The sequence below is a fragment of the Chinchilla lanigera genome, unplaced genomic scaffold (genome assembly GCF_000276665.1).
Source record: "Chinchilla lanigera isolate Chin_1 unplaced genomic scaffold, ChiLan1.0 scaffold00002, whole genome shotgun sequence".
Taxonomy (NCBI): domain Eukaryota; kingdom Metazoa; phylum Chordata; class Mammalia; order Rodentia; family Chinchillidae; genus Chinchilla; species Chinchilla lanigera.
This window is the reverse complement of record NW_004955403.1, coordinates 9706330-9778418: the sequence shown is the minus strand read 5'-3', so window position 1 is coordinate 9778418 and position 72089 is coordinate 9706330. Positions and strand designations below refer to the sequence as shown.

The 72089-nt window shown below is 37.0% G+C and overlaps 1 protein-coding gene across 1 annotated transcript; it reads left to right on the top strand.

Annotated features, from left to right (window-relative positions):
• Window positions 1-20399: 20399 nt before the first annotated feature.
• On the top strand, window positions 20400-57588 carry Col3a1 (collagen, type III, alpha 1). Its single transcript, XM_005373324.2, has 51 exons — window positions 20400-20616; window positions 30948-31150; window positions 31302-31349; window positions 31791-31904; window positions 33131-33208; window positions 34839-34892; window positions 35359-35412; window positions 36143-36196; window positions 36907-36960; window positions 37121-37174; window positions 37835-37888; window positions 38044-38088; window positions 38226-38279; window positions 38728-38772; window positions 39138-39191; window positions 39612-39710; window positions 40261-40305; window positions 40435-40533; window positions 40737-40790; window positions 40915-41022; window positions 41207-41260; window positions 41835-41933; window positions 42263-42316; window positions 42466-42564; window positions 42923-42976; window positions 43090-43143; window positions 43454-43507; window positions 44053-44106; window positions 44401-44445; window positions 45070-45168; window positions 45345-45452; window positions 45683-45736; window positions 47460-47513; window positions 47611-47664; window positions 48343-48396; window positions 48969-49076; window positions 49366-49419; window positions 49646-49699; window positions 49844-50005; window positions 50110-50217; window positions 51137-51244; window positions 51942-51995; window positions 52077-52184; window positions 52571-52624; window positions 52994-53101; window positions 53364-53417; window positions 53515-53622; window positions 54434-54725; window positions 55660-55847; window positions 56210-56452; window positions 57159-57588. The coding sequence occupies exons 1-51, from the start codon at window positions 20532-20534 to the stop codon at window positions 57303-57305; spliced, it is 4395 nt and encodes a 1464-aa protein (XP_005373381.1). The 5' UTR covers window positions 20400-20531; the 3' UTR covers window positions 57306-57588.
• Window positions 57589-72089: the final 14501 nt, after the last annotated feature.

Here is a 72089-nt window from a genome sequence, read left to right as displayed (position 1 = left end):
CTAAAATTCATCTGGAACCAGAAGAGAACCAGAATAGCAAAAGCAGTCCTGGGAAACAAAGGCAAGGTAGAAGGTTTCACAATCCCCGATTTGAAATTATACTACAAAGCTACTGTGGTAAAATCAGCATGGATTGGCAAAAAACAGGCCTGAAGATCGGTGGAACAGACCAGAAGATTCAGACACAACCACAGAGACCCTGAGCTACTTAATTTTTGACAAACAAGTTCAGTGGAAGGAAGATAGCCTCTTTAATAAATGGTGCTGGAGAAACTAGCTTTCCACATGCTGAAGATTAAAACCAGAGCCAAGCCTATCACCATGTACCAAAATAAGGTCAAAATGGCTTAAAGATCTAAATATTAAATCAGAAATACTAGATCTACTGGAAGAGAAAGTAGGTGGAAGTCTTGAAGACATGAGGGTGTGGAGAGAGCTCATCAACAAAAACCAAGCAGTACGGGAAATACTTCAAAGAATGAACAACTGGGATCTCTTCTTATTGAAATGTTTCTGCACATCAAGGGAAATTATCAACAGGGTGAAAAGAAAATCCACAAGGGGCTGGGGATTTAGCTCAGTGGCACAGCGCTTGCCTGGCAAGTGTGACGTTGTGAGTTTGATTCCCGGTACTGGAAAAAAAAAAAAAAAAAAAGAAAAAAGAAAAGAAAATCCACAAATTGGGAAAAAATTTTAGCCAACTGTTCCTCAGACAAAGGACTCTTGTCTAGAACATATAAAGAATTAAAAAAAATCAGGCCCCCCAAATTCAAAGAAAGACCCAATCCAAAAATGGACATCTGAGGTGAATATACGTTTCTCACATGAAGAAATACAAATGGAAAATAAATACATGAAAAAATGTTCAACTTCATTAGTCATTTGAGAAATGCAAATTAAAATAACACTGAGATTCCATCTCACTGCATAAAGAATGGCTATCATCAAGAAATCAACCCATAACAAATGCTGGAGAGGCTGTAGGGAAAAAAGGAACCCTTCTCCACTGTTGGTGGGAGTGTAGATTGGTGAAACCACTGTGGAAATCAGTCTGAAGATTCCTCAGTAAACTAGGATTAGAGGTAGCATTCAACCCAGCTATTCTCCTTCTGGGTATTTTTCCAGAAGAGCTTGTATTTTGCTTCTAAATTCTAACACATAACTTTAAATAATTCAGTTGTTTCTCAAAAGTGCATAAATATAATTCAATGGTTTTGATTTTTTCAATTTATACTTTAATTATATTATAATAAATTAAATTTTATTTTTCAGCTTTGTTATTGCTATACAAGGTACACATGCTCAAATGAAATACAGTGGTATCTCAGTTTATGAACTGTATTCTTTCCATGATTCTGGCTGCAATATGAGCTGGAGGGGAACTGAATTAAATTTATTTCATTTTTTTTAAAAATTAAAAAAAAACTAACAAAACAACAATGAAGACAAAATCAAAACAACCCAAAAATACATGACCTCAAAATAAAATGATAAGAATAAACAATGGTCGCTACATTATATACTGCTATCTTCAATGAAGTTGCTTCATCCACCAGACGTAAGAATGTAAGATTGATCCAACAAAGACAGTAGCAAGTAATTAAAAAAAAATCACGGAAAATGATGCAGAGCTTCACTGTACAAGATGGCAGAAGTTCAACAATGGTTCTTCTACTACATATTGTTCTTTTCAGATCAGTCGTTATGAACACCAGATTGATCTACGAAAAAAAATAAAATCTTAAGCATTGACTGCTCCTTTCAATAAATCACAGACATCAGCAAAATACCAATCCCAGCTACCCTAGTGTATACATATAAATTTTGTTTTTCACTTTAAAGAGAAAAGGAAAAAAACAAAATACAAACAAATACTTAAAACAGCATAGAGAACAATAAAAATTATACAGAATTCCATAAAAAGAATCTTATCACTAAGAGAAAAGAGTTCTACTTTAGGCTATGATCTCCTGTACTCCTACTCTTTTAGTGGAAAGATATGACACACTAATTGTCTTTTTTCTAATTACTCTAGCATTTGAATCTTCTCCATACATGGAAGAGTTTAAGTCCCCAATGGTTGGTGATCACACAATGGTGGCATCACACAAACCGAAATTTTCCTGGCATTGAGAATGGAGTGAGGCTTAAAGATGTAGCTGAGTGGTAAAACACTTGCCATACTGGATTTTAACCCCAGAGCCAGAAAAAGGAAATAGAGAGCGAGGAGGGAGGGAAGGAGGGGGGAAGGAAAGAAAGAAGGAAATAAAAGAAAGACAGAAAGACAGAAAGAAAGAAAGAAAGAAAGAAAGAAAGAAAGAAAGAAAGAAAGAAAGAAAGAAAGAAAGAAAGAAAGAAACTAAAGTCTTTTTGCCAAAGATCTAGAGAAACAGAAGAGTTTCTCTGTGCTCCTGAGGTAGTCTGAACTACAGCTGCTTAGAATAATATGTTGTGTGACTTAGGTGCTAAGTGTTAGGAGCTGTGTGGCAGAGGAATGCTGACGTTCTTTTCTTTTTTTTTCTTATGTTCTTTAATGTACAGTGAAGAGTTAGCCTTACCCAACGACGGCTCTGATTTTTATCCTCAACTGCTGGAAGGTGATGTCTCTAGGTCCCTAAGACTGACTGACATGAGTGTCTTTGTCTCCTCAGGGTTTTGCCATCAGGCAGTCTAACAAAATAATTTATGATGGGGGCTTTGGAACACATGCTATCAGTTCTGACCTTCAAGGGAACTGGAGGCTGGAGATATTATGCAAACTTGTGGACACTGGAGACTAATATCCAACCATGTGAGCAGTATAGAATTGGACCCAAGTGTAAACCTGAGACTCTAGAGATTAGAGTTTCTCTGGCCAGAAACACTTTCTGAGTATTGCCATACTTCAGTGCCAGGAGAGTAACACGTGCCTGAGAGCACTATCAGCTTTGTGCTCGGAGCCATTGTATTTGCATATTTTCACTGCTAGAGAACTATAACAGAAAGAACAGTGCTTGCTTGAGTTATCCGAGGCTTTCTAGTATATTTATGAACCTGAGAGTGATTGTGAAAACATTCCAGTTTGTAAACAGTTGGGCTGAGGTGAGGGTGCTCTTGGGGATCCCCAAACTTACAACTTGCGCCAAAAGCGAAGACAGTGTGGTTGGAGTTGTTCTTGCGAGCTGTGCAGTTGAATTTCATTTCACTTCACATATTGGTTTTGTGGTTGGGGGCATATGAGCCCTCTGAAGCAGAGTGTCCATGGCAGGTTTTTCTATTCCAATCGAAGTGTGTGCATGGCCTTCAGGGCACTTTGTATTTGTTTTGTATGATCCTTAATTCTTATTTATGCATATTTCCATGGAAAAGAAGTTTCTGATCTACCAGCCATGCTCCCTGTATTTTACACAGTGTATGTAGTCTTCTTTTCTCTTCATTTTAAACATCTTTATTTCATTATAATGAGCATGCAATGCACTACATATGCTTAAAGGAAAGTAATAAGATCTGAGATGTGCATACACCTATGACACGAGCACTGCAAAACCACGGCAGAAAGGTGGACACCTGCAAAATTTCATGGGGGACCTTTGCAGTCCCAGGCCTTTTCTCTGCCTTTTCTGACAGCCTTAGGTTCCAAATGACCATGGCTTGCTTTGCAATACTGGAGATGAGGTAGCATTTTATAGAAATTTCTGTGAGTGGAATCATACAACATGTACTTTTGTTAGTCAAGCTTTTTCCTACAGCAAAATTTTTCTGATGCAGATCGAAGTTGGTTAGTAATTCAATAATTCAGTGATTTTATTGTCGAGTTGTATTTCATTGGGAATTAAATTCCAAATTTGTTAGCCATTATTGGTCTATCCCTGAGTTAGAGGCCAGCCTGGGCTACAACATGAGCTCAAGGCCAGCCTGAACTGCATAGTGAAACCCTGTCTCAAAAAGACCAAATAAATAAATAAATAAACTTATAAATGAAAAAAGGGATCTTCCAATAGATACCAATTAAATCCCAAATATCATGGGGCAATATGAAAATCTAAAAAGAAGAATAAATTTATAGACATGTATGATTTATCAAAATTGAATCAAGAGGATAATTAAAAATTACTAGATCCCTAACATTCAATGAGATTGAAGCAGTAATAAAATATCTCCCAAAAAGAAATACCCAGGACCAGATGGATTCACTGATGAATTTTTTAAGGCTTCAAAGAGAACTAGTTCTAATACTCCTCAAACTAATCCATAAAGTATACAGGAAAGCAGCAATTCCAAATTCATTCTGTGAGATTTCATGATAACAAATTATAGGTTATAAAATAACACAGGAATTGCCCAACTGCTGATTTCATTCATCGTTTCCTCCTTTCCTCTATTTCAGTGCTATCCATCCACACAGTAGTTTGGCTTTTACTTTGCAAACTTGCTCAACAATTTCCTACCCTAAAATCTCACTCTGACTCAATTTCTCTTCCAAGTTATCTTGTATGTTAATTTCACATCTTTTCCTCTTCTCCTATGTCTTTTATATATCATGACTTATTAATCACTTCATAATTCTAGAAAATATATTGCATTAAACTGAAAATTCTGTGGTGAGTTAATATCCAATACACTCTCAACTCATTTGAGTAATTGCACATATAACAGCAAAATAAGAACAAATTCAGATATTTGACTTTACATAATGAAATTTGACTCTCATTTTCTTACACCAACATTTTTTAATTTAAAGCTCTTCTTCTATAGATTACCCCTCTCTTCAGTTAGGAAGTACAGCAGTTGTCACAAAGGTATCTCACAGCAGCAGAACTAGAAGTAACACATTACACTAAAAGGTAATTTGAGATATTTTGATTCTGACAAAAAAAATTCAAACTACCCTGAACCAAGTATTCTCACGTAAATTTTTCCATATTTTGAATCTGTTTTTGTTATAGCTGTTGTTGTTTTGCTTTGTTGTTGTTTCTGAGTGTGTATTCAATTTAGCCAATGTGGCATGCGAGAGAAAGTTCTAGTTAGTAATATATGGAAGCTCCCTCATGAGCACATTTGTCTTCCCCATGAAGATTAAATTTCATTCTCTAATGATACCAGATGGTCTACTATCCTGTTACTTTAGCTCATGGCTTGAGGAGAATTGTAAGACGTGGCAGACTCAGCAAAGAGTTGGATTCCAAGTCTTCGTCAGAGTTCTGAAAGATGGCAGTGACATTTTGACAAAGAAAAATGACACATAAGTTCTTGGCAGCAGATCCACAAGCTCAAACTGGGCCCACCCTTTTTCTTCATCTACAAGTCTAACATTGCTCCAAAAGGTTGCTGGAGTTTTGAGATGAACAGACAAACAAAAATCCTCCTACCAGGCTCTAAGGTCTTCTGTCTAAAAGAACACAGCCAGGTCCACAGAGATGATCCTGGAAATATCTGCCTCTATACCCTTGAAAGATGAGATATAAAGAAATGAACTTGAAGTTAGGAGAAATAAGGGCATAGGAGCTAAGAGTTTGGTTTGCAGTTGTTCAGGAAGTCTGGAAATATTGGAGGTAATGGACATCCCAGAAAGCTTTGAATAGATAACTTTAGAAAATTGAGAACATTTGTTTAACAGCTTGTAGCACTGATTGTCCAAGAGATGTTGCTGCCTGATGATGTAAGGTATTTTTCTTAGCTCCTTTCTCATCACTGATCTACAATGCCCAACACTTGTGTCTTGGTTACTTTCCTCTCGTTGCTGGAACAAAACACCAGACACCCAGAATTAAGGAGGGAAAGGTTTAGTTATCTCACAGTTTGTGGAGCTTTGAGTCCATACTTGGCTGGCTCCAGGCAGAGTGGCATATGACACAGGGCAACTGTTCATGGTGGCAGAAAACAGCAAAAGCAACAAGAGCAAAAGGGAGGAGTGGTGGCAAGCAGCCTCTTTCTCTCCCTTACATATGCAAACTATCCACCCCAGGGCGGGTGTAGCACTCACACTTATAATCCCAGTATTGGATCATGGATCAATCATAAACTCTAAAAGCCCACCCCATGACCGCATGAGGCTTTGGGGGGACATCCAGACAAACCCTAACAACTTGTAAATTAAACCAGATGTTTATTTTGGCTCACAGTTTGTAGTGATTTCAGTTCATAGTCCACTGACTGCAAGGCAGCACAGCATGGCAGAGGGGCATGGAAGAGAAAAAACAGCTCTTAGCATGGCAGCAGGAAACAGCTAGAGGGACCAAGGGAAGAGGCAGAATATAGACACTTCCAAGCCATACCCTCAGCAAGCCAGTGCCTTCAACCACGCTTTACCTCCCAACAGCACATCACATGATGCTGCTATAAACTCATCATTGGACCAATCCCATGAATTGTCACATTCCTATGATCCAGTTACCTTTCAAAAGCCCCATCTATGAACACATGAGGGGGCAGCTAGATAAAAACCATACAGCATTTATAGTTATTTTGATAATAAGATAATTAAGGTAAAAGGAACTAGTTTAGAATTACTTTTTAAAAATTTGATCATCTAACAATAACTCCTGCGGGTTCTTATGTACATTTCTGTCTTCCGAAGGTCAAAGGTGGGACTTTTCCAAGGTGATTAGATCATGAAGTAGTTAACTCCATCAGTGGATTAATCTACTTATGAGCTCATAGCTGAACCTGTGGTCAAGGGGGAGGATGCTGAATGGAGGAAGTGGCTCACTGGAGCATGACCTAGGAGGGGATATTCTTATTCTCAGATCTCATTCTCTCTCTCTCCGTCTCTTTCTCCCCTCCCTCTCTCTTTATCTCTTTCTTTCACTCTCACCTTCTTTGTCTCTCTCTCCCTCCCACCCCCATTCTCTCTCCCTCCTCCCCTGATATCTCCTTCTGCATGCTAGAAAATCAGCAGCTTTCTTTCATCATGCCCTCCATTATGATGTTTTCCCCTGTAACACGCTTACCCTGGACTGAAACCTCTGAAGCCACAAACCACACTAAATTCTTCTTTCTATTGAATGGTATATGTCAGAAATTTGTCCCAGGGATGGAAAGTCAACCAATACATATGGGTTATAATAAGATTTAGGAACCTAAGGGTGAAAAAGAAAACATAAGATGACTGCTTGCATGGCATTTAAATTCCACTAAAATATATATGGGGGAATAATCAACTTACAAACACACAAAGAATGCTTGAGAAATTGCAAGTCTTAGGTAGGTGTTTCTCGGGAACAACTGACCTCTCCACCCCAGGAAATGTTTTCTCAGACCATCTGACAATGAAGTGTCTGTAAGATTCTGATAAACTGAGTTGTGAGATGAGTGTGCAAGCAGGAATCAGTGATAATCTAGAGATTAGAAAGAAGTTGGTGCGTTGGAAGAACTAAAAGTAATCAGATATGGTCAGAGTGAAGACAAGAGTAGTGAGTGCTGAGGCAGGAGATGAAGAAGAAGAAGCATGAGATACCTTCTGGAAGTACAGGTTTTTATCCTAAGCACAGGGAAATGCTGCTGATAATTTATAAATCATCAAATGCAGCATCAGATTTGGATTTTAGAACAACTTTTCATGATCAGGTATGAAGAATAACTGTAGAAAGAGGAACGGTTAAAATCGGGACTAGAAACTCAGAGGGTGTTACATAAATCCAGGAAAGAGATGGGCTATATTCATAATCTCAGGGATACAGGTATGGGTATATTAGGAATAATAAATACAATTTTGGTAACATAGAAGTTAAGCTGTTTGTGAGGTGTCCAAGTGGATATTTAGTAGGCAGTTGGATACATGGTTTGGAATTCAGGAAAGAAATCAGAGGCGGAATAGTTACTTGAGATTATTTGCTTATACATTCATTTAAAAATATTATTAATGAGCTACCATGTCCAGTACTTGGTATTGAGTATTAGATGCAGTTGCAACACCAAACACATGAAAGCCCACTTATTCATGGCAATTATCACCCAGCTGAAGAGACAGGAGCAAAAAACATAACATGCGAAGTGTATCCGAGAATGCTAAGTTATGAGAAGAAAAAAAAGCAGTGGAGAAGGTAGAGGGTGAAATAAAGATGTGAAGTTTTAAATCAAACATTCTAATAAATATTCACTTGAGGGTTAATTGAGCAAAGATTACAGAAGTTGAAGGAGAAAACAGGCCAAATCAGGAAGTATTTATTCAAAGGGAAAGGCCAAAATATACAAAAGCTCTGGGACAGAATATTGGCCACCTGTATAGACAGACAGACTGTAAGATATACTGTCTCCATCAGTAGATCTTGGCAATTAAAATCGTAGGATATACAAAAAGACAAAGATGGATAAGAAGAGGGAGAGCAGAGAGGAAGAGAGAAAGGAAGAGAAAGAAGCAGAGAAGAGGAGGAAGACAAGGAGGAAGAGGTGAGGGAGAGGAAGGAGGAGGAGGAGGAGGAAAAGGAGGAAGAGATAGGTTTTCCTCAGATGGTAATAGTAGCAGGGGATATAGGGACAGGCGGGAGAGGGGATAAAAAGAATAGCTGGGATTATTAGGTATGTGTACCAACTCCCCACAAGGAATGTAAGCATTACATACAGAAAACATGTACTAATAAAAAAGTTTTATTATTTAAAACCTTGAGTCAATATAATCCAAACCCTGAGTCAATATAATCCTCTTTCTTTTATAAATTTCCTGATCTCTAGTACTGTATTCTGTTATAGCAACAGAAAATAGATGAAGAGAGCCTTCTCTAGAGGATATAAATGGGCTGAGATTGCTATATCTGCGATGTAAAATAACGGGACAACTGGAGGAGTCCTGAGTCTGTTTTCACAAACAAGGCCATCAAAAAAGACCTGATTAGTGAGTCCGCTTCTAAGTTGTGAATATTAATTCTAATTTTAATTTACCAGGCAATACTTACTTACGACTTTTATTGAAAAATCTCCATCTTTTGATAAGGATTTTGTTGATCTCTTGGCAAATGAAACATGCTTAGAATAAGGGAGGGTTTGCAATTTTTAGGCTCATTTTATTAAACCATGCAAAATGAGAGAAAAGGGGTTGTCTTCTACCATCCGTGAGAATCTGTAAGCTTATTGCTTCTCATCCTGCTCAAGATTAAACCTTTAAAAACAAAAGTTATCCCTGCAGCAAGTAAAAAGTGACCTCAACATAATAAAATAAGAAAAAGTTAAGCCAGAGACTGTATAATCCTTTTATTTTTTTTTACTGTGGTTAAAAACATAAAAATGTCAAGCATGGTCTTCAAGTGAAAAACATTCTCATATCAGTCTAGAAAGAAAAAAAATAAAGTAGCCTGGTCATTTTCTCATTTGAATGACTTAATGAGTGAGAAAATACTTCCTATACAATTTTTAAAAATCCAGTCAGATTCTCTTTACCTGTGATTTAAAACAGCATGCTGTAGGATAAAGGATGGCATTACTTTAAACCCAAACAATAGATATATTGATTTCTGTGGGCATTGTTGGGAAAACAGAAATTTGTCTGCACACCTAAAATATATTACAAGAAGGAAACCAAATTTGAGAAAATAACAGTAATTTGTTTTTAGTTCATAAAAATCTCACACACGTTTCTAGAAAAAGGAAAGGTTGAACTAGAATAAACCATAATCAAATAATATCTAACATAATCTCTTCATAAATGAGCAAATGTGTACCAGGTAACCAGTAAGTCATTCGATATTAAAGAGATTAAAATCTCTTTTAGTCTGGGGATTGTGCCTTCCTTTTTTGGTTATGTCATGACAAACAATGGGGTACCTTGCATCGTGTATGTTTCTGAATAGCATAATTAAATGCTATTTAATTATTGGTAGAGACTGTTAGTAATTTGTTAGCAATAAAGGAAAGTGAATAAGTCCTTCAAAACCCAGATCTATCATGTGAAAGCAGCAAATGGGATATCTTCCAAATGACTAATGTAAAAAAGTGAATATATAAATATTAGAATTTGGTTACCTACCTATGTACTTAACTTTTTTTTTTTTTTTTTTTTGAGACAGGGTCTCATTATGCAGTTCAGGCTGGCCTTGAGCTCACTTTGTAGCCCAGGCTGGTCTAAAACTCACAACGATCCTCCTTCCTCAGGCTCCAGAGTGCTGGGATTACAGGCGTGAGCCACCACACCCAGCTCAATTTAACTATTAATAATCCACAATGTCCTCAATCTTTAGTTTTATAACATTTTTCAGCTGCTTTTGAGACACAACATAAAGATGTACACCAAAATGTAATCTGAAGCAAAAATAAAATTCCTTACAGAAATTGGAATTTGATCAAGCTTACTTTACAAAAAGTGATGTAGAGATTAACTGATAAAGAGAAGGCCAAGCTGAGAATTGTTGGAAAGTCTAGGGAACAGTGTTGTCAAAAAAAAAAAAAAACAAAAAACCTATGATCCTTTTGGAAAGATTTGCCTAAGTGTGTCATTCTGGGACAGCTCCCTGCCACATCTCTAAGTTTTCTTGGAAACTGTTCCTTTCTGCACTGTCAGGATGGGATCATTTTGTAGAGTTTACAAAGTGGAAAAAATTTAATTTTTCATTTTCTGCTTTTACTTGGCTAGCCCAAGTTGAAGACTAATTACAATAAAAGTTGGATTATTCTAATACATTCTGAAAAAAGGGGATTAAAAATCATAAATTAGTCAGAGAATCACATTCGACTCATATCATGATATCTATATTCAAATGTATGTTTATACCATGTTAAGACTATAGCTTTAAGAGACTCTTCCATTGGCTTTTAAATTATATCTAGATCTGACTTGTTCTCTTTTTCTATTATTTACTTTTATTTTTAAAAACATAACAGAAAGAATGCATCTTTGACTATATTATTTTTTCAAAAACTCTTCTGGATCTAGTCCATGGAAGTGCTTCCAAAACCATTTTATGAAACATGCAAGAAAATCAGAATCTTTATGTCAACATCTTGTTTTTTGATATCATGTCACACAATTTGTTTAATCCCATTTATTCTCTAGAAATGGCAGCAAACTGGTTTCAGCATTTATTAAAATTAATCCTACCCTCAGTAGATCCACCAAAAAAAATATTCAAATGTCTTGAGGAAATATATAACAGAGTAACACATTAAACTAAGCATCAAATGTGCTCAAAATTATTCCAGTGAAGAGGAAAACATTCATTTGAATATATATATTTAAATATATATATATTATATATTTAAAAGCATTTAGGGTTACTAAAGTCAATAGAATGAATTCTGGAACCTGACTTTCTGAGATGGCATACTGATTCTGTCACTTACTGTGTGAATTAAGTAAGTTGGTTTACTCATTTGTAAAATAGACATAAAAATATAAAAGTAGCACATGCTTATAAGACTGTGGTGAGAATACATATATACGATGTGTATGCATGCATGTAGTATACAGTGTGTGCCAGTCTTTTTCTGAATTTACATATACACATATAATAATCTAGAGGAGACTTTCACAAGGCTTTACATAAGAGTTTCTATTACTATCATTGTTAAGAAAGGCTTTATTATTCTAAGAGCAGCAAGAGATGAAGGGAAGGTGAAGGACGCCTAGGGAAGGGAATTTGCAAGGAGTTCAGATGTGTTATATGCATGAACTAAATCCCCATAATGAATGCAATCATTATGTACAGCAAACGTGTAATAAAAATACTGTAAAAACTAAAATAAGAAACCATGTATAATCATTTTTCCATGTCAACATTCATTTTCATACTCATGGAATGAAAACATGGAACTCTTTTCATAATTCCTTCATCAGGCATTCAGAGAACAGCTTACCTACCAGGAACTCAATAAGGTATCAGGTATTTGATTTTTCAGATTTTATTTTGAGATCATTGCAGCTTCCTGACATAACCCTTTTGAGGGCTAGCTGCTTAAATTGCATGTCCAAACCAATACCTGGGACCATTTTCACAGTGAGACACTTTCTTCCTTCTGTCTTCATCGGATTCTTTGTCTTCATCCACCTAACATTTTCAGGTCCAAATTTTTCTTATAAGCTTTTGAGAAAAAAAAAATTATCTGTGGATGGTAATCCAAAATAAACAGTTCAAATAAGATATGCTTTGGGAAAAAAATGTTAATAAACTTTCCTCTGGCAAATTGCTTGACTTTTCTTGTATTTCTTTCACTTGGCAAGAATTATATTTTGGAATTTAAACAAAAAGGAATGAAGAAAAATGTCATAAGGCTTTACAGATTGATACTTGTACTATACAGTAATGATTTTCTTATAAAACCACTACTGAAGGTGGAGAATCAGGAAGCCTTTATATTTAGATTGTTTAAGTTAGAAGGGTGAAATGATGGAATTGTTAGAAAGCTTTTAATCACCAATATTCACCTAGAATCTCGGTATTTCATCAGCCAGCGAGTCCTACTGGGTGTTGCTTCTTTCTGCTGGGTGCTGGGTCCCAGAAATAAGGTCAGCAGAGCAGACACACCCCTCTCTCTGCGGTGCTTGGTCTTTTAGGAAATGTGAAGTCGTAACTGTAAGTCATCAAATTGTCACAACAAATAAATAACAGAATGTAAATAAGGAGCCTCTGAAATGTGGATATTCATATGTTGGCATTCTTCAGAATTTTAAAACCTTATCATTCTTTTACAACATATTTTTGCCCATTTCTTCTAAATTCTAAGCTGTTAAAAAGAGAGAATGAGAAACATTATCTTGATCTTTTTTTAGCCCAGGAGAAGAAACGTTAACTACACCATGTAGTCTGGGAAAGCAAGCTAAGGCCATGGTGCCCACACACAAACAATTGGAGTTCTTGATTGGCCGTTCCGTTTTGCTGTTGTCTCTTCTGGCCTGTCACCCTATCTTCTTAATAACAGCTAGGAAGACTTTTGCTAACTAGTGTAGGTGCAGTCATTAATGATTTGGTAACATTCCAAAATCCACAACCCCTAGGAATTTTCCTGGATTCCCTACTTGGAGGAACATTGCAAGCAACTTACAGCACACTAAATCAGAAAGGTTGGCCTGGAAAACCATTTATGTAATTTCTCTGCTTTTGTTTTGGGGAATCTTCCAAAAGAAGTGTCTAGAGAATCAGATAGAATTTGAGCAGGATATGCTAACGTGGCTTCGACAATGATTGTACTTTTCTTGTAATTTTGTACCCAATAGTCATTTTTTCCAGTGATGTGTCATACGGTCCCAATTGACTGTCTGGACATATTCTGCTCGAGTGTTTGGTGTAGCAAAAAGAGGGCTGATATAAAATTACCTTTTTTGGCTTAGTGCTATTTGTAGTGAAATCTGCCAAGCTGTATCCCCTCCTGTCTTTCCCCACTGTTAATCTATAGGGTTTTAAGATCTATCAATTCTCAGTCACGTTTTGAGTGGGAATAAAAGTGTACTGCTTGTATCCCTTTAAGTTGGGAATGGGAAGGGTCAAGAACTCTCCCATAATCCCACCCAGTTTGACTACACACTGCATGCAAACCTTCAGCTGTTGACCCCCTATTGCCAGCCACACCCAAACTGGAGTTCTAGGTTACTGCTTCAGCTGGACACCAGACAGTCACTAGGGGTGACACAACCCCAAAGTTGAATCTAGGTCAATGTGACCACTCTGAAGCTAAGATTTCCATTTGGCTGTTAGAACTAAGAAGTGGGCTGCCGTTTCTACACAATTTGCATGCAGCCTTGGCATGCACAGCAAAACAGACTGAGGGTTTTCCACTTATCCAGGGAACTTAATCTACTAAGTCAAGCAAGAAAACAAAACATTAAACATTTGTCTTACATTATGTGTGGGGTGTTTGTATTTGTGGGAGGGAGCTAAAACTGTGGCATGAGTTTTGACATGCATTGTGAGACTTTGTATTACTTCTCTCCATTTAAAATTTTCAGGGCCTGGGATATAGCTTAGTGGCACAGCACTTGCCTGGCAAATGCAAGGTCCTGAGTTCAATTCCCGGTACCAAATAATTTTTAAAAATAAAAATAAATAAAATTTTCAACGAAGAAAATCAATTAAAGGGACTAAAAACAGTTTGAATGAAAGGTGTGAGAGCTCCTCTTCAAGCATTTCTTCTTCAGGATGCTCTCTGTACCATTTAAAAAATCAAAACCACAACATAGATTAAATTTATGTGTTTCCAGTTCTATATTCAATTCATTTTGAAATTAACCTTTGATTTCCTGTCTTATTCTTTTATAATTCTTGGTGAATTACCCGTGTTCCCATTTAATAAATTTTGTCCTTTAAAAGTGGTATCTTACTTGCGGTACTTGTGAACACAGAGCTTGACTACTTTCCTTTTGTTTGCTAACTAGCTCTACTGGCTTTTTTCTTCTATTTTAGAAATAAATTTATAACATCTGGAAGTTTTAAAAAATCATTATAGTTCCAAAGACTTCCTATGCTGGGAAAAGTGATCTTCCTTTTTCAGAGTGATGGAAATAATTTGCTTATTGACAATTGTAAGAGTTCTAAAAGATACAAAGAAAACAGAAAATAGATTTCTTCAGATATGTTTTGTTGGACTAAGCATTTCATATTTTAAACCACATGTCACTTGATTTTTATTAATTACCTGTATGGGCAAGGCCATGTAGCAGTCACCATGGGTTACTTATAAAGGAAGGACAAAGCTGAGTGCGGTGGTGCATGTCTGTGATTTCAGCCCTGGGGAGGCTGAGGCAGGAGGACTGCTGTGAGTTCAAGGCCAGTCTGGCCTACATAGCGAGTTCCAGGTCAACCTGAACTGCATAGCAAGATCCTACCACAAATAAATCAAATAAATTTTGTAGATGAAATTAAGGTCAGGGTTTTGTAAACAGAGTAGAATTTGAACATGAACCCATGAGGAAGGATCATTTTGGATGGAAAGCAGAAGTAAAAACAAGGAAATCAAGAAATATAGATGAAGTGCTGGGAAGAGACCTTCGATTTCTCAAAGCTGAGCCTGGATCAGGCAGACTTGCATATCCAGAATTAGCTGAAAGTATGCTCGGCATTTTCGGGGGTCTGGGGTTTGAAATGAAGGGAATAGCTGGGCATGGAGGATTAAAGTAATGCGAACCTACTCAGTGTAACCCTCCAAAGATCAGCGCTCTGACCAAAATGATGTAGGCTTTGCATGGACACTTTCCACTTGTACTGGCTTATTTTGATTTGTCAGATATTTTCATTTAAGTCACCTCATGAAATGCATCTAATATCTGTAAAATGGTGGATTCAGGACTTCGGTCCTATAAATTTTTGATGGGTTATTAAAATATTATTCCCAAACTCACTCTCCTTTACACTTGTCAGTGTCCGTACCTACACGGGGCTGTGCCCGTCTGTGTGAGTGAGCATGGTGAGGGCTGGGATTGGAAACAGGAAAGTTCTAGAAGCAGCAATAAATTAAGTACATCGACAAACATAAAGTGAAGCTGCTCCGAAGGGTACTGTCATGTCAAAGGCAAGATTTCCCAGGGCAAAACTGAGGCTCTTGCGGGTAGGAGGAGCCGTGTGACCCAGCCTCCTCCTTCCATGACTAAAACGTTGGCTTTACTGTGTAGGCCGGTAGAGTAATTAAACGCGGAGCTTCTTTAAACTTGCTGTGCCATGTAGACAAAAATGAATTCCACAAACAATTAAGCAGAATATTTTAAAATGGGCATTAATATCAACGAAGAGGGGTTAACTAGGAAGTAATAATTGTAAGTTAAACATGAACAAGTCTCCTTTACTTCTATTTATTTTGAGAGAGGGAAGCTCAGAAGGCTTTTAGTTTCTGTGCTCTTACGAATTATTTGGATTAAAAGCCCCTAACTCTGAGACCCGTGTTGAACATGAGAACATGAGCAGCATCTGACGCTTTCGAACCCGGTGGGTTTGTGCTCTGCGTCTCATCCTTCGGTGAGAAGGTCGTGATGTGGGCCTCCTTTTTATCTTCAGACAGAACTGGCAGTATGGGAAGAGCTAGTGCAGCTGTGTTGGATTGTGCTGAAAATTCCTAAGCATGACTCAGATGACAAATTACATGTGATAGAGAGTCTGGTGGGATTTGCAGAGTGGAGTCTCAGTCCTGGGAATGATTAAATTAACTGAAGACCCAACAGGGAACTCCTGACCTCCTACAGGACACTGCCAGCCTCAGTGTTGCTTTTGCGAAGTGGGTGAAGTAGCCACACCATTCAGAGCTAAGCCTCTGTGCTTCGTGGAGAGGTGAATTCCCATTTTCTATGAATTTTGAAAAACAATTACAGTAATGATGATGGCAAAGAAAGGTACTACTGAAGGGCAAATTTAAAAAGACTGCACCCAGGGGAACATGCTGTCATTCTTCAGAAAGTTTCACAAGTCAAACAAGGACTGCCCAGCGGTTTCCTTTTCAATAATTAAGTCTATTAGTTAAATAACAAGTTCATATGCACATGAAATGTTTACCCACTTCTGAGAATAAAATGAACATAACAAAGGAATTATAGCTCATACGTATTATAGCATTCTCCAAAAGTTTCACCTACTCTATATTCTGTCAGATTTATTTACTTATATAAACAGGGTAGTAGTTACATATGCTGTAGTATATTTATTTATAGTGTAAAAACACACACATGCAAATACATATACAAGTTCTTCTGTATCCTCTAATATCCTAATCCAAAATTATGTATACACTGGTGACTACTTACTTGATTTTATTTAAAATTTACTTAGCTACAGCACTGAAAATTACAAAAGTTTAATTTTATGACAACAATCAGGATAGTAATTTTTAAAAGGTAATCACTAACTCTACAATTTTATCTTTTCCCTTTTTTATAATGCTACTTTAGAAAAATCCACAAAAGGGTATGCAAAATTTATATTCCCTCAATTCCTAAATTGCACACAAATGTTATTACCATAATCAGTGACTAATCCAAGTGAAAAATATTTTTAAAAAACTTTTTAGCGAGTGTGTTGTTTAATTCCAACTTCAGTGAGTAATTGTGAGAGTCATATAATCTCTTTGGACTTTGTTGCTATTCATCCTTGGGTAATTTTCCTTTCTTTTGTTTTTCCTTTTTTTTTTTTTCTTTCTCTCTTTTTGAGACAGTGTTTCTCTATGTATAGTTCAGACTGCCCTTGAACTCACAGTGTAGCCCAAGCTGGCCTGGAACTCACAGCAATCCTCCTGCCTCAGCCTCCAAAGTGCTGGGATTACAGTCATGCACCACCATGCCCAGCTCAAAAAATGTAAAGATGGAAATTCAGAACCTCAGGTTTAAGAAATTATAGCAAGAATAGATAAGAAGAGATATGTTTAAGTGCTTCCAAGCTGACTACATTGTCACATACAGTTTTACAAAAAACCAAGGAAATGTGAGCTTTATATAAAAGTAAAATTTCTAGGGTAAAAGGAAGTGATTATTAATATATGAACAAAAGTAAGGAACAATGAACCTTACCCTGAAGACTAAGAAGAAATTAAAGAAAAGGGTTCTTGAAGAATCAGTCATAGTAAGCACTCAAATTATTACTTTTATGTCCCACACCTACTTGAATGTCATTTTCTAAAGTCATTGTCTTGACCTTAGAACTATTTATGGCTTGACATGCTCAGGACCTTCAAATACATGACAGCTTTTCATTTATATTTGACTTTATTAGGCACACATTACTATTTATCCATATGCTTTCAAAAGGAACACAGATCTCTACATGCAATCGACCGTGAGCACGGTGAACTGTCCATCACCCTGAGGGTAACAGAAGGTGGGCAGTGCAGTATGCACTTATGTGGGTAGATGTCTTGATAGTTGTCTTGTGGATAGTTGTCTAGTGTTGATAGCATGGGATTCTGCTATGAATGCAGTATATTGTTGAAGAAATACTGACACAGGTACACCTGAAGGAGTTACAGTGATTTCAAATATCAACAATGTCCATGAAAAGAACCCCTTAATTTAAAAAAGAGAACCACACATAAAGCACTAGAAGAAAGGAGTTAGTTCTGTCCCATGTGTTTCTCATGATGGAGATAATGGCTTTTCTTATTGCTATTGTAGAGAGTTCTGCTGACATTTGCTGGCCTGCTGAGTTCATCACAGCTGTGCTTATGCCTGCCTCCAAGCTTCACTTTCCACGGAGCTGGAAAAGGACTGGAATTTTTGGTAGATAATGTGCCACACCCTTGCTCTGCCTCATCCTTCCAGCACTCTGTTTGTTAAGGGAAAGCCAGATTAAGCAGTGCTTTAGTTGGTGCAGGTATTTTGATCTGTTTTAAAATCCAGATGCAATCCAGAGACCCAAGTGACATGTTTATGCACCCTGGCTATCAGTGAGGTCAGGGATTTAGGTTATCTCAGTTCCTGGGTTGCAGGACAGGACTGCACCTTCCCCATTTGTAACCCTGGCTCAAATCCACACTGCCTTTGACACTACAGTAAGAAACACTTTCATAGAGGAGAAATGGGATCTCAGATGTAGAACACAAAGTATCCTGACAGCAGACCTATAAATATGCCCAAAACAGTAAAGAAAAACAATTCAGAAAATCTGGCGAGTGAGTTCTCCTAGTCTCCCCTGCAGACCTTAAAACGCTTCCCTCTGCAAATTAACAGTTAACTTCAGTGAATGCCTCAATCAATAGTATGTGCCATGGGTAGAAGGCTCTTCTGTGGACAGCCAAATGAAGTAAAAACTTTAGGACAAACAAACTACAATAGAAATTTTGCATGCCATGCTTGAAATAAAGCATAAAAAGTATTTCTTGGAAATAATAATTCTAATTTTTCATCCTGGACAATAATTGTAATGATGAAATTCAATAAAATTCAACTTTTAAGAACCGTCTAAAGTAACAACAGAAGTCTAGAGAATATAAATATATAAATTTTTATGGAGGTGTAAAGAACATCAGAAGAAAAGTGAATCATGTTTCTGAACTTCTCTGGGCACCAGAGAATGATGGGAAGACAAACGTACATATGACAGACGTGCCCTCAACCTCTCAACTGTGAGCCAGCGGAAAATCTTACTGTGCTTCTCAAAAGTTATCCTCCCCCTCAAGCTGCAACTCTCCAATCTAAAACCAGAAGATGCCCAGGAGGTTGGTTCTCTATTTCCTTTATGTGATGATGTCACCTACCCCTGAACATCTTGATTGGTGCTCCCTGTAACTTTGCTTATCAGAAGGCAAGTGTACAGTGGTGCATTCTTAGAAAACTCATGGAAATGTGACATCAGCTAAGTGAAAACTAAGTAATGTAAAGTAGGAGAAAAAGAAGATAAAAGTAGATTTAAAGGGAGGAAAGTTTTGAATGGGGTCACAGAGAAGCGACTTGGATGCCTCAGTGTAAGATGAGGAGAATTTTATTTGCATGTGCATGGAGGTGGGCATGTTTGCTAATGTGTGAAAATAAATGCAGGTGAACTTTGTAGAATCCAAATGTCCAGGATTGTTTGTGGAGCTGGGTGAAAAAAAAAGAGCCAATGATTAGGGTATCAAAACTATCATGATTACTAAAAGTATCTTAATACTGTAAGCAAGTACGTTTATCTTGCAGAAATTTATCAAAAATCTGTAAGTGGTGTTTGCCTTTCTTTCAGATAAGATCCAGGAGTTAGTCTTTAGATAAATCCTAAAAATATATTGGAAAGCTGTATTCCTGAGGACTTGGAAAGTAAACATATAAAAGTCTAAATCTAGAAATATTTATACTAATCTTTATACCAATGTAGATAAAAATGTGATAAACTCTTTCTCCTTTCATTTTCTTACAAAGTGAAAACATGAAAAGTCTGAATTTTTCTCCAGAAAAAATCTGTTCTGGTTGTCCCAAGGAGCACATAAATTGGCAATCTCACAAGGAAGCACTCAGGCTTATTAAGGAAATTTGTGAGACCTGGAAAGTGCTATAGATAAGTATCTGTTAAAATTCCATCCCACATAGCTGTGATCCTTACTCTTTTGACAACTGCCTGAGGACCAAGCATGGGAGAATGTGTAGAAGGAGCAAACAGAGGTTTTTCTCTCAGTTAAGCCCTCACAGCTCCCCATTTAAATTGGGCTAGGGTGGATTCTGGCAAAAATATCAATGTAACAATCTCCTAGGAAGATAAAGTTTGCAAAATTAGCTATGTCTGAGAATGGGCATGAAGCAATTTCTCAAAATTATGTAGTTGTTAATGTTACAAGGAGCAATAAAAAAATACATACCTTTCATTCTTATACAAGAACATAAAGCAAAACATTTCTCTACACACATATCTAAGAGTAAAGTATGTAATAAACTTTTACAGAAGCAGATGCATACAAGTTCCAGATGTGCTGTTTTTCTGACTCTGTGGGTTGTGTCCTCTATAAGGGGAAAAGAAATATTAATCATTTCTTTTACTGCTAAGGGGATGGGTGCTGCTCTCATATTTCAGAAAGGGGCTGGAAAGTGAGGGAAGCCAAACTTTTTCCTATTTAAGGCCAAAGCAAAGGAATCTCAGTGGCTGAGTTTTATGACGGGCCCGGTGCTGAAGGGCAGGGAACAACCGATGGTGCTACTCTGAACTGCTTTTCTTTTCTCCTTTCTGCACAAAGAGTCTCATGTCTGATATTTAGACATGGTGAGCTTTGTGCAAAAGGGGACCTGGCTACTTCTTGCTCTGCTTCACCCCACTCTTATTTTGGCGCAACAGACCCCGGAAGGTGAGTAGATTTGGATTTCCAGAAACTTTATGGGGTTTTTGTCTTTACTTCTCCTTATAAAGAAGCATAAAGGGAGAAACCAGCCTCTTGAAACACAGTTTCCTCTGTGAGCTCCCAACTATGAAACATTAATTGTACCCTACTTTTGCCTTTACATTGGTTTAAAACAAATAATGTCATGCGTGTGTTTAAAAGTTTTCTACTTGTTTAAGATAAAGGCTTTCTCGTACTAACTTTTTTCCTGTTAAAGGCACCGGGAACTTACTTTTTAAAATGGTTTTAAAAGGCTCCCCCCCCTGGACTGTTAACATCTTGGAATGCTTCCCTGGATCTGGAAGTTATTGGTCTCATGGAATAATTGCATGTTCTTCTTTGCATGTCATGTCCTTTGTGAGGATAGAATGTTGAGCATTGTTTTCCCAACAAGATTACAAATTTTAAAGCCGGCATGCCTAACAAACAGTCTACTATGCACCATTAGCCTCATTACATCTATTTCTATAAAGTGAAACAGCAATTGCCAGTGTTTCTTAAATGGGTTCAGATTGCAAAAAATTGTTTCATCACCCAGTTTTTATTCCATTTCTGTCGCAAGCCTTTGCATACTTGTTTAATCCATATTTCTAACCATTTATGGTGAGGGGTCTAATATTTCCCATATGTTCTGCAGCTTAGCTGCATTTGTAGTAGAGAAGAGAATTTTTTAAGTGTTTTTAGCAGGAATATTTTGACTTTTCTGCAAACAAGGTAAAGATACTAGTCCTGTTTGACTTCAAAAGCTCCTTTGCTGTTACTTCCTTAAAAGCGCATGTATTAGTTTTCATGTTCGAATTTTTAAAAATTGTCTCACTATCTGTATGAAAATATTTTTGTAAATTCATATGTGCCTCATAATCATGAAAATACTGGACAGATGGGAGCATACATTTTCATAAAGGTAAATATTCAAAGGTAAATATTCAAATGCTGAACGTAAAAATAGCTAGAGGAAATCATTAGACAGCAATTTTAAGATGTACACCATCAAACATGTTTACATTTAAACCTATAGTTTTTGTTAACCTTGTATGAGAACTTGGTTTTTTTTTTCCTTTTGTATGTAATATCAAGTATCTTTGGAGTCCTCGCAAGCAATATGTGTGAGTGGAACGGTGTGTGTGTGTGTGTGTGTGTGTGTCTGTGTGTTCGTGTAAACCTGGTAACATCTCTTTAGTTAAATTCGGCCATGGTCACAAAGAAAAACACCCATATTGCTTGTTCTTCAGTTTTTTCCCCCACCCAACCCTGTCCTGTCCTCTCTGCTCCTTGCGTCTCCACCCTCTCCGCACTGGGGACCTCCTTCCCCTCGTCTTGCTGGCCCCTCACCCCACCTGCACCCGGCCTCAGCGCTCTCCCTGGGCTCCTCCTAGGCCTTCCCATCCCCCACCACTCCTCCTCCTCCCAGGTGCCCTCCCCCGACCTCAGCCCTCTCTTCCTCCTCCCTCCCCCCTCCTCATCCTTTCCTTCCCCGGAACAATCAATATTCCTTTCCTTCTTTCTTTCTTCCCCTTTGCTCACTCTCCTGCGCACCCGCCCCCCCAAGTCGTTCTAACTCCCAGCCTTTCCCTCGGATACCAAATGATTAACACCTCCTGTTCTCCCGAAAAATATTTCTACCTTTTTAAAGCTCTTCCGTTCTCCTAGTTCCTAAGGAAAATATCGGAATTCTCATTTACTGAAGACTATGAACTTTTTGTTTGTACCTCAGAAAGCTGAAAAATATTAGGAGTTGCCTAGTAGTTACAGGAAAAATGAGATACACCCACTATGGCTATGTTCTTTCTGAACATACCTTTCGGGAGAAAAAAAGGAGCGTTTCCTACATAGATTGTCTTGACATCACAGTTTGTGTGGGTGTGTTGCTTTTAGACTTTGTTTATTGATTTTGTTTGTCTTAAAGCATGTTTAGATGTCCTGAGACACTGCAGCTTGTGCTTTCTATAGATGGCACCAGAAAGTTCTGCGGGTGGATGAGTTTGGGGGGTACGTACTCCCTCTCTGGGCGGGGGTGTCTTGTCTAAATCCCAGCACCCCCGAACTAGCACAACAGGAAAGACCACGAGCGTGTAGTCTACACGCAGGAGCTTTCTGGGGCATAAAACATGTATTCACAAAGAATTTTGGTCTTTTTACAAATTTGTGAAAGTTTTATTTTATTCATGTGTCTTATTCCAGCAATGGAAAACGAGGTCTGTTTTATATTTCCTGTGGTTTATAAACATGCCAAATTGTAAGGGGTGGGGGGGGAATATGCGCCACCTAGTGGCTGGCGGAGATACCGTTCACAACCGATGCCAACATCGAATGTACATAGGATACTTCAGGTTTTAAAATATTGTGCGGGAGAATGTTAACTATTAAACATTGTTTTCCTAAGCAAGTGAAAGCGTTACAGATAAACTGTTGCCAAATCCTCAGACACAAACATAATGGTAACAATATTCAGAGAATGGCTGGAAATAAAGTTGAAAGCTATACCAAAATTCCTCGAGTTTAAAAATATGTTTCATACACAAAGACTCTGATGTATTCCTTACTTGACATATTTTACTCGCTGATAATTATGTTAATATATTTCACATACTGCTAACTAATAGTGTTTTAGTAAGGCAGAGGGGGAAACTTGTAAGTTTTGTCTTTGCTGTGGATGGCGGTGGTGATGGTTTTGCTTCTCTTTTGGGTACTGGGGGCTGAGCCAAGGGCATTTGCACAGAGCTATGTTCCCAGCCTTTTTATTTTTTATTTTGAGACAGGATTTCCTTAGGTTGCTATATTGCCCAGGCTGGACCAGAATGTGTGATGCACCTAACTCAGCCTGCCTAACGTTGGGAATACAGGTGTGCACCACCGCACCTGGATAAAGCTGTGGTAGTTAAAAGTGTTCTAATGTCTAAGCTTCTGAGTTTGCCACACTGATAATTATATTAAAATGAACGATGTGCCTTGAAATAGATTCAAAACTATATATTGACTCAGAAAAACAATTCCTTACTTCAAGGTGTGTGAGCGTACCTCCCATTATACTTCAAGAAAAATTAGTAATTAATCAGTTACCATTCCCATTTTCTGATTTGTCCTGCCCCTCTAACTAACCATAGTGAGCTAATAAAAATACATAGCATAAAGTTACGAGAAACAATTGCACTTTTAAGAGACGAGAACTATCCGCATATCTCAGCATCCATCATCTGACAAAGATGTGGTATTTTAGTTGAAATTATGAGACCAGCAAGGGATGAATTAAGACTAGAACCAAAAGTCTGTTAAATCCTAGATAGAGAACACAAAATAGAAATTCAGAGCAGCTAAATCTTCTATTTTTGCAATCATTTGTCATTGAAAGGAGAGAGCAGATCATTGCACACAGGCCTAGAAAGTTTGCAATTATTGCACGTTCAGAAGTGAAAAGTGTGGGTATTTTTCTTGTGAACTCAACTGTGAACGGGTAAATCTGTTTTGTAAGCAAGAGATTCGGAAGCTAATGTTCAAACCTGAAATTATCATCAGTTCTGTGAAAATGCACGTGGGAAATAAAGTATTATTGACACAAAACGTTGTGGTGTTTGTTTTATGATGCTTTGTGTTTCCTTACCGCCTGCAGAATATTCAACCTTAGAGTATCTGAAACCCTAGAAGTAGTTGGCTTAAATTCTAGAATTAAGCTCAGCATTGTAAAAAAATCAAGCAAAGCCTCCAAAATAATTCCGGGAAAGGAAAGACGGAGAGTAAACGCCTTTGAGCTAACTCAGACTCCTCAGGGGATGTCGTATCCAAGGGCTTATTTTTAAATATTAAAAAGCATTATTTGCGATTTTGTCAGGATTATGGGTAATACTAGAAGACAAGACAGCCCTGTCCCATACCCTTGTCTTGGCTCTAGAGAGAAGAGCGCCACCTATCGAAGCTCCGTGGTTTCCATGTGGATGACATTTCTTTGGTGCAGAGTTCCAAAGATTATGCAGGCCAGTTCTTTGATTTTTGCAGCATCAAGTGGCATCACTACCTTGCAGTGTTTAAAGCAGAGGGCTTAGGAGTCGGAGCTTCAGAGATGAAGGATGTTATTGCTTTTGCTGAACATGAAGAACATTTGTAAAGTATCCAGGTCTGCAGTAATGCTCTGGGAACGTCTCAGTGAACTGTATCTTAGGAAAGTTTCCCTACAAAGCTTGCTCCCATTGTTTTCCCCACTCAGGAAAAAGTTTATGTACTACTTTTTAAAACCCAGACTTTTCAAGCAGGGAAACTGTGTCTGTTTTGTGTCCAGATGAGAACGGAAAAAATGAGATAGTTTTTTTTAGACAAACCGATTGTGAACTGCAATTTGGAGGGTTCTATTAACCACCAGAATTCCTGTCTGTGCCTAATGAAAACACAGCAGAACTGGATTCCTTTCCGATGAACAAAGGAAAGCCTTGTTCTTTCCATGACTGAAGTCAAGCCCTGCTGTTTAAAATGTAATCTTAATGAGTAAAAGGAAAAGCTTGAAGAGGACAGAAGTGAAAATGCCCACAGGATGTAAAACTAAAAAATAAAGGATCCAGAAATTATTAAAAATTAAAAATGCCTTGAAAACAAACACTGAGAAATTGCTGCTTCAGTCGCATGCCGTGTATTTTTCTGAAACTGGCTTTTCTGTGGTAGCTGTGGAGGATGTCAAACAGAGATGACACGCTCAAGTAAATTAAGTCCTAGAAATATTCTTTAGAGTTCCACGGTATGGTGGCAGTGCCCAAGTATCATTTAAGGGAGAATACTACTGAAGACAGAAGACCATCACTGCCAATCACTTAGTTACTTTACATTCTGAAAATCAGTGCCTTACTGAGACATCTAAGCATGTTTTTGTAGCAGATGCTGAAGCCTGATGTTTCTTCTCGTTGTTAGAATCCTAATTCTGTGTACAGGAAAATGCACGCTGGGCCCTGAGTCACACATTTATCCTATCAGTGGTCTGGATGTCATCAGGGTGGCCTAGGAGATAGAACACTTTTTCCTAAAGTCCAGAGCAAATAAACAATAGATTTCAGCTCCAGATGGGTCTTCCTGTTTTGAGATCAGAGAGGAAAATATTTTGCAGGGAAGACTTATCCATAAAACTCTGCCATTTTAGAATATTTTTTAAAATAGCTGCAGTATCTACAGATCCTATAGGACAGAGTTTTGAGGTTGATTTCTTAAATCCTCTCCAGTCCTTGAAAGCAGAAAGAGAATAGGATGCAGGGTTAAGTGTTTCAAAGTTGGAGATAGTCTTCCTAGATTCCCAACCTTAGTTTTACCCCTGACCACCAAATTTCAGGAAAACTACCCCGCATTTGTTTCAAATTCTTTATCTGTACAATAAGTAGTATGGCAGCATGCAGTTCTTAGGGGCTTCAGGAGGGTAGAGTAAGATAGATGCATACTACTTAAATCAGTACCTACCACCTACGAGGTACTCTGCAAGCTCTACCTAGCACTATTTGTACTAACATTGCCAAATGAAACACACTGAGGAAGCACCTGAAGTACTTAGTGTCTCAGTCATAGGAAATGTGGAAAGTAAAATTTAAAGGTGTCCACCAATTGTGAGGAGAAAGTATAATATGTTTTCTTCCATGTTTTCAATTTGGTATTAAATAATAGATGCAGTTGCTGATGAACATACTTTTCATTTTCTAATTTTCTACTTTTAGTTTTGGCAGGATAAAATGGTAAGCAAGTGACAGGGAATTTCTAATTGGGGATATAAAAGTCATATATCTATGAAGAAAACATCCAGAAACGATGATTCATAAATTTTTGGGGGGTGAGAGAGAGTAAGCAAAACCTACCTTGCTCATGTAAAACATACTTTTTAAATTTTAATTATCTACTTAGAATAGTTACAGATGTTCCCTTCAGAATCCTTTTTGTTTTAACTTATCTAACATATTTGAAGATATGTAGTCAATATAGAAGCATCAGAAACAGACTTTTAAGAAAGGTATGTTTTCCACACATTACTAATACCATTTTACAGTCAAATCAAACATATTTCAGTTGGAAACTATGAATTCCAAATATCCATACTTACAAAATATTCACCTTTCTAAAGTCACCTTTCTAAAGAAGAATGATGTTACAATAATTTGCACACCATGTTTGTAATTTTTAGTTTCCAGATTTCAGACCCCTTTTTTTTATGGATGAGGATTCCATAAGAAGAGGAAAAAATTTCTAAAATGTATTTATCACTGAAGCTAAATTGTTCAGTTGCTCTAGGTCATATTTTTATTGGAAACCTGATAAAGACAAGCATAATTTGTATCATATTTCTGGCACAACAATAAGATTCATTTACATTAGCATAAACTCACCTTAACAGAATGGAAACAAAACCAAAACAAAGTAGGAAGCTTTAACTACATTGAAAACTATAAAATTTTGTTACTTGGTTTCATTTTTCTCTAAAGTTCCAAGCCAGCACTAGGAAAGAAGGTAAGAGTGGATTATGTCATATGCTGGCTTTGCTTTGTTTACAGCTTAGATCTCAACAAAGAGATGATTTGGTTGCTGTGTTGCTTGAATGACTACAAGCTTACTTCATAGCCTTATTAGTAATAAGAAAGAGAAACAGCAACTGATATGGGAGGTAGAGTCCAAACTTCATGACAAATTGGAGCAGGAAGAGAGTTTAAATAACAGCAAAGGAGGTAACTGAAACATCTATTACTTGGTCTAAATGTAAAAGTAAGATTGTCTGACTTTCAGTTAATAGTTTTATAAAAATTTTCAACTTTTTAAATCAAAGCTAATCTAAATGTAGCTGTGTAAGAAAAGAAGGAAATAAGATGAGATGACTTACTTCTGAATCCTATTTTCTATTCTATTGCTAACTGCCAAAAATGGATATGTAAAGCAATTTATTCCTTAAGATAATAAAACATTCTTTTCCTAGGCTACACTATGATTTTCCCATGTGTCACGAAAGACTTACATTGAGGGCCTGGAGACAACTGTGTAAGACGTTTGGCTTCTGGTAGAATATTTTGCTAACCATAGAAGGTCATGCACAAAGTAATAAATTAGGGAAAACTGTACAAAACTCCATTCTTTCAGACAAGGTGACTTAGGTAGAGAAAAAGAAAAGAGGCTTATTGCCAGGCAGAAGTTTCTACTTAGGATTTTTCAGGGAAGTGACTCATCTTTCTTTCAAACAGATATGAAATAAGTAGGACAACAAACAAGAGTGAATTCATTGTTTTATGTTTTCTAAGCTCCTCAACTTGCCTCTTTTTACTTAGCATGACTTTGTATAGCAAAAGAAAACATAAATATATCATAACTGGAAGGAACAGAGCAGAAGACGAGAGTCACCACACAAGTTGATTACCCAGAAGGTTAGAGTAAAGTGGTTGAGGCTGGGGAGGGTATGAGAGAAAGGGATGAGAAGAATGTGGTTAGTGGGACTGAAGTTATAGTTGGACAGAACCAGGGAATTCTGGTGTGTTATTTCACAGGAGGACAATTATTGATAGCAAGAATATACTGGATATCAAGACAACTGCAAGAAAGGATTTTGAAAGTTTTCACCATAAGCTTCCAGTAGAAATGATAAATGTTTGAGCAGATAAACATCTTTGATTTCAATTAGCTATTAAGCAATGTATACAATTATTAACACATAAACATGAACTCTTTTTGGTTTTTACGTATCAGTTAAAATAAGATTAAACAAATAAAAATATTAAGTGGAAAAAGAACATTAGAAAAGGTGACTAAGATAATTTAATCCTTTTGCAGAGGTTTCTACATTTTAAAAAGAGTACTAGACAGTTTCTAGTAAACTTGAAAATGAGAGAAGTTAAATAAAAAGTGTTATTTGTGTAGTTTTGAGTTCAACCTACTTCTAACAAATTCAATTACAACTTCAGTAATTCGATTGGTGCTTGTATACTTAAAAAATTTCAGAGCCAATGGAAAAGATTGTAGTTCTAGTGCTTTAAGGACATTGTCAATGAAATATGAATGTAGGAGAATAAATTGAAAGGGTAAAATAAGTTTTATGTTAATTTCAAGGCAAATTAAGAAGATAAGAAAAGAAGCCATTCAAAATATGAGATTCTGGAACCTAGTTTAACTGTTATCCTCATCTGTCTTTAATAAGCCATTGATAGTCAATATCTGTTTTTATTACCCAAATATTATATTAAATGGAGAAAGATATTTCTGACCCAGAGATAAAGAGCTGAAAAAATCATTAAGGCAATCAAATGGGATGGGAGGGGGGCAGCAGGAAATCCACACTTTTAATGAGAATGCCTTGAGCTAAAGCTAATCTGAAAGAACATTTCATACAAAATTGATCTAAAGAAGTGTTCAAATGATTCATTTTAAGAAAGGAGAAGCACTGCAAAGACGGGAGATATGTTTCAGGTCATTTTACTGAAGGGTTTCTGCCTCAAAACATTCAGATTTTTTTTTTCTCAGGACTCAAACACCTAGTTCTTAAATATAAAGTGTCAGTTTTGTTCAGAAAGCAAAAGACTTCAATGCCTCACCTCCCTTTATTATCACTTTTCATAATATGAAAGCGATTGCTGATTTCCTCTTAAACATAATTTCCATAATATATTCCAAATAGGCCTATTTCATTTGCTCTAAGCTAAGCAGTTTGGTATTCTATGTTCACTAAGCATAAAGAAAGATTTCGTTAAATCCTTAAAATACATATCTTTCCCATGTTCTCATATACCAGCTTTACACACAAAAGAGGAACTGCAGTAACTGCCATAAATACAGAAATCCTTCTCCTTTATTCAATGAAACAAGCATGCTTTATTAGATTTAGGCCGCATTGGGAAATTGCAACACCAAAAAAATGGATTTTCAAACTTCTTGAATTCATCGAGAGGTTTTGAGGTGTTTTACAAGATCACTAACTTTGTACGTGTGTGTAGAGAGACACATGAGAAATGGAAGTGAATCTGTAAATTCAGAAGTTTTCTTTTTGATGAAGTTTTGGATAAACCTCTAAACTCTAAGTTTTTAAATGTAAATCTAAATCTAAATCATTACTGCCCTGGAAAGAGATGACATGGAATTAAGAATTTTAAGAGGTGATCTCTATGTAATGTCCAGATAGCAAAATCTCAGGGGCGTTGAAAGTCCTTTCGATCCCTAGGCAGCGAAATGTGCCGGCTTCAATTCCTTGCTTCCTCCAAAGCAGCCTTCTTCAGCAGACCTTTTAAAGGCCTTGGCTTTGACAAAATAAAAATTTCACTGTCTCACAAAAACTACAAAATTATTCAACAGTTCTTTGTTTTTAAAATTTTGCAGATGTTTAGGGACTCCTTACTTATTTATTCAATGACTAGTATGCTCTCATAGTAATATTCGAGAACTAAAGTTGTATTTAACCACAATCCACAGCTAGTGCTGTGAGAATTGAGACCAGATTTTATTTTGGCAAGCCCTAAGCTGATTCATTGCTAAGAGCTGCTGAAATTTCAGTCCTTTGCATATAATTAGGGATAAAGTCTCAAATTTTGGTTAAAGAAACTTTTGCCATCTTAAGCCACAAATACACAGAGTCATTATTCATATTTCTTATTCTCTCTTTTACTAATTCCTTGTCATTATTTGCTTTAAAAATCTCTCTATTCCTCTTCATGTATGTATGTATGTATGTATGTGTGTGTGTGTGTGTTTTTAAAACCTCTGTATATCCATATGGTGTATGCTCTAAAAGTATGTCATCAGGTTGACCTATTGATACCCAACAGAGCTAGGAGTGACATTCAATATATACAATAAACTTTCTTAAAGTTTTCCCAGGAAAATCTGGAAGAATTTTATGCTGCCAGTATAAGCTCACTTTTCCCCTGAATTTCTCAACTAAGTTAATAAAATCCAGAAAGCTTTTAGAGTTAGTAACCAAATCATCATTCAGTTTCATGCTCCCATCTGCCGTTAAAACAAAGAATAGCAATTGGGTAGAAAGGTTTATGTTCAATTGCACATTTAACAAATAAATTTTTAATTGAATATGTGATACCTATTGGTGTTAAATTTTTAATACAAATGAAATTAAAATACTTTAAATGACTGGCATTTTAAGGAAAATTGCCTATGGCATTCCATCTTTATATTATTCCGTAGGTTTGGTGTTTTAAGCAAGCTCTTACTATTTCATAAGAAGGAAAAAATAATTTTGTAATGAGAAATTGTTTCAAACTGTATCTAGTTCGTGTACTATCAATAGTTATGACTCATAAAAAAATCACATTTCATCAAAATATAAGGTAACATCACACCCTTTACTTCTTTTCTAGTTGATGAAGGAGGATGTACCTATCTTGGTCAGTCCTATGCCGCTAGAGATGTCTGGAAGCCAGAACCATGCCAAATATGCGTCTGTGACTCAGGATCTGTTCTCTGTGATGACATAATCTGTGATGAAGAGAACTTAGACTGTCCCAACCCAGAAATCCCCTTCGGAGAATGTTGTGCAGCATGCCCGCAGCCCTCAACACCTGTGAGTTTAAAGGACGTTTATCCATCTTCCCGACCCATACTGACATACACGCATAGTTCCTCCCTCCTAGGAAGTCTGGGCCAGCAAATAGCTACACATTTCATGGAAGAGTTTTGCTATGTCTTATTTAATATGTCTTTTCATTTACTAGGCTCCTGTCCCTAACGGTAGAGGACCACAAGGCCCCAAAGGAGATCCTGTAAGTCAAAATTCTTTAATGGAAGAGAATTAATGCTAGAGATAGTTCTGGGAATTGTGAACATTGCTCCCTTTCCACATCCTTTCCAAATTTGAACTTCCACCATTCATACGTGATCTTTAGTACTACGTATTTGGATAATGACATCAAATGACAAACTAAAAGCCCATGATTCTATATGCAAAGCTTCAAAATTCCCAAACTTGGCATGATGTTTTCATTTCACTATGAGTTTAAAAAAATCAAACATAGGTCAGTGTACAAAGGTATGCATTATGATTCAGTTAGTTACAAGATTTTGATTCAAATATATGTATTCCAAAGAAAATATGTTACATGTGATTTCTAATATTATTAAGCAGAGAAGTACAAGTCTAATAATCCTCCTCAATTGCTAATATGTTTCAATGTTTCATTTATTCTTACCTCTGATTTTTTAAGGGCCCTCCTGGTATTCCTGGGAGAAATGGTGACCCTGGTATCCCCGGACAACCAGGTTCTCCTGGTCCTCCTGGTGCCCCTGGAATCTGTCAATCATGTCCTACTGGCGGTCAGGTAAGAGGTTACCAGACTGAAAAATCTTCCCTGAAAAGACTGTCCTCATCCATCTTCTTTCCCTAGCCTCCACCATGTCTCACAATTATGAGTCCTTTATATTTGTTTTCTAGTTTTATGCATTTAACAAATCCTTATTTAGAGCTTATATGTGATAGGGTCTATTCTAAGAGCTTGAAAAGTATTCACTTTCCTCATGATGCTAATGCTATTGCTATTATATCTTTGCAAATTTTCCCAACTTCTCATTCGAGAAATGAACTATCAAGTTCCAAACAATTAACCTAGATAATTTAGGAAGCCTTAACAACTGTCCCTTACCTCTCTTTTACCACCAATGTAAAATTCTGCAGAGCCAAAACAAAAAGCAGTTCAAGAGCTGTGAACATTGTTCATCAGCTTCAAAGCAACTGGATTATTTACACCCAGATAACTGCCTTTGCTAAGCATTTAGAGACTTTCTTTCTCCTCCAAAGCATGAGTCAATCCATTCTAACACAAAACTAAACAAAGAAATAGGACAAAATTTCAGCCTACTAGATTTAGGCAAAATTAGAAAACATATATGCCAAATCTTTATGAGATTAAAAATGCTATTTAAAAAGCATTTCAGCAAGAATCAAAGCACATCATTTAATATATCCTTATCCTGGTAACCATCTAGGACCTGTCTGTAGACTTAGAACTCAAAATAAAGTAACCTCCAAAGAAATTCAATAAGCACATGAGTCTTTCTTCTGTTCTTTTCCTTGTCTTCTGTGAGGATGCTTGCTTTCATGTGCCACTTGTAAGCATATTAACAATAAACCAAAGGGTTTAAATTTTACTCACTGCATTACCTGCTTGATACAGTAATTTGATTTCTTCATTTGATAGTTGAATTTTATGATCTTGAAGACTCTTCCAACCTCAAATAGTGTATGGTCTTATGGTTGTGATGCTATTAATAATTCTTAGAAACAATGATTACAGCAAGAGTATTGTATATGGGATCAAATTTGGGGGAAACAATGTTGAATATGGTTATTTGAATGTTCATGCATTATGGAAGCCAAGGTTCTGTATGTCTAATATTTAAAGCCATAGAGAGAAAGGTTAAACAAGAAATTAATGTGTGACACTCTGCTGATATGCAGACACCTTTATGAGTGAGTAGTATGTTGCTTACACTCTTTCTAAATACTTTTGCAAATAACTATTGTACCTATCCGGTCTCTTTGCTGTAGAACTATTCTCCACAGTATGATTCATACGATGTCAAGGCTGGAGGACCAGGAGGAGTCGCGGGCTATCCTGGGCCAGCTGTATGTACAAATTTTTCTCAGTATTGTAGAGTGTTACCTAGAGTTCCAGTTTGTTAAATCTTAAATGATGCTCTTCAGAAATACAGTGTTTTTATGGAATTGCACAGAATAGCTTATTGTTTATTAAGTTCACAAAGCAAAAGGGTAACATGATTGAGTTTCTTGTGTTCTCACTCAGTCCTCCACCTGTCCCCTGTGTTGTGCCCGTACTGCCACAGCCTGACCCGACCACCTGCACCAGGACTCACTCGCCTCCTTGCTTAAGCCTTACACTCGTATACTCTCTGACTTCTTCAGATGTTGTTTTTTTTGCTTCATCTTTCTCCACCACCTTGTTCTACATCTTATTTTATACTCTGTCACACATTTCAGAATTTTCAGAATTCAGTGAGTTTTAAGTGTATCTACCTTAAAGGATAGTTCTTCCACTTATGCTGAAGGATTTTCTTCAATGTAAATGACCTGGAAGTTTGATCGGAGCAAATAGCACCTGAAGCCCAGGCACGCATTCAAGAAAATGTGGCATTCCATGTAAATGACCCTGGTTTTGGAAAAGTGTCACAAGAACCAGCACTAAAAACGGTTCTAATTTCCTCACAAGGAACAGACACACGAGCAAAAACGAAGCATGGCCCTGAATTCTATAAGCTCGTAGAGGACTGCTGTTCTCATCCGGCCCCATCTCTGTGACTACCAAAGCTAGAGAGACACAAAATTTTTGCCAGTATATCTAAATAAAAGACCCTTAAAGAAAAGCCCTTGGAGACAGGAGAACACAATGTGAAGAATGAGAGTTTTATTAACCTATAAAGTTTTAGGGGCTGTGAGTTTCTTATTTATCTTTCAAAGACACAGGAAGAATTCTATTGATTTCTGTGACTATTAAGCCTTAGATACATTATGAATTTGTTTTGTAATGACATAACAAAACTAAATAAAACCATCAATTATTGACCTTCCAGAAAAGTGATCAGAGGACAACAATTTAATTATAAACTACTGTTCCATAAATTTATGACCACCATGCTACAAACTGGTTTCTTAGTGTGGTTTGCATTTCTGAGTGCTAAATCAGTTTGTTGTGAATTACCATACTTCTGTGTATGATGATTCTCATGTGCACATCTAAATCTCTATGTCAGTGTAACTCTGTGACATCCATATCAATACAGCTATTAAGCTTTTGTGTTAGTTTACATTATGTTTTAGAAACTTTGACCCTAGGATTTATAGTATGCAGATAAATACTTTTCCAAAATGAGTTTGGCTACCAGACAGAAAATTGCTTCTTCTCCAGTGCAATATCATCTAAGTATTGCAGGGGTTCTCATAACATTTTGCACAGATTTTTCTAACTTTTGGGTTGTCTTCTTTAATGATTAATATAAACATTCTATAATATTTATTAATAATTTTTGTCATTCAGAGATAATTTTATTGAAATTTTTCTTACTGAGATCTTCACTGCAGATCTTATAAATTAATCATAATCACATCTATGACTATCAGATGAGATGTATTTGCATTTTTAAAGATGTCTGCATCATATCTTTATAGTTATCTCTCTGAATAGATAAAGTGTATTGTATATTCATTTATTTTGTATTTATCATTTAAAATTATATTCCAGGGTCCCCCAGGTCCTCCCGGTCCCCCTGGCTCCTCTGGTCATCCTGGTGCACCTGTAAGTAGAGATTCTAATGATGCTTTCTTCTTCGTGAATGGTTAAATCAAGTTAATAGAGATCCTGTTATAACTTAATCATTTTAGCCCATGTAACCCCAATTAAATGGGAGTAGCCACACCAGGAAACTGATTATTCTTTTAAAAATACAATGAAGTATCACAGTTAATTGCTTTCCATCAGCAATTATCAGTAATTACAACTTTGGTAAAATTAAACCACATGCTACATTTGCATATAATGTGGAATGGAATTTAAAACAATTCAGTTTTGGTGGGATGACATGAACAGAGAGGGATACATTAACTTTATTTAGATTCAAAATATTTAGTATCAGTCTTTGTATACTGGAATAAAATTTGCTAATTGCATTCACAAATCCTGACTTCCTATGATCAGCAAGATGTCAGTGACTCATATGTATATTGTTACTTCAGAAATACTTACATATTATTCTGTTTACTAGGGTTCTCCAGGATACCAAGGTCCCCCTGGTGAACCTGGACAAGCTGGTCCTACAGTAAGTAGCAATTCAATCTACATTCGATAAATTGACAATTCAATACAGATGGTTTAATTTCTATAGAGAAACTACCCTCAGTTTCAAAACACTGCCATAGGTCCCTATGTAGTGTACATTATGTTTATGCTGAAATTTTTATACAGCAAGTAGTATTTTATGGTGCATGAGCTAGTTTTAAGGATCTTAGGGACTCCTTAATTAACTATCACAGTAGTCTATTTCCTAGATTTGGTGCAAGCCTTAGCTATTAAATATAGATTTCATTTTTGTGCCTATTCAGTCCTCCCTTATATTTATCCAGTTCCCTCTACTCTATTCTTTGTATATATATTTTAGTGTAGTAGAAATAAACAATCTATAAAGTCCTCCAGAAGGATATGCTCTATAAATAAGAAAGTGGAGTTATATAAATAAAATATTTTAAATTAATTAAAAGTACTTTTGTATTTAGATATAGTTCAAAGCTTAAAAAGGTAAAAGTACATTTAAATTTATAAACACACGGTATAAATTATAGATATATGATGCTTTTAATTTTTTTCAGTTTAGTGAACAGTAAGAATTTGATACAATAAAGTTATAATAATAACTCAGTGCTCTTTTCCTGGGGAGAAACTTTGAAAGTATTTTCAAAAAAGGAGTTTCTTTCCAAAATACACATAATATAGGATAATAAGTATAATGGTAAAGTTGCCAAATGCATTTATTCTTTATTTTCTTACTTTAGGGCCCTCCAGGACCTCCTGGTGCTATAGGTCCATCTGGCCCCGCTGGAAAAGATGTAAGTTTTTAAGTATTGAACAGGGATACACCAAAGGTCAACCAGATATTTTATGAATAGCATATTTAGTTTATGAGAATCTCAGGAGGAAAAATGTTATTTGAAAATTGTTTCTGTCTTACCATTTTAGCTCTGAGGAATGTTGCGAATCTGTATGTCCCGACTGTACCATAACTGTATACACCAGTTCTTGAATGCTAAGCTAATAGAATCTAGAACCTCCAGATGTACTTCTTGACTTCATGTGGCTCAGGGAGGCAGAACATTTTCCTAGAATGTGTGACACCCTGGGTTTCATTCCCAGCACAACAGTATAAACAAAGACTTATCCCATGAATATACCATTTGCTGGAAGAGAAATAATTTCCTCTGTCTGCCTTTTATAATGAAAGCATTTATATCAATACTTTATATGCTTCATGATTTATACATGCCTTCAACATAATACCATTCTGTCCTTTCCTTCAGTCTGATGGCAAATTCCTACTATGTTGGGAAAGGGTCATAGTGTTTCAGTGATGAGGCAGCTTATGTCAAGATGGGAGAAGCCCTCAATCTTTCTGCTAAAAAAAGTGACCACACAGCTATGTATTTCTTGTAACCATTTTAATCATACCTTCATGAAAAACACAAATTAATCAGATCAGCCTTTGGTTACAATCTGTTTTCTCAAATGCAAGCCCCTAAAAATTCTTTATTTCCCCATTTAGGGAGAATCAGGAAGACCAGGGAGACCTGGAGAACGAGGCTTACCTGGCCCTCCGGTAAGTCTTCGGTGTCTCATAGAGCAGAGAAGCAATCACCATTATTTTAGTTTGAAAATCACTGCATCGTTAAATTGTATCAAACTTAAAAGTAGAAGGCGTTTTGAATTCTGATAGCATTGGGCGATCTGTTAATATCTTCTTCTTTAATCACTTTTAGGGTATCAAAGGCCCAGCTGGCATGCCTGGATTCCCTGGTATGAAAGGACACAGGGTGAGTAGAGATTGCAAAGTGCCTACAAGCTCTTCCATCTGGACATGTTCACACAGCTGTAAACATATGTTTACACAGTGCATCGTGCAACTGAGTGTATGCCAAAAGTAGTTGATTTGACAGCTAGTTGATCTGATTTGTTAAGAAGTCTCTCAGCTTTATTTATTGACCAAACTAGCTATTTTACACAAAAATAATTGAGCTTACTTTCTATGAAAAGGCTTGGCCAGGAATACATTTACATTTTTTACTATGACTATCAGAAAAAAGTGAAAAATACCTTATTAACTATGCATTATTATTTGACTTAGTATGAATTAGAGGTTGAAGCGAGCACTTCTACATAAAATTTAAGTAGAATCAATCACATCCCAAATCTATTAATTTCATAAACATAAAATCTATGAAGTTGGTATTTGCTCCTCTATAGTTAAAATAAACTTCTAATTGGACAAAATTATTCTTTTTAACCAATTTTAGAACTTTTGCTATAAAATCAATGTCAAATATCTTCAATCTCTTTGAAATATTTTAGATTATTTAAATTAGTTGCAAATGGTTCTGTGTAGTAAAATCCAATGATAGAAATTTAATGTAAAATTTATCAACCATTGTGAATTAAGAGATTTTAATATTGTTACTATTTTATATGTTTTTTAGGGCTTCGATGGGCGCAATGGAGAAAAGGGTGAAACAGGTGCTCCTGGATTAAAGGTAAACAAAATAAAATGCTTACAACTATTTCACACTACTGAAATGCATCATTTTTCTTAGATTCCAAAGTATTTTCTGTAATCTAATGTTGTTTTAAAAGATATAAAATTCTGTTTGTGATACATAAAACAATAACATATTTTTTGTCTCCATAGGGTGAAAATGGTCTTCCTGGTGAAAACGGAGCCCCTGGACCCATGGTAATTATGCTGCTTATCCTACAATTTTCAGTATTGCCACTGACCTCCTTGGACCCAACAGTGGCTTTGCTTTCTCCCAACTGTCCTTGTACCTGTCAAGTTTAAACTAAGATCATGCTTCCAATTTTCCTCTCTAGGGTCCAAGAGGGTCTCCTGGTGAGAGGGGACGGCCAGGACTTCCTGGGGCCGCGGTGAGTACTGTCACCAACACTGTACAGTTACATCCCATAGTGACAGATAAATGTCTCAGGTATTCATGCTGTGAAAATCTTCAGAAAATTCTCCTTCCTACAAAACTGTACAGAGTCACCTCAATAAATTTTAACTCTAATTATATGGAAATGAGTAAGTTTATAGTTATTATCTCCGTGAAGGGTTGTTTGTACCTGTGTATTTGCATGTGGTCCACATTCAGTCTTAAAAACACAGACTCCAGGCCTACATTTTATCTTTCTGCGTACATCACAATTTTTTACAATTTGACAGTATATACATACGTAATTATTATATATATATAATTAGCAGATTTTAAATTACTGGATGAAAACTCAACTCACTTGAATTGGGTTTTAGTCACCATGTTATTTGTGCCCAGCCTTTTATGAGTAAGAAGATCCTTGATAAAATCTCTCTTTTTAGGGGGCTCGAGGTAACGATGGTGCTCGAGGCAGTGACGGTCAGCCAGTAAGTAACTTTTTATCTACCCCTGATTTGTTCAAGGGTAATGTGAGATTCTAGACTGCGCATTGTTTATAATATATCTACCTGTTTATAATATATCTACCTAATATATTTAGTAACTTCTAGTTGGCTATCTTTACAATTAAACAATAAAAAATTATTTTGTTGCAGACTTAATACTTGAAACTGTATATAAATATACGCTTATTTTACTGGGTTTCTCTGCATAATTATTGTAATATTCATGATAAATACTACTTTTATATGCATAGTGCTCATATTTTATCTCAGTGTACTTACTCATTATTTGTAGCAGTGTTAGGTTTCATTTACTTAAGAGCTCTTGAAATTGTATTTAATTTTTTCAGGGCCCCCCTGGCCCCCCTGGAACTGCAGGCTTCCCTGGATCACCTGGTGCTAAGGTAAGCATGTACTTGCATAGAAGAATATAAAAGTATCTTGGTGAGAACAGAAAAGCGCAGGATTACTTCTTGCAAATGATGTCTTGACCACTCAAATGGATGGCCTTTGCTTATACAGAATTTGAAAGCCACATAGTTTATTCTAAAGGAAGTTTTGCTCCCCCTCATATTATCTCCTGATAGATCTTCTGATGCTGTCTTTCTTTTTGTGAACTCTTTCTGGAAAACGTACATAACAGAGTCATAGGCACGTTTATCATTTTCTCTGCCTTTATGATTAATGACTCTTTGATTAACTACAGTATATCATCATAGTGTTACAGCTTTTAGGAGATGTGTTTAAACAGCTGATGGGTGGACTGTAAGTGATGAGAAGCATCCAGGAAAACCTTCTACAGTACTTTGCATTTTATCCCTTAGGGTGAAGTTGGACCTGCAGGGTCCCCTGGTTCAAGTGGAGCCCCAGGAGCCAGAGGAGAACCTGGACCTCAGGGACATGCTGGTGCTCAGGGTCCTCCTGTAAGTAGCAAATACACCACCTAAGGGGAAGAGCGCTGCTACATTTATGCCAGGAAAGTATGTACCTCAATGGTACTGCCAATTAAAACAGCTTCTCTAAAAATGTAGCTTAATTCTCTACAATGATTCTATTGTGACAAATACTGATTTTGGTAGTAGGCAAAGTGTAGCTTTTGAGGGTTATACTATTCTAGACTTTATAAATTTCACATTTCTATAATGCAGAAGGGGATGGATAGTATTGTACTGATACTATGAAGGATGTGCCCTAGAGTAATCATCAATCAAAAAACATTCAGAAAAGAAACAAAACCGAAAACCTCTCTTATTTATGTCTTATTTAGTAATCTGCACCAAGTACATATGATCTCTACTTTATTTAATGCATGGTATGTCTTCTGCCTTCATTTTGTGATGTGTTGTTAGAATAATCACGTATTCTCTATAAAATTCAATGCCTGCCAATATATTTCATGACAAATAAAAAACTCCAAATATATAAGCACTGTTTGCATTATTGTTAATATGATCTTTTTTTTGCGTGCCCTAGGGCCCCCCTGGGAGTAATGGCAGTCCCGGTGGCAAAGGAGAAATGGTAAGGTCCCCCACGGACATACCTCCCCTTCAGCTCCTCCATACACGCATTAGATTTGTGATATTTAAGTGAGATATTCAGGAGATGAAGTTCAATCAGCTAACCTAAGTGCTCTTTGGTTGTTCTTAGGGTCCCGCTGGTATTCCTGGAGCTCCGGGTCTGATGGGAGCCCGGGGTCCTGCAGGACCACCCGGTACCAATGGTGCTCCCGGCCAGAGAGGTAGTCCTGTAAGTTGCCTGTTTTTCTTTGTCACCTGAAACGTGCGCGCTTAACTCCCACAACAAAAATACTCATTTCCAAAAATGTTTGCTCCTCTTGAGTTGAATTTATATTGACTTTAGTCTAGTCTTATCCCCGCATTATGTCTTGCCAGTAATGACTTGTTAGTCAAATCCTACCTGTTTCCAAACTAAAATTTGTTTAACTTTAGGGCGAACCTGGTAAGAACGGTGCCAAAGGAGAGCCAGGAGCACGTGGTGAACGTGTAAGTGTTATCACAACGGATTTGGTTATTTCTTAGAAAACTCCAAACTAGTTAGAAAGCTAACAGTTAAAAATGTTACAACTAAGTTTAAACGTAAGTCCTTTCTATTGCCCTCACTTTTCAGGGTGAAGCTGGCTCCCCAGGTATTCCAGGTCCCAAGGGTGAAGACGGCAAAGATGGATCCCCCGGAGAACCGGGAGCAAACGGACTGCCAGGTGCTGCAGGAGAAAGGGTACGTTTCCTCTGTAACAACTCAGAGAAAAGCATGATCACCATCCAAGCGAAACTGTACCTGAGCATGAGGCAACCATAGACTTGTTGAGTGTCTGATCTCAAACAATGGCTGTATCGCTGCTCAGGGACTGTGAAAAGTTTTTGTTCTTTACACTGAAACATTTGACTTTCATTATTTCTAGGGTGCCCCTGGATTCCGAGGACCTGCTGGACCCCCTGGTCTTGCAGGAGAAAAGGTAGATAACTTTAGTTTCTACTATCCTAAGTACTAATATTAAATGTAGGTATTGCTTTTATATAACTTCCCACGACCAAACCTAAGTATCTAAAGAAATGTTTTTGCATTAAACATAATGATCAATGTAAAACAATAATATTGATCCCTATTTAGCCATTTCCTTGCTTGTTCACTGAAGCAAGTCGCTTAATCTCTATGAGATCATGTCTGTAGATTGGAATCACCTAGCATTATTGCGAGAATAAACTAAAATGTCAAAAAGTTCTTTGAAACTACAGTGATATGAAATATGATTTCATACCATCAAAGATTGTTGCCTTTACATGCACAGAAATATATTAAACCCAACAAATATTTTTTGTCTTCAAAATGTGATGTTCACCAGAGGTTTTCAAAATTTTAAGATAAGGCAATCCAGTCTAAGATAATGACTATTTTATATTGAAAATGTCAGAGACGCTAGTTATTGTTGAGGCCAGATAAATTCTACAGTTATAATTTAAATATTACGGATATATAAGTCAATGAAGACTCTTTTCAAGATTCGCTTAAAGATTTATTTTTCCCTGTAGGGCCCCTCTGGGGAGCGTGGTGGGCCAGGACCTGCAGGAGCCAGAGGAGTGGCTGGAGAACCTGGCCGAGATGGCGCTCCTGGAACTCCAGGAATGAGGGTAAGGAAAGACACTGGTTTGAATCACACTTTAATTTGGTAAGAAGAAAGCAAGACAAATCAAGATGGATCCAAAATAATGTATTTCAGATTGTACCTTTCCTAGGGCTCAAATCAAAGCAACACAAAATTCTTTTAAGAAAACATAAGCCAGGATAGATCTAAGAAGAACATAACATAGAACAACTGACTAAGGTGCTGTATAGATAGAAAGAAAAGCGTTCAAACATGAAGCTACATATGTAAATGGAAATCTCAGAATTCTACAAAGTATTGTACTTTTTTAAATTTTTATTTTAAATCACCTGACAACTGATTTCTTTCATTCAGGGTGCTCCTGGAAGCCCAGGAGGACCAGGCAATGATGGGAAACCAGGGCCTCCCGTAAGTACATTTTTAAAATGTCATTTTACAAACACAATAATAGAGTAAGATGTATATTTTGGTATAACGTTGACATATATCTACATGCATTGCAGGTTTTGATCCATTATTTGTGAACCCTTGATTGATATAATTGTTTTTTTCATTAGGGAAGTCAAGGAGAAAGTGGTCGCCCCGGTCCTCCTGGGCCATCTGGTCCCCGAGGTCAGCCTGGTGTCATGGGTTTCCCTGGTCCTAAAGGAAATGATGTGAGTTCTTTCATTAATTTCTTCAAGAAATATATGACAGATATGTATTGCAAACATATTCCAATAAAAACTGTTGAACATGAAAAAGAAATATATGACACAAACCCTTTTAGTTTCCAGAAGGTTTAGAGATGGCCCAAACTTATTCTCCTCTAAAAAACATGGAAAAGTCTATGCAAATCAAATAGCATGTAGGAAGGAAGCTAAATGTATAGTTGGTTATGAGTGCGTGTGTGTTACTGGTGTGTGTGTGTGTGTGTGTGTGTGTGGCAGGCAGATCAAAAATAGTTGGAAGTAATATCCATACGATTATTACATTTTTTATAGAATTGGTAAATTCTGGTCACTTTTTCTTTAGGGTGCTCCTGGCAAGAATGGAGAACGGGGTGGCCCTGGAGGGCCTGGACTTCCGGTACGTAGCTTTCATCTACTTATTTCAGGCCTTCTGGCAGCTGCATTAATACCAGGACTCAAGACTTTGATTATGGGTATTAACTCTGCTTCCCTTTTAATTGTTGTTTTTAGGGTCCCCCTGGAAAGAATGGTGAAACCGGACCTCAGGGCCCCCCAGGCCCTACTGTAAGTATACTCTAATTGGAAATGGAAGTGGGGTAGGGATTGTGCACAGGGAAAGGTATAGAAATTATACAATCTCCAACACTATGTTATCATAGCTACTAAAGCAATTGAGAAGCTTGCTTATCTAGTTATCTAGGTAACTGCAACAGTAAGTTTGTGTGGTGCCTAAAGGATATGGGCCACTTCCACAGCACATGTTGTCCTTTCTTCACATCTTTACTTTCTAAGATATGGGCCTTCTGAGAAGTCTACTGCAGACTCAATACAAAATAGCATTTTGTAATAGAGGGTATCATATTTTTCTACATAGGGGCCATCTGGTGACAAGGGAGACTCAGGACCCCCTGGTCCCCAAGGATTACAAGTAAGAACTTCTTCTTTAAATGTCACTGAATGCTTGCTTTTAATAGATGATTAGATGAATGTTACTTCCCCTTTCATAGATATGTTTGTTGAGCAAATTGATAGTTAATTTTTGTGACTAATAGATTACTATTCACATTAAATTTAACTTGTGGGTTTGTTCTAACATCAAAATGTCAGTCAATATTAATAGGTAGCATATCTTTGGTGCTTATACTAGAATACACACTTTCAGTTATTTAAAAAGATTTAACTCATATAGTTCCATATACCTGTACTTATTTTTCATTACATTATAAAGTCATACAGCTAAATTTATCTTGTCATTTTATCAACATATTTTTTGTAAAACAAAAGAAGAAAAGAGCAGTGATCATGGTCTCTAAGATATGGTTAGCATAAGTCAGTCACAGGTTTTGAGTGGCACACATATTCTATTTCAAAAAAGACCATGAAAACCATTTTTAATCTTAGAGAAACGTGAGAGTCTTTCCCATAAGCAATGTTTGAAGTGACAGCATTATATAAATATGACTTTTTTTATAGGGCTTGCCTGGTACTGCTGGTCCTCCAGGAGAAAATGGAAAACCTGGTGAAGCAGTAAGTTTCATTTCATTTTTCAAAATTCAGAAGCCAAGGAATAAATAGTAATCCTCTATCAGTTATTAACTTTTGAATATTTACGTGCAACTGTATCTGAGCTTTGATATTTAGCTCTCGAAGATAACTGTTCCCTAGAGATTCTGAATTTCCTCAGAAAAGACATAAAGAGACAGCACACAGCTTCAAGATTTGAACAACTGTTATCTATGGAAATAAGACAAATGTGTCTGCTGCTCATGATTATGTTGTATATTTTGATATTGACCTAATCGTGCAATGTCCACCTCCTAGGGTCCCAAGGGTGATGTTGGTGCACCAGGAACTCCCGGAGGCAAGGTGATATTTCAAGTTTTCCTCTACTTTCTTTGACATGTTATAAAGTAATTGATCAGTGACATGTTTTTAGTATATCAAGCTCAAATCATGTTTCTTAAGAAGAACAACACTTCATATTTTGATGAATGCACTTAGGGAAATTCAAGACATTTCCCATGCAATAAGCTTGTTTCGTCTGGAATGTCTGCTACTCTAAATTTAATAAGCACGGTAGAACCAGCCATGGACTTGAAATTTCAAAATGAAAATATTGCCAATGTATTGATTCTCTATAGGAAAACTTTTGGTAGAAGAACTTTTTAAAATTGCCCTTGTAGATGTAATTACATATAGGAAAACTCATTTTTACAAGAACTTTAAAAATTTGACATGCAAGTAATATAATAATAATGAATATCAAAAAAGGTAGTACTTAGGCCAAGTACCTGGATTTCCCATTTTAGACATTTATATTTGCAGTCCCTACATAACTGATCAAATGGTTATCATTAGTATAAAATTTTCCAACTGCTCAAAAATGCAAGTTAAGAACCTAGTGGCCAACAACAAAGTGATTTAGGGTGTGTTTTGTTTTATCTTTAGCACTGGATTTTCTAATGTGGATATTACATTTTCCTATGCCAGGGTGATGCTGGTGCCCCCGGTGAACGTGGACCTCCTGGATTGGCGGGGACCCCAGGTCTTAGAGGAGGAGCTGGTCCCCCTGGTCCTGAAGGAGGAAAGGTAATTCCACACAATTCAATTCTCCTAGACCAGCGATGGTAAACCTTTTAGAGCTTTCAATGATAACAAACAGCAGGCTGTGACACGCGTGCCATAGAGTCCCCACTGCTGGCCTACACTTCGATAAATGCATCCTATTTCCTTCTTGACATGTACTATCTCTGCCTTGATTTCAGGGCCCCGCTGGTCCCCCTGGACCACCCGGCACTTCTGGTAGTCCTGGTCTGCAAGGCATGCCTGGAGAAAGAGGAGGCCCTGGAAGTCCTGGTCCAAAAGGTGAAAAGGTACTGACATATTTTCTTTTAATTATGTAATAGAAACAAATGTTATATATTAAAATAACTCCACCTACTTGAAAAATTAATGCTATCTCATAGTAAGGGAAATTTGCAAGGGGTTCCTAGATCAACTACTAAAGGAGCAAAATGAACACTAAAAATCATCTGAGAGGATGCTGAGAGCTGCTGATCCTCTTGGAATATCTCCCCTGCTGACACTGGCTTTCATTTGACAGGGTGAACCTGGTGGAGCGGGTGCTGATGGTGCTCCTGGGAAAGATGGTCCAAGGGTAAGTGTTCATGCTTGGGAGAATAAAGCCTGATGTGGAAGAGTCCCATACTTCAACATTTCAAAAGTTTCAAAAACTACTCGTGATAAATTAGACCATACTTGACCACTCTGTAGTCATTAAAAAGACCCAAATGATTTGATTATGGAAATTACTGGTTTCTATCTATCAGTACCTGCCAGTTTTATAGCGACCTAACAATGGAAAAACTTCAAATATACAATACAGATCACAAGTTGGCACCATAGAGTCACTAAAATCCAAGGCAGTCAATATTGCGATGGAGATATTTTTTACACTTAAAAATAACATGATACATCTGTGGTATATATATGCACATCATGGAAGGGTACTTAGCAATACAAAGGAATGAACTAGTGATGTGTACAACTTATACAAATCTCAAGACAACAAGCCAAGTAAAGTCAATCTCCAAAGGATAATACTGCATGATTCTATCCCTGTAATAATCACTAACAACATAATTTTAAAAGAGGTGTAAAACATATTAATGGCTGTCAGGAGTTGGAAATGAGAATGAGAGGCACATATGGCTCTAGAATGTCACAAGAAAGAATATTATAATGACTGTATTTCTGTATCTTGATTGTAGTACTGGTCATGCTGGGCTACACATGTGATAACATTGTATAAATGCACACACAAATGTACATATAATGGTTTAAATCTGTATAGATTGTACAAATTTCAATTTCTTAGTGTTGACATTATACTGTAGTTTTTTAAGGTGTTAACATTGGAAGACTTTGAGAGAAAGAGGTACAGAATTTTGCTGCACATTTCTTTGCAACTTCCTGTGAATCTTTGTCAAAACAATATGTTCAAACAAACAACACAATATGTTCAAACACAACACAATATTAGAATCCTCTAGATATGACTACAGCAAATTATAGGTCTGTTTCATATGTGATATGGAAAGTTCATTATTTCAACTTTTATTTCTTCCAAAAACCACTCATGATAGTTAGATTATACTTTTTCACTTTGAGAGCATTAGAAAGGCCTATATAAAATGGTTATTTAAATTAAGTCATTTCATAGGTTTTATATTTTTATAGTTGTCTATATATAGGTATTAAATTTATTATAGTTGTCTTAAGGAATTTCAGAGATACTTCACTTTTGACAGACTAGATAGATAAGAAGTTTTTACCTATGTCACAAACTAGATGGGTGAGCTTGATTCCAAAGGCTAAGGCTACAGAATCATTTGAACCCAGGAGTGTGAACCCAACCTGGCCAACATACAATCAGACTCAAAGTATTCTGATACTTTATTTATGTTTCATAGGCAAACCAATTTCTACTTTAAAAGTTTAAAATGCATGATAACACTTCGAGTAGTTAAACATTGTACATTATCAACCATTTGAGTAAAGGAATATACTTTAATTTTTAAGATATTATAATAGCCTCTTACTTTTCATCCTATTTATTTTCTATAATGTAGATCCAAATGAATGAATTAACAAACAATTGCTGAATACCGTTTATTGCCTTCTGGGTCACCACTGTAAAATCTTCTGTTTACTAAGCTCTCTAATACTTGCACTGATTAGTATAACATTCAGCAATGAAACCAATCATACTGTCTACTTTACTAGCTGGATGATAGGTCTATATACCCTCTGTTTGATTAATGTGAAGAATGATGTTATTTATCTTTGAAATTTAAAAAGTATGTTTCATTTTCCTTTAGGGCCCTACTGGTCCTATTGGTCCTCCTGGCCCAGCTGGTCAACCTGGAGATAAGGTAACAAATAATGCTGTCTGAAAGCAAAAATAAAATGTCTTTGACTTTTTGGATTCAGGTGAGTGACAATATTGTTATTTGTTTTCCTTTTTCTCAGGGTGAAAGTGGTGCCCCTGGACTTCCAGGTATAGCTGGACCTCGTGGTGGCCCTGTAAGTGTCAAAGACCTTTTCAATGTGATTTTTAACCCCATACAGACAGTAGTTGCTTGTGCTACCCTTTTAAGCAATTCCTCCTCAGGGGCCTAAGTCTCAGTGTTGGAGTTCTAGCTTTAGGAACATATGACATGCAAGGGAATGTTAAGTTCCTTTAACCTACAATCCACAAGACACCATTTGAAACCATGCCTTCTTTCCTGAATAACTACTGAAAAATATAAAATTTGCACAACAGTGTATATTTATAAATGAATGTTTCTTAAACCTACAGGAGTATTTCGAGAGGTTCATACTAGATCTAAATTCTCTGCTTGCAGGATTTAAGACTCAAGAAAAACATATAGCAAGTGTTTATTTTAAATCAGTCAATGGACTTTTCAATTCACTATTTTGCCATATTTAAGATATTTACATTTTTAGAAGTTATATGACTGAATGTGTTACATATTTCAACATTTTCGAGCAATGTTTTCTTGTGAATAACATAGCCAGAGATTGAAGGGATCAGTCTTTCTGGTATTGATTTCATGTGGGAAGACTTCAGAAGTGAAAGCGTGTTAGTTGTCTTTGCACATTCTTCTGCTTCAAGGAAAGACAGGATGATAGAGGACAGTGTGCACTCCCTATGGGGCATGTCTTCAGTGTGACTTACCGGTGTATTGTTCTCCTCAGGGTGAAAGAGGTGAACATGGCCCCCCTGGACCTGCTGGTTTCCCTGGCGCTCCTGTAAGAACATTTAAACATACATGTCACACCGCCTCAAATACCACCTCACTAAAATCTAGCAGAAATACGAGTCAATTTTTGTTCTAGTCTTTCTTAAGACACTTATTCCCAGTAAAGATATTTTATCCTTTATTTTGCTTATTTCTATTCTTGCCCTTTTAAAAGTGGAAATAAAAATACCTCTTCTGCCTTTATACCTGGATAACGAGGCTACAGCATCGCCATACATTTAAAAACACTGAACAATTCTAAAGTTCTGCATTATCTGATGATATTAAAATTCACTCTAAATCCATTTCCTTTCAAGAGTTTAATGATGTTCATTTTCAAATACACCATGTGTAGAAAAACTTTCTCCCTCATGGCAAATAAGATCTACCCTATATTTTCTCCATATTCTTCTTCCATCATGGAAATACTTCAGTTAACTTTGCTATGGCATGACTTTGGAGAGTTTCCTATTCCTATTTTATTCCAACACCTTTCCATCTGAATGATTCTATGTTCTATCCCACAAGTCCAGGGTACTGTAATGGTGTCAGCCAACAAGTCTTTGCTATCTCTGCCCACAGGGACAGAACGGCGAGCCGGGTGCTAAGGGAGAAAGAGGAGCGCCTGGAGAGAAGGGAGAAGGCGGAGCCCCTGGCATTGCAGGACCTCCTGGCGGCTCAGGGCCTGCTGTGAGTACTCTCCCTCAGCCTGCTCATGGGAAGCCCTTAGGTTTACCAATAATTTAATAGTTCATATGGAGAATGAACTATTAAAGTACGTCATGGTGAAAGAGTGTAATCTTCCTAGGCGTATAGTTCTAAGTTTGAACCTTGGCCCCAGAAGTTTACACATGACAACATTCATGTTATTTTAAATTCTTTCTGATGTCACTGGTTCTCAAAGGCTTATTACTTCTCTTAAATTTTTATTTTGGTGTTATACTTAATAATCCTTTTTTGTTGATTTCATTTCATCCAGGGTCCTCCTGGTCCCCAAGGTGTCAAGGGTGAACGTGGCAGTCCTGGTGGTCCTGTGAGTATTGATCCCTTGTATCAGCCTGTACAAAGACAGACCTTAGCCAGAAAATATCAAATGATGGTCACTCAGTCATTTATAAGTTTATGTGTCCAAAGTAACAAAGCAAACCAGAAATGAAGTGACTTAAAGATGCTGTCACATTTCTTATACTTTATATTTGTTTATACTACACAACTACTTGTTCTAGTTGTGAAATTAAACAGTTATTATTAATTCACAGGGTGCTGCTGGCTTTCCTGGTGCGCGTGGTCTTCCTGGTCCTCCTGGCAATAACGTAAGTTATTCTTCAAGTACTTTTCATTATGCATTTCAGAAAGCGGATCCATTTATCTCTACACTGAGAAACCTAGGTAAAAGGGGGAATAAAAAAATTATTTTTTTCAAAGTAAATACTTAAATTTCAAACAATTCTATATAGGGGAACCCAGGCCCTCCCGGTGCCAGCGGCGCTCCAGGCAAGGATGGACCCCCAGGTCCTGCAGGTAACACCGGTTCTCCTGGAAGTCCCGGAGTGTCTGGACCAAAAGGTGATGCTGGTCAGCCAGGAGAGAAGGGGCCACCCGGCGCCCAAGGTCCTCCGGTGAGTGGCTCCGTTGCTGTATTGAGTGCTCTCCATCACTGATTTAGGAGAGGAGAACATAGTCATGTAAGGCTGAGCTAAGTCTTCATTTTCTGTCACAACAGGGAGCCCCCGGCCCACTTGGACTGGCAGGGATCACCGGAGCACGGGGTCTTGCAGGACCACCAGGCATGCCAGGCGCTCGGGGAAGCCCTGGTCCTCAGGGTATCAAGGTGAGTGTGGTTCTGCTTCCCTGGACTCTCGCTTCCGTCGATAGCATCCAGTTCCCGTCATAGGTGTAAATTATCCAGGCGGTGATTTTCTTTTATATTTGTAGTTTGGCAAAAACAAACGCTAAAGGGCCCCAGAACATAAAGCAAATCTTAACCAAGCAGCCTTGGGTGCAAGTACATAAATTAATATCATTGAAATATAATCTTGCCATCTCCAACCCCTCTGTTAATCCTGAAGGGGAAAATCCTGTTAGATGACAGACCTACAAAAGCCTCTCATGGATTCAAATGATCCTACTCTCCAGTCATTTCGCACTCATGATTTTCTCTCTGCAGCATTACATGGCTTTCTACTGTTTAGCATCTAAAATACTCCTCCAGTAAGTGGGGTGGTAGCAGTCCATGTTGATTAGTGCTCACATCAAGAGACATTAAACTTGTCTTTCAAAAAATGTCAGGTAACATTGTGCTGAAATTAAAATGTATCATTAAGTGTATTCAATTTATACAATAAATATGCTAAGTATATGCTTCATGCAGAGACAAGTGTTTAATAAAACCTAATTCTAATGGGCGCTATAGTTTCATGATGGGCCCGGATTATTCTTTCTTGCAATATCTTTGTATATCTATTCATCTCTTGTTAAAATGCATTATAAAAATAATCAGTGTAATTACTCATCCTTTGGCATCCCGATTCACTAGGCAAGTGCAAAAATATAAGATACTTGCTTCTCCCCAACCTACTCCCTATTGTGCAAATATTTTTTAAAAAGAACAGAAAAAAAAGAAAGAAAAAACTTAAAAAGAGTTAGAGTAGAAAAAGATTTTTTTTCCCTAAGAAATAAAGAGATCTGATTATAGAATATAAACTGATTTCTCAATTGAAATAAAATGTCTTCTATCCCTTTGTGCATAGGGTGAAAATGGGAAGCCAGGACCCAGTGGCCACAATGGTGAACGTGGACCTCCAGGCCCCCAGGGTCTTCCTGGTCTGGCTGGTGCTGCTGGTGAACCTGGAAGAGACGTAAGTTGCAACTCTTGTGCAATGTTTAACTGGTTAGAGGAATTTTAGTGATTTATTTAAGGAAAAGTCAAATGGACCTTTAATGTCTAAGGGGATAAATATGACCACATAGCCAAGTTCTACTTCTTTGCCTGCAAGAGAGATTCTTCTCTTGCAAGGTATAATAATCTAAAAGGCCACTCCTATTTATCCAACAAATAATATTAATGGAAAAATATGATCTTGAAATTAAACAAATCATTGGAGAAAACCCTGACTTACAATTTTTCCTGGATGAAAATAGTTTATAGTTTTCTTTGATTAGTCTTGTATTATTTCTTTTTCATTTTTGAACTAATATTTTCTATTGACAAAGCATAATTGTATGCATTTACAAACAGATACAATTAGTTGTAGGCTTCCATTATCAGTGCTCAGATGTCTATTACTCAAAACTTACTTAGTAGATCTCTCTAAGTACCTTTTTCAGACTTTTTTTCCTGAGCATCTCTATCCCACCTTGTGAAATTTAGTACGACAGATTGACCACATATCTAGTTGGGTACTGTGATTCTGAGGAGCCAAGCCCCATTGTAATAGTAAAGGTTTCCAGCCCCAACAACCTTTTTGCACCCGCCTAGTTAAGAATGAATTCTTCATATAGTATCGGAGAGTTTCAAGAAACTTGACTCACATTCTCCTTTTTCTTTTAAATCAGGGTAACCCTGGATCAGATGGTCAACCAGGCCGAGATGGATCTCCTGGTAGCAAGGTATAAAGAAATACATGTGCAAGAGTTTTATGAAGCAACTGATTGCTGAATATATGTTTGAATCTGTGAATTTGTTCCCAGGGTGATCGTGGTGAAAATGGCTCTCCTGGGGCCCCTGGTGCTCCTGGTCATCCAGGCCCTGCTGGTCCTGTGGGTCCAGCTGGAAAGAGTGGGGACAGAGGAGAAACGGTGAGTTCTAATAAGCACTGTGTCTCTTTACTTGTCTATTTTCCTCACTAAAGAGATTTGTAGGGAGCAGGTAGGTTGTCAGGTCTGCCAACCAAAGTATCAGCTCTCTTTATCAGTTTTTATGCAAGTCATCCCATAGGCAGATGCGCTAATCAAGGTGTTTCTGGCAGTTGTCAATGAAGAATTCATTACTAACACCTGAAACTGTATTAATCAAACCAACTACCTATTTCCTGGATAAACGCAAGGCTGAATGCAAGAATAACTTCCAGCAACACCATGCATACTGTCATTTATCTCAGTGAAATGAGTAACAGAAACAATACATATCCAATAAGCATAGACAGTACCCTGTGAATTTGCTCACTGGTGTGTTTTCACCTTAGGGCCCTGCTGGTCCTGCTGGTGCTCCTGGTCCTGCTGGTGCCCGAGGTGCTCCCGTAAGTTGATTTCTACTTTTAACTCATTGTATAGTGCAGAAAATATTCTATTTTCTGGCATGTTCAGGAAAAGAAGATGACAAAATTTGTAAACAAACTCTTCTTTGATGATACTGAAAGCAATTCTGATCCCAAAAATTCCTTGGGGCCAAGAACATAAACATCAATTATTGGGATGGTGTGGCATTAGCAGTCAAAAATGAAGACAACCACAAAAGCAATCTTTACTGTTTCATGCAGGAAGTGTCTGTCAGTGGAGATTTCTAGACGATAGAATGCCATAAAGTAGATTGAATCACTGCAAATTCTATTTTGTCTCTCCAGTGTGTATGTGTATATATGACATTAATTTAAATTGTGTTTGTGAAGGGTCCTCAAGGCCCACGTGGTGACAAAGGTGAAACTGGTGAACGTGGTTCTACTGGCATCAAAGGACATCGAGGATTCCCTGGCAACCCAGGCCCCCCTGGCTCTCCAGTAAGTTCATCTGTTGTTAGAAACTTTTTAGAGACTAATAGTAGAAAATTCCATCTCTAAAAGTACATGCTAGAAGATAGCAGAAAGGACCCGAGTGCTTAGTTGAAATAAGAGCATGAAACAATGAGGGAAGTGAAGAAAGAGGACACCATATACCTCACTGATGACCACCACATCACCACATTTCCTGATCTGATACTGAATGTACCTTCCTAAGCCTTTTTGAGAGCTTCACCTATATTTATCTTTCCCTTCTGTCCAGGGTCCTGCTGGTCACCAGGGAGCTGTTGGTAGTCCGGGACCTGCAGGCCCCCGAGTAAGTACCACAGATACACATTGGGAGAGTCACATTTTTTATAATGTTTGCACTACAGGAAGATATTCTAGAATTATGATATCATATAATTTCTTAGGGACCTGCTGGACCCAATGGACCACCTGGCAAAGATGGAACAAGTGGACATCCTGGTCCCATCGGGCCACCAGGGCCTCGAGGCAACAGAGGTGAACGAGGATCTGAGGTGAGACATCACTTATGCATAGGCAGCTTTAATTTGCTGTGCTCTTCACATTTTCAGAAATGCTATATAGCATTTTTCAGCTGAGATACTGAGTTAAGTACAGCATAATCATTTCATCGAGAAAATGAACAATGACTTTAAACAACATTCTTGCCCACAATTAAGACATTTCTCACCACACTATAACAGGGAGAAGTTTTTTCTTATACTTTCATAGCTGTCATATCAAACTGATGACATCTGCTGAATGACCCAAATGAACCATACCAGTGTTGATCTCACACAAGGTCTCATAGCATAACAATTTGCATTTATGTAATACACTTACTTCACAAATAACTTCCGTGACTTCTGTTTTGCTACTGATTCCGTCATTTCTAATACCTCCCTATCCCATACCTCTGGGGTAAGTGTAATAAAAACACATCACCTCTATAAGTTATCTGTGTGACTGTTGACACACAAATAAGTTATCAGCCCAAAGACAGAAAGTTAAAATGCCTGATTTTATCTCCTCTGTTGTGTCAGTGTTAGAGTTGCTTACAACATTTATACAGAAAGAATGATATAGTAAAATTTGTCAAACACTACTGAGTCTTTCAAATTGGAACAGTTTATTACTTGGTAATGAACTATAGTCTTTCCACATGGGTTATCACATGACTACAAAAACAGCCAAGTAAAATTTCATTAATAGACAGTGACACACTGTGTGAATTATTTTTAATGCATTTTCCTGGACTAGTAGCATCATCTTTCATGGGGGACCAAACGAGACTGTATTTCAATGATGTATATTTTCCTACTTTAGGGTTCCCCAGGCCACCCAGGCCAACCAGGTCCTCCTGGACCCCCTGGTGCCCCTGGGCCTTGCTGCGGTGGAGGTGCCGCCATTGCTGGTATTGGAGGCGCTGAAAAATCTGGTTTTGCACCATATTATGGAGACGAACCAATGGATTTTAAAATCAACACTGAAGAGATTATGTCTTCACTCAAATCTGTTAATGGACAAATAGAAAGCCTCATTAGTCCTGATGGTTCCCGCAAAAACCCTGCAAGAAACTGCAGAGACCTGAAATTCTGCCATCCTGAACTCAAGAGTGGTACGTATGGGAATCTCTAACACCCATGACCACAGGTTATAGGGAAAGCAGTTTATATTAGGAATTGTTGGGGCAAGCTTTCACTGTGAGGGGAAAATAATTCGAAGTCATCATAGTATTTAGATAATGTTAATCAAATGTAAGATTGCAATGAAGAAAATCTTTGCAGGTGTAAAATGCGGTGTAAATAACTGCACATTTCAAATACAGGAAAATTTAAGGGCACTTGTAGGAACATTAATACAATAGTAGTTTACTGTTTCTGAACATCACAAACTGATGTAATGCAACAATTTTCATCACTGTTCGTTGGATTAAAATTTATAATTTTATTATAACTTGATCACTACATTATATATTTGTTGCACTGGAATTATTATAAGAAATCTACTTATTAAAATTTTCAGATTTAGAAACAAAATTTCCGAGTACTACATAGAACTGGGATGAATATTGGCATAGTTTGAGATTTTGCATGTATGCTGGGTTAATTATTCCTGAAAAGCAAAGCTATCTTAAGCTTTCAAATGTCTTGACATGGAGTATTGTATTTGCTGAATCATTTCTACAAATTAATTAAAATAGCCATCAGTCAGGTTTAAGTATATCGACACAAATCTGGATTAGACAACTAGCTTGTTAAGCTTCCTTCACATGAAGGAATGGCAGTAAATACTAGGCACCAACCAGAAGCTCTTGACTTAGTAAATCATTGTTATTCAAAACCAAGATAGTCTATTTTATTTTAGTGTTTTCTATAATTATAGATAACTTGCAGATGTAACCTAAAGTTTCTCCATATGCCATATGTAAAGACATTACTGGTCAATATGATGAATGCCTTATCAAATATACAAACATATTCATTCCGCTCCAAATTTCATTACTGGATTTTATAACCAATTCCAGTTGTTCCTTTATTGTGACTCTGCAGGAGAATATTGGGTTGATCCTAACCAAGGCTGTAAGATGGATGCTATCAAAGTATTCTGTAATATGGAGACCGGGGAAACATGCCTAAGCGCCAATCCTTCTGCCGTTCCACTTAAAAACTGGTGGACAGATTCTGGTGCTGAAAAGAAATATGTTTGGTTTGGAGAGACCATGGATGGCGGTTTTCAGGTAAGAAGGACATGGCTTTGAAAATGAGTCGCCTGTAATTACCTGACATGTTTTTTTCCTCCTGTTAATCCCAAAGCTAAATCAGTTAATAAATAGAAAAGAATTCTTTTTAATTAAAAAGAAATGATTTTATATATTCAAATGCCTCTCAGTAACAGCTAAACTAGATTGAATTACTTTGCAAGCACACCTTTCCTTTACTTCTGACGACCTTTACTCTGCCATGAAATAAAAATATATTACTATTGAATTTATATGTATTGCAGAGTATGTATTGCAGTGCCCATGGCAGTATTACATGCAGCCCTTATGTGAAGCTGCAGCTGAAACGTTTGATGAATCTTATTTGTTTCCTGTCACAGTTTAGCTACGGCAACCTGGAACTTCCTGAAGATGTGCTCGAAGTACAGTTGGCATACCTCCGACTGCTGTCCAGCCGGGCCTCCCAGAACATCACGTACCATTGCAAGAACAGCATCGCATACATGGACCAGGCCACTGGGAATGTGAAGAAAGCCCTGAAGCTGATGGGATCAAACGATGGCGAATTCAAGGCTGAAGGAAACAGCAAATTCACATACACAGTTCTAGAAGATGGTTGCACTGTAAGTAGCAGCATCTTTATAAACACAGGTTATGCTGCACTAAACGAATCTAGTTTTATCACTCTCTTTTGGAAAGGAGAAATTAAAATAAGCAGGTGAACAAACAATGACATCTGTTATGAATTATGTAGCATCTACCGATTCATTTCAGGGAGGATTAATTATTACAAAAGTTGAATACATCTTAACTCCTAAAAGGAAATAATTTAAAATTTAAACCCACAACATAGTCTTTATCAGATAACTGGACACATTCTTAAGATTAATAAAGTCTGCAGATTTATTAGATGAACTTAATGTAATATACACACTTTTTATGAAATTTTAAACATTGACTTTGAATCTGTCTCTTGTTATTTACTTTTATGAACAAAGGGGGAGCCCACTGCTAATGTTAACAAATTCCAGTGAGTGACCTATCCACTTCTTAGTAAATCAACTATCTCTCTGGTTACAAAGACCAGAACCGGGCTTCTTGGCGCTGTGACAGGTTTGCCTTCAATTCTGACAAGGACTTTGATTGAGAATATTATTTGGCAACGGGAAGGATTATAACTTGAAATAGAGCAGGTCTCGTATGTACAAAAGACAACATGATATGCTGAGAACATTTTTACAGCAGGAAAATTTTCTAGCTTGATCAGTCAGAGGAACTGTGTAAGTAATTATGCCATTCTAACTTAAGCTTTTTTGCTTTTTTATACAGAAACACACTGGGGAATGGAGCAAAACAGTCTTCCAATACCAGACACGCAAGGCCATGAGACTACCAATTATAGATATTGCACCCTATGATATTGGTGGTCCTGATCAAGAATTTGGTGTGGACGTTGGCCCTGTTTGCTTTTTATAAGCCAAACTCTGTCTGAAATCCCCTGCAAAAATTTCACATTCCGTATGTGTTCCTCTTGTTCTAACCTTGTCAACCAGTACAGGTGACCAACTAAATTCCAGTTATTTATTTCCAAAATTTTTGGAAAAAAAGTATAATTTGACAAAAACAAGAAAGTATGTGTGTTTTTCTTCTGTTCCACCCAATACTGTGCAAATGCTTTTTGTTTTATTTTTTTACCAATTCCAATTTCAAAATGTCTCAATGGTGCTATAATAAATAAACTTCCACACTCTTACAATCACACTGTGTTACATTCTTTGAATCCTAGCCCGTCTGTGGAGCAATGACTAACCAGCGCTAACCAGTAAAAAATAATCTTTCTGAAACAGTCAAACGGGAAATTAGAAAAGACCACCCTATTTCAACTACCTCAAATGGTCAGAAACAGATAAATTCCATGGCTTCCAGAAGACCAAACAGATGTATAAGTGGGCAAAACTTGTGAACATCGTTTGTTAATTTTCTAGGATATTGGTAAAAATATAGCGTAGTGCAATGATTTGCAGTGATATTTTTAAAGCCACAATTATTCTAATCATTGATACCAACTGCTTTTAAAGGTGCTTCTCTCTTTCCTAGTCATTGCTGACGAAGATTACAAATCTTTACGGAGGCTCTAACAACACGTGTTATGGTGCTAATGTACTTTCACTTTTAAAATTCTAGATCAGAGTTGCTGACCTGCATTCAAACCATAGATGAACAGTATCTTTATGTCTCCTTTCAGAAAGATTAGTTGACATGCCATAGGGGAATCTCTCCCTTCATCCTGTAAAAATCAATGACGTGAAACCAATTACAGGGTTGCATTTGTCATAACAACACACAAAATGTTTTGAAATTTCTTTTGTAAACTTGTATGTGGTTGTTGATCTTTCTTTTCCTTACAGACACCTGTAATAAAATATCATAAAGAAACATTCCTGGTTTTCATCACTATTCGTGGATTTGACAAATACATGTCTCTGTCCAGAAACTCATGATTTTCATGAAAAGCAGATTAAATTCTAACTCTTTAGTTTAATAACGCAATGATTTAAGAAGATGAAGTAATATGACATAGGTTCAGGATAGAGAAAATGCCCTGTAGGAAATCCTGCAGAATTGTGGAGGAACCCCTGGGGCAAATGGAAAACAGATCATTCTGCTTGAAATGGTCAGTCCTTAGTCACAGTAAAGTAGCAAACTGATATTTTCCAAGGAGGAATAATTAGAAAATATTCTGATAATTTATTAAAAGTAAAATGGACCTAATAAAACACACTAATATTAAGAACAATCAATACTACATGATTTACTTATTCTGAGGAATCTAGAAAAGTTTAACTCACAGAAAGGGATTAATATTTTGCTTACTAAGATCTGTGGATAGGTGAGAGTGAGGAGATTTTAGTGGAAGCATTTCAGTTAGACAACAGAAATAAGTTCAAGAGATCTACTGTATCAATTGGAGACTATAGATAATAATGCAGTACTATACTCTTGAAAATTGCTCAAAGAGTAGATTTGTGTGTGTGTTCTACCCACACAAAAATGAGTACGTGAATTCAGGCATATATTAATTAACTCGTTAGCCATTCACAATGTATACCTATTTCAAAATATCACATTCTACATGCTGAGTACATACAACTTTTATTTGTTAATTAAAAGCAGAAACTATGTTAAAAATAAAATTAAAAATTAATTAAAAATACAACCTGTACTAAAATATTTAAAATAATGACAAAATAAAGCATTTTCTACCATCCTTACCTTCACACTGCCACACTGACCTCTTGGGCCCGTCTCTTCTTCACTACAAATTTCTTACTGGGTTATCACAAACAAAAATAGTAGCCTTGTACACTTGGCTTTAGAATCTGAAATTTATTTACACTATATGACTGAGAAAATAATGCTTTCAAAATTAAAAATTCCATCATGCAAACATCAAGTCTTGGTAAACTTGTGCTCCAACCTAAAGGCAACCAATATTAATAGTCTCTGGTGCACCTTTCCAGAGATATTTTACTTATACGAAAAGTATAAGTAAAATATATCTTTACATTATATTGTAATAGTATATTGACATAAAATTCTAAAATTTTAGAATCTTAACATATATATGTTATATATGCATATATAACATATATATGTTATATATGCATCTTAAACACATATATGTTATATATATTATATATATATTTAACACACTGTACATCATTGATACATAATATTCAGCTTATTTAATAGAGTTATTTTTTTATTTCTTGCCCACTTGTTCATTTAGTCACTAAAACCCCATCTCACTGCAAGGACTTTACAGTCCAGTGAACCCTGTTGGAGATTAGAAACCAACAGACCAGCGACCCCGGCTTCCCTGACTCTCATTGAGTTGGTATGTAGACATGACCCGATTTTGGTAAATCAAAATACACACCTGCAAAATTTCAACCTGGAGATGGTTGTGTCAGTTCATAGTACCACAGACTTCATGCCTTGCTATACCACAGATCTGTTGTTTGACATTTTTAGAGGTCAAAAGTTAAGGTGCCAAGCAGGTCATGCCCCCTTTGAGAGACTCTAGGAAGGAACTGTGCTCTTTTTTTCCCCAGGCTGTAGTGCCATCCAGATGCTAGGTTCATGCCGCTTCCCTTTGCAAAGCCTGCAATATTTGGTCAAACGTTTTCCATGATGCTTCACCCTGACATTGGCTCACCGTGCCTTTTTCTGAAGACCTTTATGATAATGGAACACCCAATGAATATTTATAATAATCACCCCATTTCAAGATCAACAGATAGGCAACCTCAATTCCAGTCTGCAACCTTAATTCCTTCCTGCTTCATGCAATATAATCTATTCACAGGTTTCAGGAGTTAGATTGCGGACACATTAAGGGAGGTGTTTTTCTATCTACTGTGACAGGGATGCCAAATAAAGTAAAAAGGATAAAACCATTTTCGTGGTGGTCACAGCTGCATCTGGGGCAACTATAGCCATATTTCAAAAGAAGTATGGTCGCTTGTGCCATAAATGGCACCAGTATCTAGTGTTTATGGTAGTTTCAGTAGGATGTTTCTGAAGTATGATTTTAAAGAGGGCCCTGAACATAGACATTCACTTCAGTTTTTATTATTTTCTAATCTTCGATGCTGTAGTTTTCTCTGAGTTCCCCTGAACTTTAGATAAAGAGTATTAATTACATTTTTACCTTCATGAGCAAAACTTGGTCTAGACTGAGAGCTAAGTATCTCAGTGAGGCCAGCAAGTGTTAAATTCCAAGATGGAAAGCAGCAGAAACTCAAAATATTGAACAAATGTTTTTACTAGTTAGAACTTAGAATACCTATCTTGTATGGAGTGATGAGAATTTTGAAGTGATTGAAAATAGGATTCATTATCTATGACCCAAGGGGATGTCCTGCACTTTGAGGTCAAAGTCAGGATGAGTGGCCTCCACTACATGACATTGTTTCAGTTTCATGAGAAATTTCAGGACTGTGTTAGAATACGGTTGCTTTTACTGGTAGTGTGCAGAAATAGAATTTGCATTGAAACCCTAACATTTTGGCTCAAAGAACAGAAGGAAATATTTGCCCTTTCTCTGGCTGAGTTAAAATATATTGTTTTTATGGAAAGAAATCAATTTCTTTACTAAATGTTTGAGATAAAAAACTAATATAAATCTTCACTCTACAGATCACCGAACTCCAACAGAATCCTAAATAAATTTTCTAACTCTCTATTTGATGCCTCTATGACTGAGGTAGATAGCAGGACTCAGGGATTTTTAATAAAGGTTGTTAAGAATTCTCTTTAAATGTTCCTGCTTCACGTTGTGTCTCTTGCTCTAGGGTCCCTTTAAAAATGGACTCCTAATCCCTGCCTGGAACTATTTTTACTTTTATTAAAATGTAAGATATGTACAAGAAAAGGTCTAGTCTCCCTATACTTCATTTCCACCACTGCTTCTTGTCTCCAAGCATGAACTACGACCAGATCCCAGAATGCTACCAGAGGGAATAATTCAAAGGTCAACCTTAAGAAGTGACTTGCAAATGAAAAGAATGGAAGAAATTAATGTACATTGTCTAAATTCTAGGCAATATGTGTAGGAATTCTGAAATACTAAACAAAGGAAAATTAAGCAATTTGGAAAATGTTATTAATATGTGAATGTAACAACAAATTCTAGGAATAATTATTAACTTGGTTGATTTGCTGAACCCAGGCCTCAGAAGTAGCCCAAAATAAATCAATTTAGACATCACAAACTTCCTGGCAAAGCAAGAATACAAGGCAAAATTTGAGAGCTGGAGTTGTGGCAATGAATTTATCATATATGACATAACCATTCAGCTTCTAAATGGATTCTGGAGGCAGACCACTAAGGTCTTGAGAGACCCTTGGTGAGGTGTGAGCCAGCACCTCATTGTAAGTGTATCTATAGTCTTGGAAATAAAAAAAATCCCTCTGAAAGAAGCTTCTTGATTTCAATGGAGATGACAAGATCCTAGTAAGTGAAGAACAGAGGGCAGCACTAAACTACCAAAAAAAGCTGAAAATGGTAATTGCAGGAAACTACAGTACTTCAAGATAAAAAACAAATGGCCTAACTCACAATTATCTCTGAGTGTGGCCAAGCGGCAGAGGTCCTACTACACAGGTGCTGGTAAGTGGTCCATCTGGAGGAGTCATGCACAGCTTTCCTATAAACAATAATGACCAGAAAGATCCAGTTCAAGAGACAGACCTTACTTCCGCATGCACACAGGTCTGAAGACTCACCCAGGTCCAAATTATGAACGAAATGGCTCACAGACCCAGCGTTCTTAAATAAAGGACATATTCATCCCATGAAGGGGCCTTTCTCTATGCTTTGCACAAAATCTGCTATAATAGCACCTCAACTAATGAGCAATTTAGTATGGGTCAAGAATTCTAGTCTCTTTAAACTTAATGTATTACTCCCTTTAATTCTGTAAGGAGCTAGTCACTTTAGAAAGAGGAAGGAAGGAAGAAAGGAAGGAAGGAAGGAAATTAGGAATGAAGGAAGGAAGTTAGGAAGGAAGTTAGGGAGGAAGGAAGGAAAGAAGGATAGAAGGAAGGAAGGAAGGAAATTAGGAAGGAAGGAAGGAAATTGGGAAGTTAGGAAGGAAGTTAGGGAGGAAGGAAGGAAAGAAGGATAGAAGGAAGGAAGGAAGGGAGGAAGAAAATTAGGAAGGAAGTTAGGAAGGAAGAAAGGAAGGAAAGAAGGATAGAAGGAAGGAAGGAAAGAAGGAAGGATTAGGTTTGGCACCAGATAGAGCAAGAGACAGTGGTAGAAAAACAAGCCTTTATTGCCAGCATGGGAAGGTTGCAGGAGATTGTAAGGACCCTCAGAGCAGGGAGCTGGGGAGTGGGTTTATTAGACTGGACTAGAGGTGGAGTTAATATGGGTAGGGGATGTGTCATAACTGGAGGGGATTGGCAGTTAGCTGGTGAGTGTGCAAAATGGAGTAGGTAGTTTTTCTCAGGGGTCTGAAGAAGAATAAAAAAGTGTGTGTCCTGGGCAGCGCCATTTTGGGGATTCTGGATATCTATTAGGAAGGAAGGAAGGAAGGAAGGAAGGAAGGAAGGAAGGAAGGAAGGAAGGAAGGAAGGAAGAAAGGAAGATAGAAGCAGAAAAAAGAAAAACAAAAGAAAAGAAAAGAAAGAATAAGAAAAGAAAGTACTGCGCAAAAGATTAGGTAAAATGTCCAATGTTACTCAGATTAAAAAAAGGAGTGCTTAGATATTATCCCAAACAATTTAGTTACAGAGTTAATACTCTAGGCCACTACACTAAATGGTCTAAGTATTTATTGTACACTTTCTGCAAAAGAATCATAAATTAAAAATCTTAGCTAGGCATGGTGGTGCACACATGTAATCCCAGCACTCGGGAGGCTGAGGCAGGAGGACTGTTGTGAGTTTAAGAACAGTTTGGGCGCTCAAGACCAACCTGAACTGCATAGCTAGACCCTTCTCAAAAGGACCAAAAAAAAAATCTTAATCTATGTCAGTGGTGCATGTGGAAAGGAAAAGCACATGCCTTTGGGGAATTATTATAGAGCAGTTATAAAATTTTACCAATTCAAGTGATTCAGAACGTTACTTTAAACTGGAATTAAAACTTTAGTTACCACCAGGATAACAATAGCTATTTCAGGTACCAAATTCATTTTAACATCCATTTATTAATGATTCACTTAGTCATAAATGTTTGTTGAGTATCTAGTGCAAATCATGCACTGACAGAATATTGTACCTTAAATGAATTTTCTCCCAACACTAGACCATTTCTTCTCTATCTTTATCATCTTCCTCTTCTCATTACTAAAGTTACTCTAGTAAGTTTCCTTGACAATCTCACTTATTTTCTAAATTCCAGTCATCAATTAAACTGATACTAACTCACAAGCATATATTAGATTTCATAGATATAAGGGGCCATGCAGTCCATAGTTTAAAATTCACATCAAACTTTTCAAACATCTTTAAAGAAATAAACAGTATAGGACTATTAAAGATTATTCCAGGCAGTCAGAGCAGCAGTTTTTAGGAAGAGGAATATTTCTGTTGTGTTTAAGGAAGAATAAAGGCAACGTGGTGAGAGCAAAGTTAGCATGTAGCAGTGCTATGAGTGAAAGAGAAGGTCTCAGAAATGGTGAAAAGGACAGATTACGTGAAGTCTTACAGAAAGGGTGATAATAGGTCCAGGTTTGCCTCAAAAAGTATCAGTTTATGGCTGCTTTCCAATGTAGCAAAGGAATTAGCACTTTTAGACCTCTAAAACATATGTGCGTTTGATGATATTATACAGTCACCCCACTTCTTCTGGCCATCAGTGGGAGAATAGGCATTGCACTCAGTGAGATGGACATCACAGTAATGGATGATCTTGTTTGGTTGACAATTTCTGAGGATCCTTATGGGTTCTCTTTTTGAGCAGAATTCATGAGTTAGGAGTCCCTTGCAATAATCTGGGCCAAAGATGATGGTGATGCTATTTTATCCATAAAGAAAATATTTCTTTAACTTTGGTGAAAAATAAATAAACAGGAAAAATATAGAAGAACCATTTTAAAAAATAATGGTGCAGCAGTTAAAAATTACATCAAAGTGATCTTACTTTTTCTAGTTTATATTAATGTCGTACTTGTCTGGGTTTTAACTTAAAGGAATGCTCCTATTTTTATAAGTGAGTCAGAAATGTGCAAAATATTTTCCTTTCAGACATAACTCCCCACTGAGTCATAACTCACTAAGCTAACTTTATATATTATTGGTCAAAAACTTCTATATGGCAGACCACACATGAAAGTGTTCCCTAAATCATTGTGTTCTCCAGTGTGCCACACCAAAAATTCTCAGAAATCACAGCAAGAATCAATTTTGAGTTAGTTTCATGAACAAATTTTTTAAAAGATGGTCATCTGTGGCCAATATTTTTTAAACAAATTCTTCTCTGATGATATTTCTGGTCCTCCCTTTTTCTCATCTCTTTAAACTTTTCTCAGAAACACATTTTTTTAAAACTCCTGTGTGCTTTCACTAAAAATGAATTACTTGGCATCTTTGGGCTATATCTGACACGATGCTTATCAAAAAAATGTCAGGCTGCCCTTGTGTCTCATAAAATTTAGAAATGGTAATTGCTTTATTTCACATTAGTTTAGTCATGATGTGAAAGCAATGATGTGCTTCTCACAATCTTGAAAATGAGATGCCCCATAATTAAATAGGCACAGTTAAAAATTATATTGAATTTCAGTCTTAGGTTGAGTTTCTCAAAACAAAATGCAAGCTGGCAGTTTGTTTTTAAAAGTTGTTTGAGAGTCATTTCAGGGGATATACTTGTCTACAAGGAAATGAGATAGGTAAGGCTGACCAGAGAGGAGAGCTGACCCACATTCAACTGACAGTGAGATTTGTGAAGGATCTTGAAGAAGCTCTGGAACTGAGACGGTCTTTCAAAGACTTTATAATCCATAGTAAGAAGAAAAGGTCTTTGTGCCTCTGAATCTGACTGTTGCTGACTATGAGCCAGAGCCTAGTTGGTGGAAGTTACCTTCAGTGAGGGAGTCTCGGTGGTTGAGGGAAATCCTCAGGAAGAGCTACTGGCAAGATCTCTCTGTAAAAACAATTCCCAGTAGTGTTGGACCAAGGCCAGCCTGGGCTACATAGTGAGTTTGATAGATCAACCAAAGCTTTAGCTTTGAAGAAAGAATATGACTGGAGCACTACGTTACCTCTGAAAGGTCCTCTGTGTTCACTAGTCTCTGAAGCATTATAGAAAGAGAGAACACATGATTGTCTCTCTTTAAAAATCCATTGTGGAGGATAGACAGGTTGAACTCACATGAAACAACACAAAGACATTCAAGAGTAATTGTTATATTTTGCTTGACTAACTATAAGATATATGATAAAAATAACTGCCCAGTGATGATCATACTTTCAGAATGGCCCTTAAAAAGGATAAAATTTGTTGCACAATAGAATACAAGTATGATTCAGTTAAGCAGTAAAGGCATGAAAGTTATCAAAATATGGCACCAGTACTGTAACCATGCCCCAAAATTCAGCAGTCTTTCAGTTAGAGAGAAAAAAGGGGCCATGTGTAATACTGTGAGGAAAGACACAGAGTTGGGAGGCATATTTGGTAACTTAAATTAGTCCACCTTAAAATAGAAGATGGATTTCATGTGGCATTGTAAGAGACAGGGATGGGCATATAGTTTAGGCCAGAGAGCTTAGAATAGTAAACTGAATTTTTTTTTTCAAGTTTTGTTATGTTTTGCTGGCTGGAGCTTCAACACAAGGTGTTTTAGTTACTCTTTTGTCATTTCTGAGACAAATACCTGACACTCAAAGACAAAAGAGTGTGCCACATCAAAAATTTAACCCACAGTTTGTAGAGATGTCAGTCCATACTCAGCTGGCTCCAAGGCAGGGTGGCACATGGCAGAGGTGCAACAATTCATGCCAGTGGAAGACAGCAAAAGCAACAAGAGCGAGTGAGACAAGCCTCTTTCTATCCCTTATATTGTATCCAGTATACCAGCATTAGCGCAATGCCAATCCAATCAGTGGACTGATACAACAACTTCCCACCCTTAATCCAAGCAGTGCACTATGAGTCAATCACGCTCTAGATTCAGCCAGCTCCAAAAAATACCCTGTGATCTCTTGAGGCTTTGGGGGGGACATGTAGACACAAATCATAACACAGGCCTTTCACTTGCTAGGCAAGCACTTTATCACTGAGCTACCCAGTCCCTGTATAAAGGCTTTAAACATTACAAAGCTGTTGCTTGAGAAGAGTATAAAGTCAAGGAAAACTCAGGAGGCCATAAACAGATTTACCTAAAAAGATACCATTTTAATGTGCTTTTTATTGCTATTAACACAATACCACCGAGTGAGTAGGTTATAAAGAAAATTTGTATGTGAGCTCACAGTTCTGACTCAAAGTCAAGGGGCTGCATCTGGTGATAGCCTTCTTCCTGGCAGAATCCTGAGGGGGTACAGGAGGTCACATGGTAAGAAACAGGGAGCAAGTGACAAACCTACCCAAGCTTATCTTTATAGCAGATCCATTCTCAACACATCATAACCCATTAATGTGCTAATTACATGAATGGATCAATCTGCTCATGAATACAGACCAATCTTCTCTTAAAAGTCCCATCCTGTCCTGTCTCTTAATACCTATCTCCTAATGGAGATTCAACATGAGTTTCAAAGGGAAAAATAATATTCAAACTACAGCAGATATTTATTATAGAAGGAAGTGTAGCTCTACGTGTTAGAGGAAAGAAAGATAAAACTAAAGAATCAGCATGGAGTTGCATGTATTTTCTTCAAGAACTAGACTGGAGAGTCTCATGTAGAAACTTTCTGGGAAATTAGTTTAAGGAGGGTAACTGGGGTCAGCTGAAAAAAGACTCCAAATGCCATGCAAGAGACATCTCCCTTTAATAAAGACAAAGTTAGAAGTTACACAACTTCTGTCTCTCTCACAGCTGCCTACGTGGCAGCTAATCACTTCAGCGATTCCTTTGGAAGGGTGACCGAATATGATAAAATGTATGACTGATAGGAGAATAATACTAGGTCAGGGCAGCAAAATGGATTTGGAAACTCTCCTTTTACAGATGGTCGATGAAGTCATCTGGCTCCACAAAGAAACCATCAGGGAGCAAAACTTCAAAGGAAAGGGAGAAGGACAACATGGTGCATACGTGCTGGGAAGGCGGACATGGAGAAAGTTTTCAAATCACTTCATCTCAGATTCTGGGGTTTGTAATGGTTTAAGAAAAGAAGGACTTAATTTTGAGGGCTAACAAGGGCTATGAGGACAGAGAGGAAACTAAATAGCAGGAGGGCACCATTAACTGCTCTTGATAAAAATAATTTGGGCCTGATTTTCAAACACTGTCTTAATTTAAACCACCTGGAAACCATCCTCCTTGGCATCAGCAAAAGGACAATTAGAACGTGTGACAATAGTCATTGACTATAAGAACACACCAAGTGCTGCTTTATGCAAGGAAACATGTCAGATGTCTCAGGGAGGGACTTGGAATTCAGCATCCTCTTGAATTTCTCCAGCTCGAGTTCTCACTGCAGATGTTTTCAATATAGGCTGCGTTTTTCTCATTAAATTGACTAACGGTTGTGATTATTCTGTATCCCCAGCTGCCTTTCATTATAAGATATACCTCATAACAGTTTCAGCTGCTAGGAAGATTGTTCACAGTACCACTTCAGCCCTAGCTTCTTCTATTTATTACCATTTGACTCTTCATTTTACACTTCACCTATCTGCAGGCCAATTTCTTGCAATATTTATAGTATTTAAAGATAATTGTTTATATGCCTGTGTTTGGATAAGTTCCCGTAAAATTGTGGTGAATCATCTTCTTTGATGAAAGTAGATGTCATTTTCAGGGCTTTTAAACATGTTAGACAATCATGTGACAAGACATTAATAAGAATTAAATATCAGTTGATGTTTTTATTTATGGTATCAAAATTAACCCAGCAGAGAATTAAGCATAACTTCTGTAGGATTTGTTAAATCAGTACAATTTCATTGCTAGAGTTCCCTATCTAAACAGACTCACTGATATTTTTATCTAGTTCAATCATTAAAATAATTTTCATCTCCCACTGTACTTCCTTCTGTTGTTTTTCTTGAGTTTAATCATGAAACTATGAAAATGAGAATAAAAGATACAGTATAGCATCAGAGGTAGTTATTAAATTTTCTTTTTTGATGTTCATAGTTACATGTAACCACCAAAATTCATTACTATACAAAAAAAGACTTTTCAGTGTATATATATATTGTATAAAATGTATATATATATGTATGTATAAACAATATATACACTGGGCTATGCATATACTAAGATATATACGTATATTTAGTATATAATGTATATAAATATCTATACACTAATCTATTGATCTATCTATAGATAGACAGGCAGATATAGATAGATGATAGATAGATAGATAGATAGGCAGATAAGAGTCTTCCCTCAATTCCCTCGAGCATGGAGCTTTCCCCAGTAATCAGTTATGTTCTTGATTCAGTGCTCGTTTACATCCTTCATGAGTGATTCTATTCATATCCGAAGCCAATTCATATCCAAAGTGATTCTATTCATATCCAGCCACTCCCTGTGACTGCTCACCTAGCTTTAAACTTAGCCCTGGCCTCTCACCAACAAACAAGCGCACACATCCTCTGTCGGCCCTCTTCATCCTTTGTCTCAGTGAGTGCCATTATCTTTCTTCCAGATACCCAAACCAGAAACTCTTGTTTCCTCACCTCCTTGCTCTTTCACTAGATTCTTTCTGACTCATTCCTTACATATCTCTCAAATGCACCTCTCTTTCTCCATCTGCAGTGACATTTACTTTTCATTCCCTTTTTCTACCCTGTTCTCAGTCTCATTCGCATGAAAGTCCTTCTGAAGTATTGGTACCGAAGCGACCTAACACACAACTCACGTGGGTCTCACTTGATTAAAATAACTCAATATTCTGTAATGAAATTTCTAATGACATTTTTGGTGGTTCTGATTTTATTCTAAGGGATTGACCAGCATGCAAGTTTTTCAGTTTCCTTGGCCTTCAGATGAAATGCCACAGGTAGTCACCAGTGATAACCACACAAACACACTCCTCACGCATTTCCGTATGCCCTCTAGAGAATCTGGTTACACTTCTGGCTGAGAACCACAGACAGTTTCCTAAAGACACTGCCAGAATAATTCACAGTCTCTGCAGCATTCCATACAGTCCCATTAGGATGCTTGCTCCTAGTTCTCTGCCTGTGTCACCCAGCAAGCCCAAGCATGGCGTCTATCACCATACCAGCCTGGTGGAGTTCCCTAAGCAAACCATGACTTTTAAGAACTCCATCCCTTGATCTATGCTGCCGTTAGGTCTAGCTAATTGTCTTCATTACTCAAGACTCATTTTTCCTTCAAGATTCACTAAGAAAAGCCTTTTCAAATAGTCTTCCTTTTCTCTTCCCTCCAAATCCACTCTACTTTGGATGGCTAGGTTCTTTGTTTCCCCTGTATATTTCTCATCAATATCCACTAATACCACTTATTTATTCAGATATGTTCATATGTGGGAAGATTTTGCCTATTTAATAGTCAAAACCTGTGTAACATGTGTAGAATATGCTTCTTATAGCAGTCACTGAGTAATCCTTTTACATTCCAGAGCAAAAATACCACTAGCTGACATGAAATACACATGGAAATGTGTACTAACAATTGTCATCTAAATCATTCTGCCTCCATTATGAAATTGTTTTTGTCAAATAGATTTTAAATCTCACTATATTTTATATCTGTTTTTATTTATCTTGCAAATAATTACTTAAATTACTTACAATCAATTAAAATTCTTAGCCCTGCAGCTAGAGTGTACTAGTCTTTCTCCTACCTCTGGATCAGTCTGGTTCCATGACCTCTGCATACTTATGGAATTTTAAGAAAACCAAGTTGAGAAGATGGTTTTATATGCTCCCCAACCCAGTGGAGAAAACAGATTCAAAGCATATTTTGTTGCACCCACTTTTACACCTAGTTCTATCAGACATTTTAGTATTTGTCAAATTCTGATGATAGAAATTTAAAATCTTCTTGTTTAAGCTCCATTTTTACTTCTTATGATGTTAAATATCTTCTACAGGTTTATTGGCCTTTATGTTATGGCTTTTGTGAATCATCCATCTAGAACTTTGTATATTTGGGTGATTCTAATTTCTGTTTTCCTTTATAAGGATCATAAATTAAACTTTTGCTGTCATCATTATTACACATGTATTCTCAGTTCCAACACACCTGAAGTGTACCTATTGCTGTATAATACAGCTTCAAAAAGATTTTGGAATCTTATCTTTCCTCCTTCTACCATGTTATTATATATTAGTTTTCAATTTCCTTTTCAAGATTACTAAATTCCTTGATAATTGATTCAGTCACATTCTCATCACTGAGACCAAATACCTGACATCCACCGCTTAAGGGACGAGAAGCTTATTTTGGCTCACGGTTCATGAAGTTTCAGTTCATGGTCAACTGGTTGCAGGGCAGAGGCAGCATAGTGTACTGGGGCAGAATGAAGCTGTTCATGTGTTGGCAATCGAGCAGCAAAGAGAGGAAGGAGGAGGCAGAGAGGGTGATAAACCCTCTCAGTCCTCCCATGACCCCAGCTCCTAACTGCAAGTCAGCTATAAATCTCCATAATCCAATCCCCTTCCAGAAGCCCTGCCTATGAATGCATGAGGCTCTTTGAGAACATCTAGATATAACCATAACAATAATTGTATGCTGATTTATTTAGAGTTTTTCAATATTGAAATATTCAGTCCATTTGGAAACTGTTTTCATAGGAGATCAAGGAAGGAAATACGTTTTGAAATGATAAATGCCTATCACGTCACTCTAAGAGCATTTACTGAATAAATGAATACCAATTTAATTATATATTAAATTCTAATATAAATAAATAGATTTATTTCTAAATATATACCCATTTTTCCCCCATGAGCAGTAGCTTTTTATTATTTTTAACTATCTAGTAGAGCCAATGCCTCATCTTTATTCACCATTTCAGTTTGGGGGAGATTTTTATATTAACCTTCCATATTTTTCACTCCAATGAGCATACGAAGGATTTTGTCATGTTTCATACTTTGAAGAGCCTATTAAGGTTTTGACTGGCATTTTATTTAATTTACTGAATCTAGTTCTGAAAATTTCTTGTCTCGTTCAGTTGTATATTGTTATTGCATTTCATAAAAATTCATTACTTCTAATGTGTTTTCTGTCAAGTAATATGAGTTAAAATGGAAACAATAACATACTAAGATATGTGTCACATTAGTACAGAAACTAGGTGCAAGTGCTCTGTGCATGTGCTTTTCCTGTGCAGTCAGTTCATTCCAGGCACTTGATGTATTATATCTCATCACTTTCAGTAAATTTACGCTGAATTGGCAAAAACACTAAGAAGGTTTTCTTTTGAATATTGTGTGAATAGCCCCTGCCTTTATAGCAAATACAATTAATTGAAAAATTGACATTAATGAAATGATCAGTGCAGCAGTATAAAGTATAGTAAGCTGTGCTATGAAGAAAAAATACAGCATGCTGAGAAATAGGAGAGGATAATCTGTCTCAGCTGCGTTGTGGTAAA

Bases quoted from the DNA above. Each gene is read 5' to 3' on its own strand.
- Col3a1 (XM_005373324.2), top strand. From the start codon at position 20,532: ATGGTGAGCTTTGTGCAAAAGGGGACCTGGCTACTTCTTGCTCTGCTT. The intron at 31,905-33,130 runs GTAAGAGGTTAC...TCTTTGCTGTAG, and splicing joins CATGTCCTACTGGCGGTCAG to AACTATTCTCCACAGTATGA. The intron at 52,185-52,570 runs GTGAGTTCTAAT...TTTTCACCTTAG, and splicing joins GTGGGGACAGAGGAGAAACG to GGCCCTGCTGGTCCTGCTGG.